The sequence below is a fragment of the Myripristis murdjan genome, chromosome 15 (genome assembly GCF_902150065.1).
Source record: "Myripristis murdjan chromosome 15, fMyrMur1.1, whole genome shotgun sequence".
NCBI classification, from domain to species: domain Eukaryota; kingdom Metazoa; phylum Chordata; class Actinopteri; order Holocentriformes; family Holocentridae; genus Myripristis; species Myripristis murdjan.
Window position 1 is genome coordinate 14,612,714 of NC_043994.1, and position 60,948 is coordinate 14,673,661.

Consider the following 60,948-nt stretch of genomic DNA (forward strand, 5'->3'; position numbering starts at 1 on the left):
AAGGACAGGGCCAGGTTCAGTCTTTCACACACGGACAGGTACCGAGTTGCACGGAACTTGTTTTCCAGGGCCACGAGTTGCTCGTAGGTGAACGCTGTCCTGGCTCGTCGCGGTTTGGCGCAGGCCTGGTCTGACCGGCGCCGCTTGTGGGGTGATGCGTCCCGGGTGACCGCTGACTCTCCGTCCCCCTCGTCCTGGTCCCTGGTGAGGCAGGGCTCCGCTTCAGCCGGCGAGGACAGCAGAAATGGGTCTGTAACTACTGCAGCAGCCTGCTCATCACCTGTGCCTTCCCCTGTGAACAGCGGCAGAGAGTTTCAGATGAGTATGGATGAGTATGGACTGGTAGCATATAAAATAGCTAAGACTGTAACTCAGTAATGCAGTCATGTTATTATCTCTATCTTAGTTGTTTATATTACAATTACCAGTCAAAAATTAAGTCATCACAATGAAGTCAAATCATATTACGATGCCTAGGAGTGACTTTAACAAACAGAGACTAACATTCAAGGCTGCTTGGTTTCCCTATTTTTAGTAAGTTTACTGTAATGGAAAAGAAACAATGTAAATGAAGGTAGATAGTAGTAACGAATTAATTAATTATTTTCCCTCATGCCGTGCATAATATTAGGACTTGATGTGAATAATGACTGACTGGCTACTTTTTGTTTGTTTTGTTGTGTTTTAAAAATGACACCAACATTGATAAAATAACCTAAGGTCGTGTAAACTGCTTAAGGTAGTGCTGAAAGGACAGCGCCAGGCACAACATGGAAGTTGGATTTCAAAACCCAAACTTAAAAACATAGCTAAGTAAATAAATATAAAAATATGACAGGAAATTTATCTTCAGTGCGCAATGATGTTCCTCTTTGTTCTAAGACTGTGGTTTAAATACGACACAGAATAAGGCCTAAGTCGACAGCTGTAAAGTGTTTGATTGCGATCCTGAGGTTGTGTGAGTGGAACGAAGCATAGATTCAGAGGGGGGACTTGGTCACTAATCCTTAAATAATTTATAAACCACACATCGCCTCAAATGTCATGTTGCGGAAAGAAATCCCGTCTAAATCCAGCTCCGCCGCCTCAGCCATGACGTGCTAATGGAGTTTCATATTTGTGGGTGGATCAATAAATGTCATCTATTTAAAGGGAAGTTTTAATCGAACGATATTTAGGATCAGACATGGATGGGGTGTGAAGTTTGTACCTGCAAGGTGCTGGAGGGAGATATGCAGGATGCAGTAATGGGATATCGATCAAAGCGCGCAGAGGCATCCTCAATGGGACGATTTAAACAATTATCTAGCCTGCCTGTCCCAATGCCAATCACACGCTGGGGCTCTGGGAGCAAGCCTTTGTGGCTTCCTTGAAAGGAAACGCAGCCTTGGAAATTAAGGGAAGGTCATACAGAGATGACAATAAATCTGATATAAAATAGCGTCTCACTCAAGCTTTCCTTAGGGTTAGTTTTGGTCTAGTTTCTTTGAGGGTTTTTCAGTCTAAAAGAAAAACTCATTTTTTAATTTTAATTTTTTTTTTTTTTTTTTTTAAATCATTTACAAGGATGCTATTTTACTTCTATAAAGATCACACTGTCTTGATCAAATACTGGATAAAACTGTAAACATTCTGAATAGCTGGTACACACTGAAAAGAAGAGATTTAACACATATTTTCTGACTAAAGACGTTATAAGCTGATTAATATTGTAGTAGGCTGACTACTCTCAGGGTTTCCTACCGGCTCCTTTCGTGCGCTCAACTCCGAGCTCTCCTCCCGTGTTGGTGTCCGAGTCCAAACTTGCTCCTTCTGCATTTGGCGCAGGAAACTTCTCCTTGGCGACGGAAAGTTCATTCACCCTCTTGCTGTTGAATTTGTTTGGATCCAATATGTCGATTATGGAAAAGGAAATCTTATGACTAGACGTCATTGTCACTCCAGAGTCCTTGGGGTCCAGCATCCTTGAACACAGAACCTCCAAACCTGGCGCTTTCGCAGATGGAGAGCCAACTCACATGTGCAGCCACACGTGTGGAGAGCAACTTCTCATTGTTTAGGGCGACTTGGCGTCTTTGCTGTTCCTCAAACCGGGTTAGTGATGATCCCACAGAGTTTTTGACGCTCCTCTGCCTGTCTGTCAGTCTTGCAGCGTGAATGAAATGACCAGAGAGCGGTCTTTAAAGCGTCTGCACTCCCCCACTCTCAGCTAGACACGTGACAGAAACACTATTAGTGTTTCACACGACCTCTTAATAGGCTCAAAGCATTCGTCGATAATCACCCATATCATTAAATTCAATAATACACGACCTGAAAGTAAATTGGGGACAGATGGCACTTGATCCATATCAGAGATTGCCCCGTCTCCCTAAATTGGCTCAGTCTTTACACACATTATAGTCATAACGACTATTGGGAAAATGTTGTGCCCCTTGAGCAACAAACTTTCGCTTAATGGAAACCCACGACGAGGAGTTTTTGCATGACACCCAGTATTTGACGTGACACCCAGTATTTGTGGAAATGTTGCAGGATCACAGTTCACGTGACACCCAGTATTTGTGGAAATGTTGCAGGATCACAGTTCACATCGGCACAACTCATTACTTCTCAAATGAGAATTAATTATTAACAGCATAATCTCAATTAATTCAAACGTGTCAGCACTAGAGGTGTTAGTAATCAGTACAGGTGTTAACATACACAAATGAAAACATCATGTTATTGACATCATGATGTATAAACCAATGATTTTAGGTAATATTTAGGGTTTGATGCGATAATATTTAGAAGACAATGCATGTGAATGATGATTATTGTAAGGTATTGTCACTATTAGTTGCTCATAAGATTTTTAATGATGTTTTTCTCCCCAGTAGTAACACAGTGGAAATTGTGGCACCTTAACAATGATAAATCACTAAACTTAAAAAATTTAACAAATAAATAAATAACAACAGATCATAAGTAAACACATGGTTATGGTTCACCAGTCTTTCAGAAGGCTGGCTTTTTTTTTCTAATGAACTAAGGCTCCTCTGAGTGCCTCTAGTGCTTTTTAATGCTTTTTCAAACAATGAAAGCTGACTTTGGTGCATTTTGCAGTCCTGTCGGTGCAAATCAAAAAGCCTGAAAATCATTTCTTTTCTCCAGCATCCCTCGCACTGGCAGTACTTTTCATTCAGCTTTCATAAATGTTAAACAACATAGATTACTACTTGGAACAACTTAAATTATTTGTTTTATTTAACAAAATTGTTTAAGATCTATCGACTTGCACTAGGCTGACAAATTGCCAAAATGTGATTACAGCCTTTGTTTGAACGCATGTTATACTTCAGTAAGCAAAATAATGGTGCATGTCCTTTTTGAAAAGACTAAAAAGGCTCATAATAATGAAACTGGTTTCTTTAAAACATTTGCTGTACCCAAAGCGCACAATGAATATGGCTGATTGTTTTCTCACTCATGCTAATAGATTCATGTTCACAATCAGATGATGGGTCCTCCAGTCTTTGGTATTAGGATTCAATATGAAGTGACACAGGGTTGTTTTAAACCTTGATAGCTGGCGATGGCACAAAATGGTGAAACCAGCACTGGATCAATATTCTCAGCGGGTGTCCAATACTGATAAAACTTGATGGCTACAGACAGTCATTTTTGGATACTGGAAGGCCAAACCAGTAACTGCAACAGCTCTGGAGGGATCGTTCAACATGCTTTTCTCACCCCTGAAGCCATGCATGATCTACATTATTTGTATTTTCGATGTGTATTTATGTTATTTTATCACCAGATAAATGTGCAATGAAAAAGTACAATATTTCACTCTGAAATGTCGCACAGGGAAAGTGTAAAGTGGCACAAAATGGAAATACTCAAGTAAAGTGCCATTACATCAAAACCAGACTGATGTACAGTGTTTGAGTAAATGTACTGCGTTACTTTCCACCTCTGTGTATGTAACGTCACTCATGCTACATTTATACTGTGCTTGTCGATGGTGTGTGTCATGGTGTGAGCATACGAGCAGGGCCAAATGTCATGTCTCTATCTGTGTTTAAGATTGCTTAGCTATTTTGTGTGTGTGTGTGTGTGTGTGTGTGCGCGTGTGTGTAGCATTATTAATAATTAGAAAACATTATTAAATATAATTCCATTGTTTGTTATTAGTACAATAACTCATAACTGAAGTTTAATTTTAATTTTACTGTTTATTAATGGTGGTTGTTATAAAGTGCTATCCGTTTTTCAAAATAAATTGTAATTCCCCACCACCACCCTGCCACACATTGGTTAGATTTTATAATTTGGCAATAAAAATGTACCATAACTGTGTTTAGGCAGTAACAGGCTGTGTGTCGCATGCATTAACATATTTTATCATGTAGGCCTGTGAGGTCTACATTGTCAGTGAAAGAGAGACAGAAGGGCCATTAGCCTGTCTATAGTTCTGTCTGGTATATTCCTTTAGCTGCTAGTTCCTGTTCATGTTAGTGACAAGGGTGGTTTGATCAAGTTTACACAGTGTTTAATGTCCTCCCCATGCGCAGTTTCCTGTGTTACTTATATGGCTGAAGGTGATTGCTCAGCTACATGGTGGTTTCATTGCAACCCCGTCATAGTCTGGTGGACTGGCATGGTCTGCGGTTGTTACATAGTCAAACATTTGTTAAAGCCGCCCCTACAGGGTGTCTGTGTGTTGACATTAGCATGTGTATGGCACTTGCACGGCCATTACTGTAGGCCCTCCATATGAATGGAGCCCACTGCACACTGGAGGTTTACAACTTCCTACGAGAGAGCCCAGTGGCCAGACATCTGTTTGTGTGGGTCCGGGGCACAATGGGACGAGCCCTGAGGACAAAGATGTCCTCAGGTAGACTTCAGAGGACGGGGACAGCAGCTGGCCCAGCTCTGAGTCTGCAGCGGCCAGAGCAAGACTTCAGAGAGGAGTGGTTCTTGTTGGACACCGCAGGGAGCCAGCGAGACACACTTCCATCCAAGACCCCCTTCCAGGGTCAATAAAGTCATCACATCACCGGGGAGGCTGCCCCCAGTCTGCTAAACGTCAGATAATTTGTCTAATGGCAGGAGTGGCATTATGAGCTGGGGTTCTCCTCACAGACTGTGGTGTCTGCTGTGTCTCAGAGGCCGTCCACTGTCTCCCCAACTCTCCTGTAAAGCGAGGCTCAAACAAAGGACCTGTAAATGTCTGGTAAACCATTAAGGGAGGTTGTTAGATCTTCTGTGCCACATTCCTAAACCCTGTAGTTGTTATTGTTTTTAGTTAAACTTCCATAAGATAGCATTACAGAGGAAGGTTGAAGTAGAGTATTCCAGATGTAACTTGAAAATTTGCTTCCTAATTTTACTGTTCAGTGTTTCTTGAAGAGTTTTAAGTTCTGCAATTAGCTGGTACATTGCCATAGTAACTGCACTCAGAGGCTCTGATTCAGTTGGCATCAATGTGTACAGTGTAGATCAATACAGTGCAATCTTCCTTCACGGGCAAAAAGCTTCACTCTTTTTGCCAAGCCTCTTGTCTCCACCGCATGCCTACAGGTACCGCTGCCAGTCCTGCTTTCAGTGAGACCTCTGTGTTTGTTTGACTCTCTCTGACAACAAGGTCAGTGGCATTGCCCAGTAATTGTCCTAACGGCCTGTATACCTGTTGGGTGGAGGCGAGTAATGAGAGTTTTTCATTACGGGCGGGATGGGTGAGTGCGTCTGGCAGATGCTGACAGGCAGCAGATGTGTAAAGTTGGGGGTGATTTGTAAAGGGGTCAACTGCATCACAGAGGAGATGGAGGGCGGTGTGGGGTGGGGGTAAATTATGCTGAGGGACACTGTCAGTCATAGCGCGCCCCTGTCACAACAAGGTAAAGGTCAGTTCAAATGCTGACAACATCCTTACACAGTGCGGTCATGTGGGCAAAATGTGCAAACTTTCCGATGCGTGATTTTAACTCTCTGCTGGAGGATGTGTAGTGTTTAGTGGCTATTTCCGCAGGTCTGGTTTCAAACAGTCTGCATATTTTTCTATGACTACACAGATACAAGAAATTATATTTGTAACTTTTGTTTTTACATTCTTTGATGTCCTTAAAGCTGTCTAAACAGGTAGAGGTCACCTGTAATCTGATGCCTCCTCAGACAGCCTTGAGAAAGTTAGAGCTGCCCCTTAAAAACATCATTTCTTTGTGCTGTGTTAACACACACAAAGTTAAGAGAGGACAGACGAAGGACAAAGATTCTGTCATTTTCCTTTTCCATGTCACATTTTCCAAAGGACAACGGTACATTGTATTGAGTTCTGTCTCATTTAAGACACACAGAAAATGCATGGCTTTCCTCAGGCCTTCTAGTAGCTGTGCAGGTACATAACATGGCATCAGAAATCAATGACGATTGTGATACTCAGTTAGCCATGGGTGGGAATTCCTCAGGCTCACTTTTAATCATATCAACAGGAAATGGTGGTGTTATGATATAAATAATTAAAAGAAGATTTAAGAATAACCTAGTGAAAGTAAAGATTTGTGTTTTCTGAAATACTATCAGACAGTGAAGTGGCGCTGCACTGTTTTGGTTTCCGGGGAGATCCTACAAGCCTGGTCAAACTGCTTAAGATGTTTGTACAACACTAAGCTGCCTTGGCCTAATGCCCTGGCCACAACTTTAGCCAATTCAGTCTGTAAATTAGGTTGTACAGGTATTTTGGCATGTCCGTCCACTCCACACACAAATCGCAATTGCAGTTATAGTGAGGTGAGTGCTGTGGAGGTGAGTGCAAAGAGAGAGAGACAAACAGAGAGCTGAAGCTTCCCATTTTCCATGGGGCTGAGGCCCGGTAGTAATAGCTGTGTTCCCCGGCATCTGCGCAGGGCGCACTGTCACTCAACATGAGCATTGATTAGCCATTGTTCTGAGAAGGTCACATCATAATTCATTAACAATAATTAGTCCCGCGGTGCCACCTGCACTCCTTCACTCGATTGCCCTGTTAAATTACGAGCAACCATCACGCTTTGCGCGTGGAACAATGAAGATGTATCCACGACGTAAAGGCAAGAGCTATTAGTTACATTATTTAAATGGACCCGTTTAAACCTGGGGAGCTGTCTTTATGAAGGGCAATTAGGCACTAACCGTAATTGATAATTCGTGCTAATTACAATTAGGAAATATAAATAGTGGATCTAGGATTAATCATCATTGCGGATGAGCGGGGAGCAGCCGTGGTGCAGGCTGGGTAGGCGTGATGGAAGGTAGTGGATTATGCACCATTTATCTCCATCTAGTGGAGAAACAGATTGTGTTTGTCCCTTTATATTTCTCCATTGACTGTTAGCTCTTTTTTGTTTCTGTGTCCTTGCCAAATAAGCCACCAGGTTGTGAGATTTTAGGGCTGTAGTTAGTGAGCTGCAGTAAGAGAGAACAATGCCTAAACAGTATGCAGCTGGAGCACCAAGACGCATCGTCAAATATTTAACATGTAGAATGGAGCAGCATAACAAAAGTTTTCATCTCATCACCTCACTGAAGTCCACTGACTTGTCACTTTTTGTTGTAACCATAAAAGTTCATAACAGATATTTTGTATATGTTTGAAACAAGTATTGTAGAATTGTTTTTTGTAAAGTCTTCAGTACCTCCTGATATATATTTTACCTGGATCACTTGCTTCTATTCTGCAGAAATGAAACACACTAGCAGAACATTTAAGCCTGACATAATCCCAAACAGGTCTCTCCAAAATGCCTGTAAGGCCGGGGCATTGTTGGATGCCTCTGAGAGCAAGAGGTGGTCATGAAGACCAGACAGTTTACAGGACATTACTACTGCGCAGTCAAGACCTGAAATTCATTCATATATATATATATTTTTTTACCCTGAACGTAAATAAAAATGCAAAAATTATAAAACACATTTTCTGTCTTAGTTTTAGTCTGTCTTGGTTTTATAATAACCTTGCTTCTGCTTCGGGATGTGGTCCACTCAGGCAACTTAGTAAAGATGCACTTTGTTAACACCGTCATCTGTCATGTGGAACCAGGTTAATTTTAAATTAATTAAATCTAAGCCCCTCACCTATGATTAGAGCTAGGTACCCCCAGGATCACCTCATCTGACCTCTGAACTTGGAGTAGCTAGTGGCCATGGGCGACTAGGAGACTAGTTCAAATACAGCGCATAGAGAAGCATTTCAGGGCATGGTGGCAATAGCAGGTGACACAATGAGATGTAACCTGTTCCCTCTCATCAACCTTGTCCTGTTGGTATGCACGAGTTACATGTGCCTGCATGCAACTTATCACACTCACCTTAACATGCTAGCATGCTAATAGTAGATGGCACTTCAAACAGGCTACGCATGTTAGTGTCTACTAAGTACACACATGCATTGGTAACTCAATGTACACATCAATTGCCTCATGGTGCCTTTGTTCTCCGAAAAGACAGCAGTCTGATTTAAATATAAATACCATGCCATCTTAACTGAGCAAACAAACTAATTGAAATGATCAGACTTGTCTCTCTGGTAGGTATGTAGGCATGTTGACTCAGATGCACCACCATTAAGCTTTATTGCTTTATTCTGGGGGGATTTGAATTAATCATTGGTGTGTGTGTGTGTGTGTGCGTGAGAAAGAGTGATTGCTTTATTCCCCTTGTCATACTTAGAGCTCAGCCCACTTTCCTGTATATGTGTTTAACATAAACAATGCCAGAGGTTGGTGACTGTGCTAAAACAAAGTGACAGGGAAAGTGAACAATCCATGACAATGAAGGGCAGACCCTGCATAGCAAACATACCCCATCCTCCACCTCCATCTCAACCAGACACCCCCCCGACCCACCAGGCCAGAAATCATCTCAGGGCCCTACAACCAAACCCTCCATGCTCTTGGATTCAGTCATTTACATTTTCATTGCGTAGTCTCTAATATTGCTGTCCCCATTTTCACTTTACTTGGCAACACATAGTTTATTTGTATAAAATAGTCTTTGCTTACTACCAGAGTTTTCAGTCTGATAACTGTGTAATCATAATTTACTAAAGGTAGAGTACAGCACATTTCTAGTGTGTTTAATGTTTCTTCCTGGCACTCGGAGCCACAAGATGAGACACAAATTGGTTTCCCTTTTTTTTTTTTTTTTTTTTTTTTTTTTTTTTTTTTTTTAAGTATTAAGAGTTTTTATATAGGCTATGAAGTAAAAAATATTCATACACGCCAGTAATGTACCTTACTTTTCTACTAATGTCCACAGAGTTAGGATGCAAACATCATCAGAATCATCTTCACTGGCCAAGTGTGCTTCTTACTATAAATTATTATTTTGTCTGCTGTTTTCCAAATTCTGCCTGAACTACTGAGAGGTGTTCTCAAAGAGAGACCTCAGTATAGGAGGTGACCCTTTGAACTGGATTTTTCTCCAGTTGAAAGAGGCAGTGAAGAAGTTGTTAATAGTGTTAGGTTTAGATAGGGAACATGACTGCATTGCATGAAATGCAGACAGAATCCCTCTTTGGTATATGAAACCAAACATCTGTGACTTCCTGTGAAGCTGTCCAGGCTTGTCTGAAGTTTATGTCTCTCTGTCTGGTGTTTTCAGATATTTTCCTCTGGCAATCTTTCTTATGGCCTTTAGCTGAGAAGTGAAATTGTTGGAAATTAGATATATATCATCAGTGGCCACATATGGGATGTGGGTAGTTGATGTAAATTGTTATAACACATGCTCAACAAGGCTAACCCTCTTTTAATTTTTTAATTATATACAGTCTATGTATAGTGGTTGGAGAAATACATGAAATGTATAAATAATTAACAGGAAAATATTTACCTGTGGCCTTGAGCGTGTCCAAAGATTTTTTCAGCCCCATTCTCTGTCAACCATCGGTAATCAGCTGAAAAGAAAAAAAAATTCAATGTGTTTTTATGCAGTAAACTGAATGTGTAAGTGTATAGGAGTCAATGAAAGGAAGGTGTTGAGCAGCTCCATTGACCTGGAGTGCCTCTTTCTCTGGCAATCCTCCTCACGTTGCAGAGCTGAAAAGTCAGACTGATGTGTGAAATAGCAGTGAACATGACCAGTATTGCCCTATGTGGATAAGACTGTATGGATATGTGTGACATTGTGCATCAATGGAGTCAATATGCACTGAAAGGAGAACTTAAGAGAAACGTTTATCGCACAAAATGTAGGAAATTTACCTGTGACCAGTATCACATTTTGCAGAAGTAGACCACCTAGATTCCTGGGAAATGTCGTCAATTCTCACAAACCCCCATATGCAAAAAACTGCAAAAGAGAAATGGATTTCGGGAAATATGGTCAATCAATGTTTCAGATATGAAAAATTGTAAGAATAGAGAAAACTATGCAAAGTCACCAAAAATAATGTAGCCTAGATGAATTCTGAAGACATTATGAATCGTTTGATAGCTGTATGAGGCAGATCAGAGGAATGGTGTGCCTTGTTAATCCACTTGGATACACAAACAGACTGCTCTTTATTTATAGTAATAGCAAGGTGAAAAATTTGTTTTGATTTATTACACTTAGCCACAACCCTCTGTTTCAGTTTAATATAAAATTTGGCACAGGCTAATATGTTGGTAGTCCAGTCAAATATAATCCAAAACATTCTTTCAGCCCCTGTCTCTCACTCTGTGGGGCCCTGCACCATGAGGCCCCCATTGACGGCAGACAGCCAGTGGTAATTGCTACAGTGAGAGCTGGATCAGTGGAGCTGCTCTAATCAATAAAGTCTTCATCAGCCATTTCCCCAGATGATTCTCCCTCATTTCTCCCCTAATTGTTCTTTTTCATCAAACAAGGTCTGTGCTATGAGCATGCGAGTGTGTATGTGTGTTTGTGTCTTTGTATGTTTGTGTGTTCCCACGAGCTTGTGTTCCAGTCCTCTCTCTCAATGGACTGTGGGTAACAGATTGCTAATGGAAGTTGGGCAGAAAACAGCTAAGGGAACCTACGCCTCCTAACTACAGTGTGACCTCCATGGGAGGTGGATTACTGTTGATCCAGGCTCTCGCCGCCCCAGAGCAGCTTCACCTCTGACACGGTACACAGCCTCTGATCCAAATAAAGGCAAATACACCTTCTGCAGACAGCTCTTTCATGAGTTGTAATCAAGCCATGTGGGAAACCAGAATATGGTTTGAGCCATGGACAGAGGATGCAAATTGTTGCAGTCTAGCCTGCCTTTTACATGCATAATCACTGCAATAATGTGAATTTCAGTAAATGCAGTGAGACCAGCAGAGATGTGACAAAGCATCAGTGAAAGTGGAGAGAGGCGGCCACATGAGACAACAAACAACATCTGATTTAACCTCTCAATTTGTCTTACCTGCTCTTTTAGCAAATAGTTGACGGGCTGGGTGAGGGGCCAGGGAGACGTCACACAGCTACCAAGATCCAAACTGGAAAGCTGTGCTACAGAAGCCTGCAGATAATAATGTTCAATGAACTGTGCTCCTTAAAGGGAAGGTTGATAATAAACTGTGTTTTTATTGAATTCCTCCCTATTGTCTGTGTTTGGGCCTGTGTCTACACACTCTACATGTGAACAACTTGAAGTATGCACTCATTAATTTTTTAAAGCACCCAAAGGAAATTCAAACTGCCCAGACTAAGAAATACTGTGGAAACTCCCTAATCAGTAAAGAATCAACTTAAAGGCTTTGCAGCCTCACAGTTTAACCACCCTACAGTTTGCATCGCAAATTTCTAAGTGGAGATAACTGCTGACAAAGCACCCGAAAGCACTGAAATATGTCAAGTCATTGTAAAAATGTCTTTCGCCATCGGTGCTTAGTATTTGTGCTGGTGAAATCCAATTTTAAAACATAAAACTATCAGTTTACCCCTACCCCTGTGTCCTCCACCCCTCTATAACCTTCAATAACCTTCATCTTCAGACCCTTTTGGCCCATGACCGTCAAAGAATCGGAAATGATTGGGGCATAATTGTTCTTCTTTAGCCTTTATTGCCCTTCATTGCCAGTAAATCGGTGTGGGTCCTCTCCTTTCCCCAGGAGGAGGGGTCACTGGCTTTCATATGCCTCCCCTGGCTCTAGCTGGATGGCTGGCTCTGCAGGCATCACTGCCCATGTGGAGTACCAGCCACGAAGGGCTGACTGATACACAAAACATGGGGGTGGGGGGGTTCTGAGTCCAAACAGCAGTAGTGCAACTCTCAGGTGAATGCATGATGATAGTTAGTCACAATCAAATGACACATTTTTAACATAATAATAGTGCAATCCAGCTTCAGTCATGCCATTTGCGATTTTTGTCATCCCCTCTAGGCATACGTATATACATACGTCCGTATTTTAGTGCCATATTTGCATTATGTTTAATGACTGAATGAGTTTATTTAGAGCTCACCGTAATTCAAACAGTTCTCCTGAGAATATAAATCCACAAGACTGGAAGAATAGCGGGTATCAAGCTGTCAGGAGAGAAAGTCAATACACATTAAGAATTATTGACTAAATACTCAAAATGACTCTGTTGAATCACCAATAACCCTGAAATAGAGATCATCTGCCAGAGAGAGAACGAGAAAGAGAGGCTTTTAATCAGATATGACTGGACATACCCTGAAATTAAGGCAGACTGAAATCTCTTTAACCTCATCGATTTCACACCTGCAGTACAGAATAGGAAGTAGAACAACAAAACTATACTGCTGCCCAAATAATTTTTAAGCTGACTGTACATGTTTTTTTGTGCTTATTAATGCACATGCCATAAAGCATTAACCATTGTGAAATCAAACATATCTGACAGACTGGGATGAAGAGCTTGATGAGTAGAAGAATTTTTAAAATATACTACATGTAACATTACTAATGAATAATAAAAAGAACTGGACAAGCCATCGTTTTCTGACGTAAATTTAAGTGCTTTAAAGGAATAAACTAATAAAAACAGGCATGAATTCACAACAGTTGCAACCATGTATGTGCATGAGTTATAAGAGGGGATGCGGCAAAATGTTGTATGTGTCTGTGTTTATGTGTCTCTGTCTGTATTATGTGGCTCTATTTAGATGTTATGTGCCCTTTTGTTATAGGCCACTCCCACTGCCACACCCCCTTTTGCATGAAGTGTAACTAACCAGCTGTCCCTTGCCTCATGACCAACCGCTCCACAAAATCTTGTGCAAATCTGTGAATCCATTTGGAAGTTAGGTGTCCTTTTGCAATAACCCACTCCCATTGCCATGCCCCCTTTTAACCAGTTGGCATGAACACAAACACACAACTTCACCTACATGACACAGCAAGACACTATTTTGTTCAAACACACTTGAACTAAAACAAACATGTGTGAACAAATACTAGAAAAATAGTTATCATTTTTTGTGTGAACTGATTCTTCCTTTGCTCAGAATTTATCCTTAACGCTTCTGTCAATTCATTGCGGTATTGAAATTAAAGGGATACTTTGCCCACATTACAACTGAGCTCTCTTTTTTTCAATATGTGGAGTGTTCAATTATTGTTAGTCAGTAATAATAATTATTAATGTCTCAGAGACATTATCTTTACAGCTGTGTAGCTGCCAGCATGTTTTCACTTTGATTTCAAAAGAGAAACCATATTCTTTTACTTTTTTTTTTTTTTTTTTTTTTTTTTTTTAAAGATAGAAAAACAAATTACTTTGAAACACTGCATTTTTCCTAGTGTCTGTGCATGTCACTTGGACATGTAGTTATTTTATTATCATTGTTTCATTGAGTTATAATTAACATAAGTATTCATTGTCCTGTGGTGAGAGTTAGCTTTATTTTAAGTGTTTACAGTTAAAATACACGTGTGTATGAGTTTATGTACAAGTTGGCTTTTTTCATGGAAGCAATATAGCTAATTTTGCCATTATTGTACACAGTAATAGGATCACTATTATTAATGCTGCTGTGGCACTTTGCCATAACAATAAATACCCTCTTGATGAATCTGTCCCTCCTATTGCGGGCCTTTATATTATATATTATGATTTACAGAACCTTTAGGGCTGTTGACTTAGAGGCCTTTATTGAGAAAATTAGATTTGAGTTGTCTAACAGCCAAGCCACTCATCTCCTCAGTAAACTGCCATAGATCGTGCCGCCGCGGGTTTTATCGACATATCCCATTACTGAAGTCTTCACGTTTTATGACCATGTCCATAAATACTGTCTGGGACAATGGTCGCTCTCTGTGGGGCAATGGAGAGATCATCTCGGGGCTGTCGTTTGACGCTCCAGCACTCACCCACATTTATACGCACGCCCACACGCACATACACACCATGAACTCGCTGTCAGTGGCTCTTTCTCTAGCTGTCTTTCTCCCTCTCCCTCTCTGTCTCATGATCAGAGATGCCCCCTGGTGAATGATGGAAATGCTTCGTTTTCAGCTCCCAGGTGTCAAGGGAGAGGACTGCGGAGTGTTGAATGAGTTTACAGATGATGAGAGTCTTTGTTCAGGTCAATCTGTATTTACAGCTCAATCACTTAACAGAGCGGATCTCTCTATTAGAGCTCTATCTATCCAGGCAGGCGACAGTCAGCAGCAAGTAGGACAGTATAAGGGACAAGGAGTGCCCTAGCTTGGACCTCTGAAGCCCCGAGGAGATGCAGAGGCGCAGGTTAGACACCCCGGGGCATAGCTCAGGATTATGGATCCTATGCACATTAGCAAACTCAGGGCCTCACTTCACTGTCTCCGTATCACCATTATTCTAACTGTGACAAAACATCTGTTTCTACCCATCTTCAACACCTCCACACTTTCATTTTCTGATCAATTACCACATATCTCTAATTGATTACTTTCAGGCACTGCCTTGATAGCACTAATCAATGGCTTCAACTACCATTCAACAGAAAAATAGTAATTTAGTGTTATTCCTGTTTGTTCCAGTTTGTCTCAGATAACATGGTATAAAAGAGGCTGCATCACATTTGTTTTCCTTTTCCTTTTTTTTTTTTTTTTTAAACAGTTTTGTTAGTTTTTTACAGTTTTACAGATTTGAGAACCACAACATGACACTTGCAGGCTTCCTGGCTTGTGGCTCTGGGTAGTGAGTAAATCCCCCACACACACAGCACACCCCCATCTGCTGTGCTGCCACACATCATGCTAATGTCAGCAACTGGTCGCTCTTTCTCTGATAATCAGTACTTTGGAACCTGTGGTGCCTTTGAAAGTTTCTCTGAAGAAGGGATACTGATGAAGGAATTCAGCGGTCATTATGAAGGAGAATTTTATCTAATATTTTTTCAGGTTTCACATCGTTATTGCTGCTAATCATGGCCATCAGTGTCAATGAATCAGTGCTGTAGCTGGTGGAGAATAATGTTGGAAACATACTGCATTGTAGATTTATTATTCACATGCAAAATCTGATAAATCTGTCAACTGGGCAGACATGAAGATTATATATTTGAAAGTATGACACCTTATTGGATGTGATGAACTCTGAGATTAGGAAAACACAATTGTAAATTTAAGAAAAGGGAGTTTAAACATCAGAATTATGTTGTGCAAAGGGAAGGATCTCAAAACTCAAAACTGTGCGACACCTCAGTTTTCTGAGGCATTCCAAAATATGGGCCTCGTTTTCAAATGTATCCACTATATTTTGATGTGCTTTCTCAAACACCTCACTTTGAAATCAAATCTATTTGCAGTTTTATTTCTAATTTATGAGGATTTTCAAGCATTGTCCTAATATTTTATGGATAAGTAAGTACCATCTACAACGCTGTACAGTTGGCTCACCCCAGTGGAGTGAGCTGTAGGACGTTTTTAATGTGTCAGAAGAGGGTGCTGTGACATCAGATATCTCAAACCTGAAAGTTTCCCTCAAAGGACAGTCTTTGAGAGCTCTGCCTTATAAATAAATTAACAGATAAATAAGTGATTAAAACTGATACATAATATAATGTTAAATAAATTATATTTTGAGATCTGTAACATACATCAGTGAACAAATAATTGAAGAATAACTGACTTTGACTTTGAAGCTAATGCTGCCGCTGACTCCAAGTCAGTGCGCTGAGAGAAAGCCCAAAAGTGAATCTGTAAGATCACTCTCCCCATGTAACACAACCAAATCCAAGCTGTGCATTCAAACTCCTGGGCTGACTGTTGGACTATAGGGTCTTATGAAAATTAAGAAGTGAAATAGCGCCATCTGGTGACCAAGTTCTGCCATGAGTCCTTGAGGAGTGTGTCGACCCGTTTTCCACTGAGCACCACAAACAACATCATATTCATGGTCAGCTGTGGGTTACTTTTGTCACTTGATTTAACATTTAATATGTTCCATGTTAGTCACAAACATCAAATTCTTCAAGCTTGCGCCAGAATTGCAGAGGCATGTTGAGGCTTGTAAACATGAGTTCAGGAGTTTGTGTGTGTGTGTGTGTGTGTGTGTGTTATTGTATGTGTGTATTGGGAGGTTGCTGGATGCCTTTATTAAGTATATGAGCGTCATTGGCAGCACAGTTTGTTCTTTGGAGCCAGTGAAAGGTGTTGTGCAACACTGGGAAATGATTACTGGCCCTGACAAGGACTATTAGAAGATGAGCTTGTGATAGAAAGGTCAGGACGGAGTTATTAAAAGATATAAACATACACATACACACACACACACACAGAAAGAGAGAGAGAGAGAGTTTCCCTTTCAGTTGTGTAAAACATTAGCGGTGTTACATCGGGTGATTTCAGGTGGTCGTTGAGTGAAGGTTAACTGCTGTATCACTGTGACAAATGTGCAAGTGTACACACACATACACACACACAGCTGCCATGCTGAGGTCAGATCAGCCTGGCTCTCCACCCAGCTCTAATCTACTCCCACTGACGCTCTGCTCAGGTTCAAAGACATGGAGAATGTTTGACTGTGTAACCCAGACAGCTGCCTCTCGGCGAGGGTGTTGAATACTCATCCCCGGGCTTATTGGTTTGGTTCTGGCTTCTTAAATGTCCTAACGCTGTGTGGGATAGGCTTGTAGTGGGGTTTTGCTTAAGCATTGTGTTGCAGCGCAGAGTGTTTGTGAGGGAGATTACATGAGCTGTAAATATAGTGTGTTTCGGTATACATTAACACTGCACATGAAGGCAATTTGTTATGTGTTGTTTATTTGTTCGAGGCCAGATGCAAACTTGAGGCTTCATTGCATAAATAGCTATGCCCTGCCTTGCCCCTCACTGTTTAGGCTGTGTTTTATTTTCCAACACTGGGTCTGCCCCCTCAATCACCTTCAGTGTGTGTTCAATCTGAGGGGACAGAGAGGCTGACCAGCACAGATTCTTTTTTGTTCTTGCACACTGAACCCATAACCAGATGAGGAATTCAAAAGCAACCTGCTTATCTTGTCTTATTTTCCCTTCATTTAGAAACTATTGCACACTACAGATAGCCATTACACAGGCTTTGAAGTAAATGGTGCAGGCATTTAGCGTAGCGAGAGTAAATTTTAAGGAGCTATTATGGAGGTTTCTAATGAGGAGAAATCTGTTTTCCTGAGGCGTATGGGAGCTTTTTGAATGGTCATACCCAGCCTCAGATACAAAGCCATCACGTCACGGTGAATTTTGGGGGAAGGGTCTGACTGGGGGTCTGTCTAATTGCTCCATTATTGCATGTGTTATGTGAACAGGCACTGAAACCCTGAAGGATTATGTGGGGTGGATGAACAAACTGATAACAAGAGGAATGGACAGATGGAAGGAATGGATGGATGTAATGTTTAGAGCTTGTGGATCTTGCTTTACAAAGAGCTGCGAATGGGTGAACTTCCACTGAAACTGAAGGACAAAGTGTAATCCACATGTATCCACACACAATATTTCACAGTGATTTTGTGCATCTGTCGATTGGATCACTATTTTTGCCATTAATGTCACTTGATGCACAATTATTGTCAAGAAAAGCATTTTAAAAAGTCACCATCTGTCAGGAGATGCTTCCCACACTCATCTACAAGGAATTGCACAAGCAAAGAAACTGCACAGGTTTTCTTATCTCAGCGGAGCTCTCCCGGAGTGCAGATTTATCATGAGGGGTGTTGAACAAGATGAGCACCTCGACAGTATCAGTCATTTCAGCGTTCAAGGTAAAACTGTGGATCAGCATTCCTCCTGAAACATCGAGCAGGCCTGGTTTAGTCTTACTTAGCCACACAGAGGGTGCGACCTTACAAAACCTAGCCTGTAGCATATGAAGGAGAATTACGCTCTGAACTAGAGAAAACCATATGGAGGGATTGCTACACTTATATCATTATAGCTGTGTGATGATTTATGGACCAGTAAATTGTTAAACACCACCACTCCTAGTTTAATCATCTTTCATCATCACCAGGAGCTTTTCCTGTTGAACCACTGTGCATAACTGTTTGACTGTTTTTAATCGTAACGGTTGTGTGAAAAGTAGACATTCCCTGGGACTTTTCAGCATAAAACTGCCACTGAGAATATAAACATTTCAGACTGACTAATAGTAATATCCACACAGAGAGAACAACCAAGCAGGAATGATTTCTTTTTGGCTTTAACTGTGAAACAGAGAGAGAAAAAAAATGCATTTTTATAAAGAGAGAGGCTAAAAAGACAAACTCAGAATGTGTCATGTGATCAGATGGTCTTTGAAAGCTGTTGATATACACAAGCCATAATGATTCCTGTCAGCATACAGCCTACAGACATGCATGATGTGTGTGTGTGAGTGCATGGCTGCGTAGGATTTCACAGACATGATAGCTCATTTTCTCTGTGGTCCACATGTTTTCTTTGCTTTTCGGCCCCTGAAAGAGTTAAACGTGAACTTGTACACCAGTGCCAGTGGCTGCCTCTTATTTTGTCTTCATCCCTCAGTGGCCATCTCATCCCATTCAATTCAACAGCACTCGGCATGATATGCATCAGCAAAGCCCCTGCTTGTTATCGCCAGGCAAACCCACAACACACAATCAGTAATGAGAGACAGCACATTCAGTAAACCAGCGGTCAGTGTAAACTCTAAACATCCTCCAGCCTGCTGTCCAGGACTGCCGTTCCCACATGCTGTCTTCACAAAGATTGTCTTCATTCTCCTGACTTGTAATTGAACAAAGATGACCTTAGTTGCAATGCCTTTATGGGAAGCCCGACATAGTTCTTCATGCCTTTGGTCTTGTAGTCCTCCTCCTCATCCCTCTAGATAAGTGCTGGCTTCCTGTGCTGTTGTGCCAGTCTTCCAGGCAAGCAGCCACTGGGTCCAAGGCTGCTCTGCCAATTAGACATCACACACGCAACCACATACTGAGTCCAAGAAGGGAGGGAGGGATGTTAAAAAGAGACAGAAGCTGAAAATATGGATGTTTGTTTTTGTTTCCCACCAGCATCCTCCTCCTCTTTCTCCCTTTTTTCTCCTTATCCTTGTTGTCCTCCTCCGTCATCACAACAGATTTGCCTTCATTTACATTCACAGAGCCGCAGTTCAATACATCAAATCATCACTCAACAACTTGAATAAAAAGTCATTTCAAAGTGGGGACACAAAGGATGCTAAAAAAGGGGAGGCCACGTCTGACTAGCTTGGGTAAACAGCTTATTCAGTGCTTACCGAGCAGCTTGTTTTCTGTGTTGTCCTATAATCTATATTCTGCCTGAATAGTGTGTTTCCATTTGCCTTGGCCCTGGTCTTCACACAGTAATCAGAGCAGAATGTCTGTGTCAATAAGAAAACGTTTCCTGCCTGCGCACCTGATAAACATAATGTATAGTCATTTGTCGTCTGTTTTGACAATGGTTTCAGTCCTGGAAAACAAACGTCCCGAGGCTGTGGTGAGCACACAGACAGGCAGGCGGAGAGACAGACAGACAGGCAGGCAGACACACAGATGGGGGCAGTAATAGATTCTGTGGCAGCTTCTGTCTTATGCTTGCTATTGAAGCCTCACACAAAAAGTTGAAAGACAGGCTTACCCAAAAGGCAAAACATAAACTTAAAAATGATAGGAAGGGGAGCTACTGTAATGTTCAGAAATTTTATTGCAGCTTTATAATTTGCAAAATTGGTGCCTGATCAATTGAAATGTGTTTCAGTGTGAGTGGTCTGCATACATGTTTACGCCATCTTAGCATGATTGTTGTGTGTGTTGTGTGCACAAACATATAAATGCCGTTCAAAAAAAAAAAAGCATTCTAATTCAGTTCTACAGTGTCTGTTCCTCTTATAGTTTGCTATTGAAGCCTGTCACAAGTAAAGCATGTACACACAGCATACACGCTGTTTTTCAAATGTGCTTAGAGGACTTAATGTGTGTATGAACCCATGCAGAAAAACTGCTTCTACCTGCGGCTATTTATGTGTCTACGAGCACAGAAATGAACACGGCCAGCATTCATTTATGCATAAACAAATGCATAGTGATATGCAGACAAGCTATCTCACTCAGACAGACAAATGTAAACATAAGCCTCTCCCTCTCTGTCTCTCTCATACACAAACACCCACACACACACACGTAGATGTTGCGAACATTGTGTTACCACAGGGATTTACATTTCGTGTATTGCCTCTGGCAGTATTTGTGTTGTGTTACTGAGGGCAAGGCTGTCCCTCTGATATGCCAGGACTTGAGTGTAGTGTCAAGTGAGTTTAGGAAGCCTGTGTGCTGTTCTCCCTAACCGGTTATTGTCTGGGCCAAAGCATGAAAAAGAAATATTAGACTACAAAAAAAAAAAAAAATCCCTCTTCTCTTTACACCATCAGAGTTTTCTCAACTTTGCACTGGTCATACTGAGGTGATGTCCTTTGTGTCGTCGTGTTCTCATAACTCATCCCTTTGACCCTTCTGGCTCTGGCCTATAAACCCCATTCTTGCCACTCTGCCCCTCCTCCCACTGCAGACCTTGACTTCTGCACCCCAGGGGTCACCCAATGTGAAAAGGCAGACACCCCACCCCAACATCCAGCAGCCCGTGACCCCCCTAAGACCACAACAGGAACTGCATTCTTTCCTTTGTGGCCAGTCTTTCATCCACCTCCAGTGCCGGGGCACCAGAAATAACCTGCGAGGAGCATTGTGAGGCAAAAACGGGCCTTTTGTCCGGGCCATGCCATGACATGCTGATAAACTAAACACACCACACCACACACTGTCACTCTCTGTGTCTCTTTCCAGTTGCATCTCTCTGTTTGTGTTCCTGTGTCTATGCATGTGACAGGTGAAACTGATCTATTGTGGGTTTTCACCAAGGAGGAGCCCTTCAAAAAATGATGGATGACATAACATGTTTGTTGGTAATGAGTGTGGTTGAGGAGTGTCAAATGGGGCATCTTTCTCCTGTGAGCACAAGCAGTGGCGACCTTTGTGTACATCGAACACGCCTAGTTATTCTTTCACAGCCATCATTTTCCTAGCCATTTGCCCAAGAATACAACTTCCTCTTTTAGACTGGCTGTGGAAGACGTAACAGATTTAATCTGCCAGGACCACGAAAGCTAAGCCTTTGTGTTGCACTATATGAACTTGGCTTCATGCAGCTGCCAATACCATTGACCCAGAGGCAGCAGCCAGGCAGAGTGAGACAGGATCTGACAGGACAAGACAGTACAAGGTGTGGTGTGTTTATCTTCTAGTTAGGCTTCCTCCATTATGCAGGCACTTCCTGCATGACAGATAACCGCTTGGATTTGTGGTAAATGGCGCCCTAGTTTTGTATGTGTGCGTGTCTGGATATACTGTATGTGTGTGCGTGTACATGAATGTGGCCATACAGTGTGTGCACATTCATGCATCGTTAAGTGTGAGCACGTGTCACAGTAAGAGAGGAGCAAAGGTGAACTTCCCTAATTGAAAAAGCAGCGCACTAGCTGCTGGACGTTCCTCATCCTCAGTTTGCAAGAGACTCTGAGCAAGAAACCACAGCTGCTCCGTTACTAGGAGACCTAAAAAACACCAGTGTCATTCAGTCACTATATTTACATGCGCAGAGTAACTCAGTTATTGCCGATAATACACTTAAAGTCTTATGTGCGTTACAGCTCCAACAATTAGCTGATTAACTGACTAGGTGGTCATTTTAGTCATTCATCCAGTAAAAATACCAAACCTGCTGAAGATGCACTTTATTTTCTCCGTTTCTTTCTATAAATCTAATTCTTTCAGACTTTTACGGCTGCTGATCAGGCTAGGGGAGTCATTTTAATAACTTTTTTGGGCTCTGGTTTCTTCTTATGAGCATTTCTCATTATTTTCAATATTTGATAAATGAAAAAATAACTGATTGATTAATCAGCAGTGAAAATAAAAGTTAGAGGCAGCCCTTATTTGTGTTATGTTGTTTACCTATTGTATAACATGAATACACTGACATTGAGAGCACCTGTAGCCCACAGATAGAAAGGCAAGAAGAAAAAAAAAGCATGCAGACCCACCTTCTTTGTCTGAGCAGAAAGATTCTTCTAATTTGGGTAAGAAATGAAAATATCAAAATAATATTGATAGAAAGATCTCATTACCACCACATGCTTTTGTTGTAAACCCTTGGAGGAGGGCAGACATCTTAACTGGATTATTCCAAGAAAATTATGACCTTTACATGTGCCGACCCAAACCATTTTATTGAACACTACCACCAGTGGAAAAAGGTGGGGGCAGGGAGGATATTCAGCCTGACAGATGGAAAGCAGATATATTACAGCAGACTCAGTGTGCGAGGGACGGGACCGCCTAAAATGCTTTAAGCAGAGGGACTGGTTGGATCGATATTACTCTAACCTGTTCACTTTAACCCCTTTGTCTCCTGTCCTGTATCTTTTCACTACACAAATTTAGGATTGCATTCCTATGATGGTTGAATGACTAATGACAGTTCCACAGTTAGCGCTAGGTAGGGAAACTTCCCATCCAGGATCTCACAAAAGAAGGAAGGAGCGATGTTTGTTTTGCATCTCAGATCACTCCCCCTCTCGTAAACCCGCAGTTTCCATGTCAGCACTGAACGCTTTTCCTCCTCTGACACTTTCAGTTGGACAAACACGCTTCGTAATCCAGGGCCTCTGTGCCAGAAAGTCGATGGTGTTCAGGTAATTCCAAGCAAAACATACAGCGTGCAGGGCAGCCCTGCAAGGAAAATAACAGCACTCAACAGGCGGGTCAAAAATAAGCTGTGTCGCAAGCCTGGAGAGCATCCAATCAAGGAGAAAGACAGAGACTAACAGACAAAGAAAAACACCGAAATTAAACCAGAGCCAAGCTTTTTTTATTTATTTATTATTATTTTTTTTTTATATTGAGATTCAGTATTTTGTCGGCTTTTTTATTTCAGTGATTCAGTTGTCATTACATATTTGCTTCAATCACTTTTTATTTGGACTGGTAATGGTCACTAAAATTAACAACCAATTTGCATTCATTAATTAAACTAAATAGAGAAAAAGTAAAAGACTTCTCTAGCAGCCTGTATCTGTATGTCAACTTATCCTAGGCTGACAAGCAGCTCACAGCCTTTCAGGATCACCTGCCACAACAATGATTTCAGTGTTTCAATGACTGGCCACCCTCCAAAATGTGATACATGGGAGGGATTTTTGCCTCACGTCCTGAACATGAAATCCTGTGTCATCTGAATAGAAGGAAGTCAGCCGTAAATATTTAGATACGCCTAAATTTCAGATATGTAAAGATCACAGAGCAGATCAACCATGTTTAGACCCCATCTATCTAAACAAAATATGCATGCTGTTGCCGAACATCCAGTACATTCTGCCCTTATGTCAATATGTTGTTGTTGTTTTTTTTTTAAAGTGGTGAAGCCATGGGGCGAGCGGAGCAGAGACAGGCCATATGACATCGACTTGAAAGCATTTTGTGGCTGGTTTTGGCAGCTGGAAACACCACTATAGTTCCCATGGTATGCACCAGGGGAAGATAAAATGGAGCAAAGAAAATGAAAGAAAAGAAGGAAATTTACTTTGAGTGAAACCTCCTTTTTTCCAAGGGAGGGCTTTTTTTTTTTTTTTTTTTTTAGCCTTTACATCCACCCAGTGTTTTAGCTGGTTTCGTAGGCTTAGATTGGCAGCTGTATGTTTGTCATGCTTCCCCGGGGCAGGGTATTACAGAACAAGAGAGAAAAATCTGATAATCTCACTCTGCAGAGGTCAAGCAGGACATCTGGGCTGCTGGAGAAAAGAGGGAAAACTCAATTATGGGACATTTTGCATGAAAAGTGAACCTATTTTGGAAATAAACAGAGACCCACTTTGATGAAGTATTTAGGTATCATTGCTGCACAACCACTTTGCACATCAGCCTTTATTTCAGCATGGCTACACCTCACAAAACGCCAACATGTTTCGACCAAACGGAGGTACTCTTCATGCCCTGATGTGTTTTATGATGTAGCCATGCTGAAATAAAGGCGTTTTATCTATCGTCCTTCCTGTGCTTTTTGAGTGCCTGGATCATGTTAACTTTTTCTGGATGACTTTACACATCAGGTTTCATTCAATCACTCCTAAGCACTGAGAATTCCCATGTATTTATGAACAGATCTGGAGGAAGCAAGTTGTCCAGCCACCCACGCAAACCTTTTCACATGGTCCCAGTCTGTTCTGCGCTGATTACAGTCACAGGTCTTTGTAAAGCTGAGTCTGGATGTCATAAACTAGATAATAGGTCATAATTAACATTGTGTACATTTACTTAAGTCACTTGTATTGAGGTATTTATCAATTAGTCATCCTACAGCTAGGGATGCACGATATTGGATTTTTTGCTAATATCTGACATGTTCATATTTTCCAACCCTTTTGGCTGATTGCCGATTCTGATGCCAATACTGATATATGCTCATATTTTTTCCACCTAATTGCAGAGAATGTCAAGTTTCTCTGTAATGAAATTAGCATATGTTATTATTAATGTTACCCTACCCTTATTGTGATGGCCCACTGGCAGATTCTTCTCTGTAAGCTGTGAGATTCATCCTACTTAGCCACAACCAGGGCAAATTTCACCTGTTTTCATTTTGGGCCGACACTGATATTTTGTTTTAAAGCTGATATCGGCCCATACTGGTGATTTGCTGATATTATCATGCATCCCTAACTACAGCTGTAGTTTAAATATTATTCCAATCCTGTAGATTTATTTAGCCTTCTTCTTTATATAGGCTACTGCATATGCACATATATGAGGTATGCTGTAAATTACAAGGCACAAACTGTAGGATTTTCTAAATAGGTCACTGCTGAAGTGATGCATTGCATCAAGCATAAAGAAAAAGTGGGACTTTTCCAGTGGCCACATATTTAGATATCCATTTAGATTAAAGAGGATTACCAGCTATAGTTGCATGGTTTGTAACTTTTTAAAAGTTCAAATCAGAAATTGTTCAATCCTGCAGCTGTTGTACTGAACCAAACTTAAACGCTATGTATGCAAACTATGTTAAGACCTTGTCATCGGCCTCATAGAAAGTCCTCTCTTCGTGCCAGTGGGTCTCAGAAGTCAGCTTTTGTTGCCTGCATGTGTTTTTTGTCTCGGTGTCTGGCAGTGGTACCAGTCACTGGGTCGGTGATTTGTGTCTCACACCCCATGCCAAGATATGTTTTGCCTGCTGCCCGCCTCTTTTCTTCTCTTCCTCTTATTTTTGTTCTCCATTCTGCTCATGTTTTCCCCCTTCAAGCCTTTGTTTGTTTACGTTTACAGTGGATGGAAAACACACACCCAGGGAGATGCAGCCAGGAACAGTGCTGCTCATTCCTTTTCTTTTATCCTTTCCTCCACTTTCTGCACTGAAACGCAGGCAGTTGGGCAGGCTTGGGGTTTCCAAACTCGCCTCGTCTGTGTTGGGGGGTCCCTGAAGAGCAACCCCCCCATAATAGCCGGGTGGAGTGGGCCGGAGAGCAAGGAGAAGGGAAAATGAATAGCATGTTATGGGGCTTTCCAAACCCTAATGCCTTACAAGGCCTTTGTACACTTCATTGTGCTGAAATTACCCATATTTGCCCCGGCTGAAAAAAACCCATCCAGTTTCCAGCACGTGATGAAGGACAAAAGTTGAAAAATGTCTCAGTGGACCGAGTGGCTTTCTCACACTGATATCAGGTGAAAACACTGTGGCCTTCCTCCCAGCACTCTGAGTAACAGAATAGGAGTGGCTTGAGTCTTGACAGTGTGTATTTTTGGTTGAGTTCCTCTGGTTTTATTTTATTCAACACTCCCCGACATTTCACAACCCGTCTTCTCCTCTTCTAATTCCTCTTTCCTGTGTGCTGTGGTGGATTGGGCACGCGTAAAGGCGCACATGACTGGGGCTGTGTGTGTGGTATCTGTGTGTGTGTCCAAGTACGCGTGCATGTATGCGCGTGTGTGAGACTCAGTCACCACTGCACCCTGTGGATTCCTGTGCAGAGGAGTAGACTCCGATAGACCGTAAATCTTAAAAGGAAGCTGATAAATCGGAGGACCGGTGACAGTTCGACTTCCTCCCCTCTGAATGGACTTTGCTCCCCTAACCTTGAGAAAGAACTGCCACGTGCTCCAGAGAAGAAGGGATTGAACATGTCAGTGATGGAGAGCGGCGAGAGGAGACGCCCCGCCCTACCTCCCCCACCCCGTCAACCCACCTCCCATCCCTTCATCTTACACGCACTGATTGTGAGTGTGTGTCAAAGGAAATGGGCAGTGAGTGATAAAGAGACAGAAGAGGAGTGAACGTCCCAATCAGAGGCGTGAAGTACATCCAGTGGCTCACAAACAGCAGCTGACTCCTCCATGGTGACCACACTGTTTGATCGTCGAAACGCCAAGTCATACACAGACTGTACACAAACAGTACAGACATAGTGCACACAGCTGAAGCACGCACTCACTGCAAACACGCGATGACGCCTTTCTTTTTTGTGCGCTTTCTCTCACACTCAGATGCAAACCTACAGGGACGCCAGACAACAGACGCCAGCTTTGTCTCTGCCGAGATGTCCATCAGCCTTTCTCATCGGCTCATGTCTCTGCGATGACATACAGTAGATCTGTCACCCTACAGGATTCTCACACAATGTCGAGGCTCGCTTCATTTGTTTGTATCGGTGTATGTCGCTGGGACCGAGAATGTGAGCGGATGTGAAAACATGAGAAGACAGACACAACAGTGGAGCCTTTACAAAGAGAGCTGAAGCCTTCTACAAAAAAACGGCTGCAGACAGACAAATGTAAACACAGGCCTCTCTCTCTCTCCCACTCGCTTTGTAAGCCTGACTCGTAACCCAACCCTCTTCCCTCTATCAAGCCCTGGTCGGCAGGACACGACAAAACGAGTCAAAGTAAAACCTTATGCAATTTAACCTTGATGGGGAGACTGTTCCTATAAAGCAAAAATGACCTTTAATTCCCAGTTTGACACACAACACCCTGCCTCATCAGAGATAATGGCGTGGTACTTTAGAGAGGATTTTCTGAGCGCTTTCATAGTCTCTCCTCCTAGCGAGATCAAATAGGCCTATCTGTGCCTATCCTTGACATCCTCGATATCTTCACGCCAAAGCAACAACAGAAGCTCAGATAGATGAGTAATCTGTCAGTGGTGGGAACTTTGACCACTGAAACCAACCAACATCAAGAAAGTCTTCTCCCAGAGGATTTGACGGCATGCCAAGATCCTGTTTGTTCCTCCGTCCCTCAGAGATTGTGTAAAAAAATGAAAACATTTATCAAACTGAATTCACTTGATACACAACCACAGCAGCTAAAAAGGGCATTTCACAGAACATGCCTCGCTGTATTGCCTCTACTTACCTCTTTGTGTATGCTTTGGCTATGTTTTTTCTCTTTCCCATTGTGTCCTTTAGTCATGTTTTCTCGTCAGCCAGTCTCTTACCAACTTACCCTGGAACTCAATGTTAGTGCAATTAGCATTTTCCTTTTCATTTGTTATCTGCCCAGCGGCTAATGTTTGTGGTGATAACATCGCGGCCGCTGCCTCCTCGTCCGCCCCTGTTTACAGATGTATGAGTGTGTGGCAAGCAGTCACCTTTTCCTGTGTGCCTACAGGACCCAGCTGGAGGCTGGCACGGTGGATGGATGGATGTGTGGGACTCATCAATGAGCACCCTCCTCGTCCTCTGCACCATCTTCCTTTGTTATTTTGCCTGGTTATATTGTTCTCATAGAATATAATACCTGTTTAGATCTGTAGCACATAGTTTGCTTAATAGGTGATTTCAAATGATACACACATGCCCGTGGGTGTTTTGGATATTTAGGAGCATATGCACTCACTTTAGTGGACTGTCAGCTTGAATAGTGCTACTAGTGCTGATGTGCCAGTGTGTTTTGATTTCCTTGTTTTATCTAAAAGAAGGCTAACATACATGCAAATTTTGTGAATGCATATCATGTAATCGGAATGTGAGTGTGTTTCCCTGAAGGGAAGGGATCGTTTTATTTTTGTGCATTGTGTAAAAGAGGAACACTGCCAAATTATGATTTGGTTGACTTGCTATATCGTATTAATTTTATAAAGTTTGTACCAGATGGATGGATGGATGGAATGATGGATGACAAGGCAAGCCGACTCACAGTGGTAGTGGCACAGCCTAAACGCAGTTGCTGTACATGCATGCCAGTTCAGCTATGTTGAGTTCTTAATGGATCATCTTCATCTTCATCGTCCTCGTGTAAAAGCAGAACCTGCATGACAGGATCATGGACGATGTCAGATTCCAGCACAAAAGGGTGTATGTGAAAGCTGCAAGTGTACTGTGCATAACACTGATGAGCTGGGAAATCCATTTGGACATGGACTTACATCACTCTCTCCACAAAGGGATTTGGTGAGAGGCCACAGCGATATGAAATGTCCGTGATGGTCGCTGAAATCTTTTACTGAATCTTCCCCCTTGTTTTCTCGATTCCCTGGTTGGCCATAAAGATAGTTGCATTAATGTTATCTCCACATGCGTTTATGCTGTGACATGTGTTGCACTGTAGATTCTCAGTGAAAAATGGCTATGCAATGGAGGTCATCCGCTCCTTTTGAAGTCTCACTAAGGAAGATGGATTGGGAAATGTTATCTGAGAATTAGAGCGGCATCTTCATGTAGACATTCATACCGGATTTCAGAAACACGTGGCAGCGCAGACTGGAGGAGTAAAGCCTCGGGAATCCTCATGTACACACAGAAAGCATCTGAGAATGTTGGACAATGAACTGTCAGTCACACTTCAAACCATTAAAACTACAATGCTGACGATCTTCCAAGACCTCAACATGGATGTGCCTCCTTATTTTACTCTATTGACAACTTGCCCTGCGCAATTATCTGGGACTATGTTGTGTTTGTTGTTGCCGTACTGTTGACCATGTAGTTCCCCCAGGAGCAGGTGCTGAACAGGATCAGGGTCAAAGGTGACATGTTGTGTTTGCTGAATGTCTTTGCTTGGGACTCAAATTTTAAAACATAATAACAGGCAGGTGTGTGTCCTTCCAGCCTGTTAACTTTTGCTCAGGGTGGAATGATTCAGAGTGTAGTTTAAAACTTGCTGTGGGATATTTCTGATTATTTGCAGTCCTTCAGTGACTGGAATGGAATAGAAAAAAGGACTTCAGGTTATTATAATCATAATATAATTATAATGTTACGAATGCATGTAAGCAATTTGTGCTGCATTTAAAAATGAATGATTTTGTGGGGTCATGTTTGTGATGCCTCCCCCAAAGTCAAAGGCAAGCAGGGAAGATGGCAGCTGTGCTAGCTGAATGTTTTTTGTCTCACTTCTGAAGTTGTTCCTGATAAGCTCCAGTCTAATCACTTCAGCTTGATTACAGTACAGGCGTCTCCATTCAGCTCTCCCTGCTTTGGTCCCTCACATCACACACAGTGGCTGGAAGACAAAAATCAGGGCCTTAACTGACAGGGCAGCTCCGGCGCCTGAGGACATGATGTACGATTATAGAGTCACATCAAAGTGGCTCTGCTCTGGTCAGGCAGTCCTAACAGCCACTGAACAAATGTAGTGCTGATCGGCCGTGTGGCTAAAGTGCTTAAAAATGGATGTAAACTGAACAGGCACACAGCAGCTCATGTCTTAATGTCAGGTTCATGAAGATGTGGAAAAGAATTACCAGGCACTCAGCCCCATATGAATACTACAATTGTCATTTGTTTGACATAAATACCTTTAGACAGAGTTTAGTGCAGGTGTGAGTCATTGCATAATTAGGGATGAGCCTGCGTCTTTCTTTTTATGCATGTCAAACAATTCACAGCTCCATATATAATCCTGCCCACAACACGGCAATCATAGTCCCACAATAGAGAATGCATCCATTTCAGCTGCAGTCATGAAAATATGTAATGTGACACAAGCTGGTAATGGGGCATGGAAGAAATGATTCCCTTTTGATGAAAATCTGACACGTAGAACTGGCACGTCTTGATAACTGCATTCCATCGGTGGAGGTATTTGTTCAGCTGACTGCATTCTAGTAGGGGCGTCACGGTTCAGTAAGCCCACAGTTCGATTTGTGTTGCGGTTTCTGGGTCACGATTTCGGTTTCGGTTCACACGCACATTTGCTTTGTACATCAGGGAGAAAAACGTACTGCCATTTCTAATGTTGTCTGTCTATTTTGCAGAAATAACTTTTGTTTATTCAGAGTGTTGGGATAACAATATGACATCGACAAATATATCGAATCCAAAGTACGTGGCCGTGACAGAAGAAGGATCGGGACCACATGGAAGGGTTCCAGGCAGCACTAGTCGACCCAGATTTGACTAGTGTGATGGATGGATGTGGACCAGCCACCATAAGAACACGTCTATTTCAGTCCTCCATTGTTTGGCACTCAGTCATCGCTGTGTATGTAGCAAGTAAACAGCCAGTCTCCGATGTGTACTCCCCTTTTGCTCACAAAAGAAAGAGGATTCATGGGAAAAACACAGGGCATGTGTTTCCTCTCTCTCAGCACGTGTCCTTCCACTGACTAAGACTGCCCTACTCCCTCTTTCCTCACACACACACACCCACACATACACACATTTGCAAGCTGGGAGATGTATACACACACAGGGACACGTACACACACCCTGAATGGGGAATGGTTGATGTTTGGGTGGCATGACAACACAGTGCCAGAATGGAATAAATTCCTGGCAGAATATCTGTCGTCAAATAGTCCGAGGGCCGATGGCGTTCCTTTTTTTTTTTCTTCTTGTAATATGAGGACACATGGCAGAGCTGGCGGCAACGGCGCTTTGAGAAACACTTGATTTCAATGAGCTGCTGCGAACACGGCGGAGCCCATCAATGCCAGATAATGTTGCCATCTGCTCCTCATAAACCAACCGTGATTTATGAGCAATGATAGAAGATGAAGTCTGGGTTTTCGGGGGTTTTATCTCGGCTGAGTCAACAGACTGTTCAGCCACCGCTTATCACCCGCTCATCACTGCCTCACTCCTCCTTCCCTCTCTACCTCTCTCTGTCTTTCTCTCTCTCTCTTTCTCTCCCCCTCTCTTCCTGTTCGACAGCTACAAACACAGGACAACTGCTTCTCAAATGGACCTTCCACAACATAAGTACACTAATTAACAATGTTGACTGACAATGTCATCTGAGCGTCGCCCTCAAGCAAATGTTTGAACGTTGTCACACTCCATAATGAGCTGAACTATATTAGCCAGGAGGACATGGAGGACGACTGTCTGTTAGTCCACATTATTGTTCAGAGGACAATGACGGACAAAATGAGCAATACATATTATCATGTCCCAAAACACAAGAAACTGGTGTAAAATTGCATTTTAATTCAGATGACCATAGCAAATACTGATTTTAAAAAAGGTGTTGAGTATGCTGCACTCATGCTCCAATATTTTGGTTCATGAACATGCTGTAAGCACTGAGTTGCATGCAGAATATTGTTTAGACCCAGTTATTTCATGCGATTCACATGAGGTAACTAGATTGCTTGTTGATTATTTGGAGCCCATGAAGCCCATGAATTCAAAAACCTTTATATGACAAATATGTTCAACACCACTGTGATCTCAACTGTACACTGCCATCAGTCTAAAAAAATGAGTTTTTGTCATTCTCCAAGCCTGCAAGAATGATTTTTTGGAGATATAACCTTTTCCACTGTCACTCATACACACTTGCAAGGAGTAGTGGCTTTGACACATGAGGCTCGCTTGTATAATATCAGCATTACCAGAAGAAAACCCACAGCCAAGACAATTCAATTCGATTCAACACTAAGGCAGGACCTTTTCTAACCACTGCTACATGTCAGAGTGATTTGCATCTTTTTAATAGGCTGACATGAATGGTGGAATGAATAGCTGGAGTCTCTTGAGCTCTGTTTAATATAGGATTATGTGTTTATATGTCATTGTGCTATATGTCTGTCTGCTGTCCGACAAGATTTGTGGAAACTATGGCGGCAGAGTGCTGGGCTGTGCTGGTGGATCCCATTGACCTTTGAGTGGAGAGCTAGTCAATCAGTGACATGCGACACTGCCGGCCACCTGTCCAACTTCGATAGGTGTCTGCTAACACACACACACACACACACACACACACACACACACACACACACACACACACACACACACACACACACATACACACACATACACATTCACACACTCAAACCTGGCTCCCCTGGATTTGAAAACTAAGTTGATCAAACCAAAATGCAAAATGTATAGGGTGCATGTTTATAAGTTCAGTATCTGGCATGTTTTCGCTTTTCTCATCAACTCTGAACCAAACCTGTTGGAACATAAAAAGTCAACATGGTTCCAGTTCACCTAGAAATAAATTTATTTAGATATTTAAGGGCTGACAGATGTATGAATGACATCATTATATGCCCAGCTCCCCTGAAGTTCTCAAATGGGAACTCGAGTGTTTTTGCTGACTGTGTGAAAACACGTCTTCCTTTGAAAACGGAGCCTGAGTTTTCTCACATGTAATCGAGGCTGTGCGGCCCAGGAGGCTGTAAATTTGTGCAAAGTGCCCCCCCCTCCCCTTCCTCTCTCTCTCTCCAATGTCTACATTTGCCAGCCGTGACTACAATACTCCCTATTTATAGCGCTTCTACCTCAGATATTAATTCTCTGCCACCTAGCCTGCCACTTCCTGCCAGAAAGGAAATGTGTGTGTGTGTGTGTGTGTGTGTATGAGTGTGTTTGTGTGTGTGTTGTGTGTATTTCTGTGGCTCGCTGACCTTAGAGTGCAGTGAGCAGCCAGACCACTGTTTGTGGCAACGTGATTTTGTGTTTCCAGCCTTTTGCGTCAACTTAGAAAAGAGAGGTGTGAACAGATGTCTGAGGCTTTCAGCAGCTTTTAAAGCTCTCGGACCAACTTTCTTTTTTTTTTCCTGCTGTTTGTCTTTTTCATCCCCTGAAAAATGAACCATCTGTCCTTTTCTTAATCAAACCAGCCCTCTTATTCTGACATGTAGAAAAAGACAGACTCACTGGAAAGGGAGCAGAAGGGAGCGAGGCAGCTAAAAATACTGTTTTTTCCAGGCCAGGTGACAGGTTTTCTGTGTACACCAACCACCACAGCCGGTATCTATTTCAGGGCCTTTGATTGAGAGTGAATGTGTGTGCACGTGTAGGTGTGTTTGTGTGTGTGTAAGCTAATACCTCGGGACTGAGATGTCGGAGTTCTCCTTCCTTAAAAACCACAGTCTAAGGAAAGGCTGCAACATCCTGTTTTGGGGGTAAACAGTTTGGCAGCCAGCTGTTTTTTTTCCCCCCACACTGGAATAAAAATCTGTCCAATCACTTCATGTCAGCCATCAGCCTCACCTGCAGACAATAATCATGCAGCCTGTGGAGTATAATGTAGTTTCAAAAGAACTTGCTATATTATTGCGATCAGGACAGCAGCAGGTGCTTTCAGTTTGTTGCAGTAACTTGAACAGACATAAGAGAGACACATGACAGGAAATCCCAGGGAGGAACCGACCTGACTGGCTGACGTGTCTGTCTGCCTTCCAGCTCCCGGGACAACTTCTGACATCACCTCCTTTCGGTCACTGCAATGTTACTGGCCAGGGATATTCCACATCTAGACTTCCTGCCATTTAATTTGGAGCTGGTGGGCAACTTAAAGGCCTCACACAGTGCTCGGATGTTTACCTAACCATCTGTATCCATCATGAGGTATAAATAGCTCATGAAGCAACTGTGAAAGTTAAATGCCTATTTTATGCGCTCTATAAACAATCAAGGGACATCAAAAGCACATCTATGGATATTCAACACAATGAAGTTTGGATGAGTCAGTGTCCACGAAATGATTTGGAAATGTGATGCTGGAAGTGAGTGTGGGAGGGAGGCCGCATAACAAATCAAGTGTTTCTGGAAACTTACTGCTTACTCTGATATCTGATCTTAACTTTTAATAGGAAACCCCTGCAAGATAACTGTCTTCACTGAATAATAAAAAAAAAAACAAGAGAAGAGAGTGCAGCTTGCAAATTTATTTCATGTCCATTCTGTTAAAAGAAAGGCCTTGTATTCTTGCTCCTTCACAAACAGGTCATAAAAAAACAAACACTTAGAAAAATATACATTGATATTAGAACTGAAAACTTGAGATTCAGTGTTTTATTCAAATATACATTTTGCATATTAAGAAACTACAAAAAGGTCAGAAAAGGTGGCTTCGGTCAAGGCTAGATTTCTGAGGTGAAACGGGAGAGAAAGTAGCCAACAGAACACACTGTCTGTTGTTTTCCGAACTCCTCTTAAAGCTTATTTACATTCAGCAAATTCTGATCTTCTTGTGCACACACAAGATGAAGAGAAAGGTCAAGGGTAAGTCTGTGAGAAGCTACTCTTTCCTGTCGTTTACCCCTCCCTGTTTCACCCCGTCCTTCATGCCCCCTCTTTCTTGTAAAAACACACTCGAGCTAAAAACAGGAGAGCCCAGCTACTGCTACAGTACTACAAACTTATGGTTAGCTGACTTTGGAAAGGTCTTCAGGCTGAAAAGACAGAGGGGGTTGGGGAGGTTTTCTTAAGACTATCCCTCTCTTTCCCAATCCTGAGTTAAGCCACATACCAGATGAAAGACAACTAAGGCCACTGCTCTTTGATTCAGTGAGAATGTTCAAGGCAAAGTGTGTCATTAAGAAGTTAACCAAGGAAGCCAGCTGTTAGGGTCACACATCCTAATTCAGTGTCCAACATACATACTCCTTTATCATCTATATCACTTTCCTCATATCTTTCCAACAACTTTCCCTTTCAAAGATCCCAAAATACTTCTCCATTCTGTGCTATCCTTTTCTTAATAGCCCATCTTAATAGCCCATAGTCATCTTCTCGGACATCATCAAAAGACGTTTCTCAACATCCAGTAACATTCTAGAGCGGTCCAGACTTAGGCTCTTAAACCTCCTACAAAATGTTCAATTTCTCTCAATCTGGTCAAGGTCCAGCTCTCCCCCCAGCTGGAAAATGTCTCGCTGCGTTCCACAGTCACCCTTCCAGAGGGTGCGTTTGCCGCCCATGACGCCTACGGGAGACCCGGGCCTGGAGTCCACGCTACATGCTGAGTCACTGTCCAGTTCCTCGTAGGAGGAATCCTCTTCCTCGTCGTCCCTGGTCACTTCCTGCCGAGACGCCAATCCTACATCAGACACAGCCGTGATGTCTAAATCTGGTTGGGTGGGAGTCCTGGAGGACAGAGGGGGCAAGCTTGATTGGCAGGTGTCAGCGATGGAGATACCAGGGCAGCTCAAGCTCTGAAAAGTCTGAAGCTTCTGTTTCAAAAAAAGACAAAGAGAGAAAAAAGAGAGTTATAGCAAAGCCAATAATGTATTGTACACCTCCATGTTCACATCCTAGGTTTACATGCAAATCTATCTAAAGCTAATCTAGCTATAAAAGTAGGAGCATTCACTGGCAGGGATTTGAGCTCAGGGTTTTCCAGCATGTAGGTTTGATATTGTGTTTCACTTCGGGAAGCCAAGCTGCTGCCTCCCTCCCATTGACGGAGAGCAAGCATGTAAACACACATGCACACAATTACACACACAAGCACATGGAAGCGTGTGAAGACACACTCTAAATCTTGTGGGCCAAGCGTGAAGAGAGACACAAATTATTGAGATGAGTTGCAAACCACAAAGGTGTTAAGTTTCTCCCTGCGGCCCCTTTATCACTGTGGGACTCACTGTGTAACACACATGGCATGACATGGAACCCAACCTTGTGGAGAAGGACAGAACTTTGTGTTCAAGCCATTGTTGTTGTTATGTTTTTGTAATTTCACACTCTAGGGAGAGTCAGGATACGTGTGTGTGTGTGTGTGTGTGTGTGTGTGTGTGTGTACATATATGTAGGTGTGCAAGGAGCCCTGAGGAGAGGAAAGACGACACTGGAATGGATCTAGTTTTACACAGGGAGGGATTGCAGTGTATCTGTGTGTGCCAGTATGTTTGTGTGTTTGCATATTAGGCCAAATAAAGGTGTCGTGCTTCTAACCTGTTCAAATGCTATATGGGTTAGTTTGAGAGGGTTGCCGTATTTGTTGAAGTCACTGAGTGCTTAAGTATATGTGTAGTTCCAGTGAATGTTGTAGAGAATATGAAAGAAGACAGACAGGGCCTGTGTGAGTGTATGTGTGTGTGTGAGTGTGTGTGTAACTAAAGCTCCACGTGCTTGCTTTTCGGTTGTTAACACTTGACCTTCACCTCTATTAACACCATCCCCACACTCACGCACACACACGCGGCTATTTTTCAACCTTTACCGTGAAAATCTAACACACAACTTCACAACTTACAGTTTTATTGAAAAGCTCCTTCCAATTGAATGTTTCCCTTATACTTTCATACTCCCTTTCCTCTCTGAATCTCTTTTCTGCAGCAGGGGAAGGCAATGGTGCTGCTGCAGTGAAGGGCTTGAAGGGGTTAATGATCCCTGGGTGCCCCAGCAGCAGATGTTGGAGGCATGGAGGTGAATAGAGATGAGGTCCTCTCTATAGGACCTCGGCTTATATGATGGACACGTCTAATGTTCCCTAGCATGTGTTAGGACATCGCCTTTCCTGTTACAATGTGCTTGGAGTCTCCCTTTGCAGAGTCTCTGTTCATTAAGCTCTCTCTCTTATTTTTTCTTTCTCTCAAGATTTAATGCGGTCTAAAAGAAAAAGACAATACAGGTTTTTTTTTTTTGCCATCTAAGCTAAAGGTTCGCTAACTTTGTCTGGATTAACTTTATATGTAAGCTGCTCAGCACAGGAGACTCAAGAAAGGCTTCGGGTGCAGCTACTTGAGGTGATCATGTGAGTGCCGGGGGCCGACGGCTTTGCTGTAGTTACCCCACTGGAGTGGAAAAGGGGATTGCCGAAACCTTGCCAACCCTGTTCAACCCTCTGTATTACCCTGCTACTAATTACCAGAACAGAGGAGGAGACAAGAGGAAGAGAGGGAGAAAAGGGGAGAGGCAGTTTCTCTGCAATATGCTTCCTATTAAATCTACTGAGGCTAAAAGACTCGGATTTGGGTGGGGTGTGTTGGGTTTGGGGTGGGTGATGGGGTAGTTTCCTGCAGCATAAAAGCTTCACCCTTGTTTTTAACATCAGTATACCCCCACCCAGGCACAACACATAAACAACAAACACAGGGCCACACACACACACACACACACACACACACACACACACACACACACACACACACACACACACACACACACACAAAGGCAGGCACACCAACAAACTTTAATGCTGTCATACTGCACAAAACCTACAACCTTCTACTACCTTCACCAGAACTTGGGAAAGTTAATTTTCTAAAGGTGAAACCATATACATTTACCATTTCAATCACTATCATGATATATTGGAGTCCTAATGTACCCTTTTTACTTTAGAAATATTTTGCACTGAAAATCAGTAAAATTAAAGAGAGCTACCATTTTATGGAATCAAATTACTGTTACCCTGTTACATAAGATCCACTGCTCCACAGCCTCAACCAACACTGCCACTACAAAAGCATTATGGGTGATACGGGACGCAGGGACAGCTGCTGTGGCACAGACAAACAGTGCTGAGGGTTGTTTATAGGTTCAGGAAAAATCCCCCTGATAATTGTGAGTGACAACCTGCACTGCACACAACACCCTGCTAGTACTCTAGCAAAGGTCCTGCTGTGAGGTTCTGAATCATTTATGAGACACACACACACACACACACACACACACACAGACAGACACACACAGGCATACAGAAACAAAGGCATAGATACATGCACAGGCTCTACACTCGCATATATGCAGTTAGTCAAATATAACCGCCTCATGTTGAAAAATGGCAGATTGTGTTTGATCAGAGCACTTCTTTTCACATGCTCCCCACTGAAATTTGGTCAAACAAACAACATCCAGAGACACTTTGCTACGAGGAAGATGGGGGGACCTCCTACAGCGAACACTGAAACAGTAGAAAGGAGCATGGGAGAAGGAGCAGGGGAGGAAAGTAGAATTTAACTCATTCCTGACAGCCAGATTGCAGACTTCTGCACTTCTCCACCAACTATCTACATGTCTGTTTGAAAACTTATGCTTTCTCAGGACTGTGTATCTGCCTATTGTTCACTGTACTGCAGTGGGAATGCATGGCAACTATATGCAAACGCATGTACGTTTATATAAAACAAAAAAACAATCAAACTGGGGCAAAAGGTATGCAGTCATATAGGCTGCATGGGTTACAGCAAGTTGCGGCATGTCATCAGACATGGTGCGCACTGCACCTCACGACATGCACCTAGGCGTTCCCACAAGCCCGTGGGGCTTGCCACTCAGCTATGATCACCATGTCTGCCATTCCAGGAATGGAGTGAGATGGAAAGATGATAGAGAGGAGGGAAAGAGGAGAGGAGCTTGAACTCCAGCCAGTGAGAAGATATTAATAGAGAGGATTGAGGAGTTTGTCTGCCAGCCTCCCTGTAGAAATAATACCCCCTTCTTCACACTGAATACACAGAGTCACTTACACATGTGTATGCAGGCTTGCGCTTCTTAACACACAACCCCATTACCACCACTGCTGCCACTAAGTGACACAGCAGAGCCTGTATTCAATTTAACTTTTTTTTTCTTTAACACTTACAAGTGAAGTTGGGGCCAGAAAGACAACACAGACAAAAAACAATCCAAAGGAAGCTGCTACGCAAGACACACACACAGGCTATTTCCTCAAAAGCAAAGTATGAGCTACATCAACAATCATTTAGCAAGTGACCTAGTATCAGACTGTAAAAGATAACATTCCCCAGATGACAGCTCCCTCCTCAGCTCAGCGCTCTGAGAATAACAATGAAGGGGCAAGGTGGAGGGGCGGCTGCAGATGACAGTTAAAATGAGGCAATGGAGAGAGGAGTGGACAGATATACGGGGCTGACAGGGAGGATATCTGAGGAATTCTGGGGGTGGCCGTACATGAATCCCCACGGTAGCCAAGTTCTAGCCGATTAGCATGACATGAATCTCCAGAATTCACACCCGGCTTCACTGGCCCGACTCAGGGATCTGGAGGCCAAATTACGCCATGTTCCACTGACAGCATGCATTTGGGACCTGTTACATGATTGACCCACCCAATTCTTAACCCCCTATCCACTAATGCACTGTGCAACAACCTGCTACATGTAGACAGTCGACAATTTTTAAAAAAATAATAACAAATCCATGCTTAGCAGGCTGGTGCCTCTCTGGGTAGCCAGTATGTCAGTGGGCAATTATAAATTGTGCTCTAAGGAATATACAGCAATTACTCTGTGCTACTTCACTAGCAATTCACATTATATTTGTTCTGATGACTCCTCTACATGCTTTTCAATTAGAGGCGAGAGTTTACAGATGTGTAGGCGTGAGAAGGGATCTGCACGAACTCTGCGTCACCCAGTTCTCATGAGATCTATTCATTCACTTAAAAACGCATTAATTGTTAACTACACCTGAAGGCAGGGCTGGACTTGTCATCCAGAGTGTTGCTGCAGACCAGCCCACTGCCCAGGACCAGCAGGAAGCATGAGTGTGTTTATTAGAGTTCATACAATCAGTGGTTTTCAATTACTTTTCCATACTTTCTCCAATAAGTTTAAGCTTAATTTCCATGACCAAAGGAAACTTGCCACTTAAAATGCCACTTAAAATGCATTTTAACCCTATTAAGTGGTGATTACATATGTGGTATATGTAGTCTATATGTTATTGCACTTAAGCCTCATAGAACAAAAAACTCAGAGATAGACACCTAGATAAAATATTTCATTTTTCAATCCCAGTCTAAGATGAAATATAATTTGAAATTTGAGATGTATAAACACAGCATTCAAAGTTGGCCCCTAGATGGCCCCTAGTTGCCGTTGGTTAGCTTAGCTGGGCGCTAAACTAACCAATGACAGCGAGTTTCAGCAAGGATGGTGAGGAAATGAAATGACCACCCAAATATTCCTTCGCCATCCAACAGACAATGGACCAAAACTGCGTCGCTCTTCATCCTCACCCTCTCCTCACCAGTGGGTGAAAGACAACCCCAGATTCACTCTCGCTGTGGAATGAGCTTTGTCTGCTTGGCATTTCAACTCACTATATTTCCATTTTTCTGCTGTCTGCTTCCACAGTTTTTATTAACTTCCTGTTGGATGTCATGCTATCGATCTGGCGCGGTGCGCTGTTATTGGCTGGGAGCTACACACCCGCTACCCAAAAGCTGACGCCCAGAAGAGTCTTGAGCTCAGCAAAACAAGAAAATCCAGGCAGAGGGCAGCGTCCCTGCAGATACAAACACCAACACACACTTCTAGTGGGTTCAACTGAGAGGGATTATTTTTGTATGAGTCTATACATTTTTTTTTTAGGAAAATACTGCTATTCCGCCTTTAAAATAAGCAATGTTCAACTTTGTTTACCAGACTGTGAAAAACTAATACATCAACACACACAACAGAAATCTTCAAGCCTTACCACAGTAGCTCCAAGCATATTTTTTCCTCTTACTGGTCAATCAGTCAGAGTTCCATAACTTATTCAAAATCTTTATAAAACTGCAATGTTACATAACATTTCCAGGGCCTGGAAACCACATTTTCATATTTACTGACCTTTCCAGTTTTTCCATCCAGTCAGTTCAAATTTACAAAAGTGCTCATTCTGACTCTTCCCACGGTCCCAGACACTCACTGTGTTCTCCCGTCACTCTTCATATGCTTTGAGGAGATACACATGTGCCCGCATTTAGCCATCACAGGCTTCATTTTTCTGGAACAATCAGGAAATCACTTTCTCTGGCAGTTAAGCATGTTAAATCAATCCCTGCACTCATCTACGCTAACAACAGCTGAAGTCAAACAGTCAAGTACCGGAACAGAGATGTGAGGCTGACATTTTTAACTGGAGGGTGGAAAAAAAAATCCTTTCCTAAACTGCGGAAAGTGAAGAATTCCCACATGAGGCCGTAAAATCTCCTCTGTTCCCAATCATGACTGTAATTCTTGTGTTCGCACAGACACAGGTTGTAACCAGCCCTGCGTTTCCACATTATCACTTCCTTTTCTAGACAGTGTGCCAGCTTCTAGCTTTCCTTCAGCTCTGACTGGGACAAACCACCTCTCTGTTCATCAGCCTTTACGACAGCAAACTGAATCTTCACTGATTGTTTCTATTGTGTTCAGGTAATTTCAGGGTATTTTCTTCAGTGGCACAGCCCTGCTTGTTGAGGCACTTACATGCACTGAGACGTTGCGGTTGAATTTTCTCTTGTCAGCCTCTGATCTGGCCCGATGATCGATAAGATATAAAGTTAAGGCTGGACGCACTGGAATGTGTGAGTGGCAGTGTGAGTGAATGAATAAGAGAGACCATGTGAGAGAGAAAGACAGAGTGTGCTACTGTGTTAACTTTTGTGATACCAGGCATGCAGGAGAGTGAGAAAGTAAACACAGGTTAGATCTGAAGTGACCCATCTAACCTGTACCACCCGACTCCCTCAAAGAACACTGGGTACCAGTGTAAAAAAAAAACAAAAAAACAAAAAACATGGAAGTAAAGACAACAGAAATACAAAACAGTGGCTCTGCATGTTAACCACTGAAATCGGATACCTATCTTAGCCAAAATAATCACCTATGAGCTATTGGAAAGGTGTGTTGTTGCATTCCTGAGACAGGAGGTGAGCTAAAGCAGAGTCAGTGAGTGTGTTTTTGTATATGCGTGTGTATCCATGGGTGTGTATCCATGTGTGTTTGTGTGATTGATTTTCCCCTCTTAGTGGCTGGCATGGACAGAGGAAACATGCTCGCTAGGCTCCATTACCAAAGCCTTGTTGATCCAACCCTGGCCAGGTCCTAAGGGTGACTGACTGGGAACACAGTTCTTTGGGGAAAAGGAGGGGAGGGGGAGACAGAAAGAGGGCGAGAAATTGATGGTACTTTCAAACAAGAGGAGAGGGAGGGGAAGTTGTTCCTCTCTGAGTACTTTTCCGTGACAGAAGGATGAGCAAAGCATTGAAGGTATCACATGAAAGACATAACGCTGTTGGGATTGTGACCCCAGGCTGGTTGTGTTCACTCTCAGTCCAGAATCTTAATCAGTTCAGGTCTAATCCACTACACTGGCTCTGGGAACAAGTTCCTAGTAGTATCAGTCATTAGTTTTGGTGGTATAACTGGAAGTGTAGTTAGGTGGTATAGCTTCCGGGCAGGGTTACACAAGCATCTAAATGTATTAACAGAGCAGTGTTTGACATGAGAATCAAATGAAATGACCTCTCTGGGCTAAGTAAAACCATCGCTGCTCCACCAGATATCAAAACATTGTATGTCATTAAAACTCCTACTGGTCTATTTTTGGTTTCTCTGGGGCTCATTTATAATCTCATGGCTGCTTCCACGGCTTCCTCTGACCTCAAATAAGAACAAACATGCTCTTCTCCTGGATGAAAACAATCAGGCTAAAAAAATATAAGTCTGTCCATTCAAATATCCCTACGATTTATCATGTCTGGTTCCACTAAATGTCAGATAGAAAGAGGGAAGGAGGGAGGAAGGGATAGAGCAAATGAGGAAATGATAGAGGGGAGAGTAAGAAGAAATCTGTGAGGAATACAAGGAGGGAGAGGCATAGAGGAGGGAAATGAACAGTAAGGGGTTCAACCTTTGGATGGGCTGTTTACCCAACAGAGTAAATGAAATGATAGCCAGAGCTGAGCTTGCTAGAAAGTGGAGCTAGGCACCGTGACTGAACACAAGGAATGCTCCTTTGGTAAGCACCACTTCCCAAACTGGAGGCAGGGAGGCCTGAGGTCACTTAGCCCTGAAATCTCGGACCGATGACCCAGAAAACTTAATTCAGCTTGATTTAATCCTGTCCCTGATCAGACTCAGAGGGAGCAAGGCCAACTTATGTTTGAAGAGCTGTTGAGCTTCCCCAATGTCTACGAACAGAGAGGCATTTGTCTCAGTAATTGTGCTTGGCCCAGGCTTTAACCTAATGTATTAAAGGACACTCCAAGGCATTAAAGGGGCATTAGGACTAAGCTGATGGCTGATTTACGTTTAATCAACACAAGAAAATGATATCAAACTCTGAAATGGGTTGAGTCATAATAACACACATCAAAATCTCCTCCAATTTGGCCTCATTTCTAATAAGTGCATTCTGTGTGGGATTGTGTGCTAAACATGTGTTTTACATTTCCATACTAACCTGAGTCATCTTGGCCAGGTCCAAGGAGGGTCGTTGCTCCTGGGTGTCCTCTGGTCTCCGACGCTTCATGCCAATCTTCTTGTCATTCAGCACACAGGGCTGGGATCTGCTCCGAGACAGACCCCCCTTACCTCCGGCTCTCTGCCCAGCTCGCCTCCCCAGTTCTGGTGTAGAGTCTGGAGAGCTGGCCTCCGATGCCTCCTCCCTCTGGAGCTCAGGCAGGCTGATCTGCTCATGGGAGAGGGAGAGGGGCCTGAGGAAGTGGTGATGCTGTGAGGAGGGAGAGGTAGGGGAGACGGGGGAAGCCGTGAACAGAGGGTGGAGAGGCAGTCGTTGGGTGAAGCACGGCAGGTCAAGTGCTCCATCTGCAGGGATGCTGGAGCGTGAGGGCAAGCTGAAGCTGGAGCTACGTTGCATGGCGGGAAAATGGCCACCTGAAAACCCCACACCACCTGCTCGGACACTCCCTCCACTGTGGCACCTCCTTTTCTCTACCGTCGTCCACACACGGGAACCCTGGGGCCTCCACGATGAGCGGCACACGCCAAACTCGTCAGAGAACGACAAGGACCGACACTGACGTTTGCTAGGGGGCGCTGTGGGAGCGTGGTTGGTGGTTGTAGTGGTGGATGCGGTGCGGGAGTGGGGGCTGCCCACTTTGCTTTCCCCAAGGCTGAGGTCTCGAATTAGGCTGGTGATAGCAGTGGCGCTGCCTGTCTCCTGGCTCCAATGCCGGCACCTTGGCTGACAAGCACCTTGGATGACAGGCATCACGTCCCACAGGCTCTCCAGACTGGCTCCAGACTGGCAAGGAGGTCCCTGCTGGGTGGCACAGCCTCGCCCAAGGTCCAGCCACCTGTCTGCCTCTGCAACATAACACACACACAAATAATCACTCAAGGAATGCGACTGCTTACTGTCACAAATTAATCACTTAATGCTCTGATTCTCTGTAATGAATACAGCATTTCTTTCTGTATATCTGTGTGCATAACAGCGAGGCAATACCTGCATTGTTTTAGTCATGTCATCATTAAATTCTGCCTTAAAGGGAAGAATGTTCAACATGCTGTGCACACACACAGAGAACAAATACACACACATGAGGAGACATGGGCCTAAGGCAAGAGGGAAAGATTACAGTCAGGTTTATGTGAGTTGTTTATGTGAATCTACTGGCTACAGAAGGGAGCTATTTAGCTCCGAAGAAAGTGAACATACACTTCAGGTCATTTAGAACGGTTAGCCTTGTGGCAAAGCTGCAATCTGAAACAAACAACACAGTCTCACATGATGAACCAAGCAAAAAAGAAATGAAAGTCCATGTCATCAAGTACATTGCATTTCTATGAAAATATTTTGTCACAGAACATTTGGTTAAATGTGGCATGATTAAGCCTAAGGGTGGAGGGGAATAAAACTGCAGCCGATCCCCATCAGTTTAAATCTATGCTCCTGCTATGCTATTGATGGATTAACACTGAAGCTGAACTGGAAAGACACAGATACAAAAGAGTGTCTTTAAAAGTCAGGCAGTCACTTTCTACAGTTTAGTGGCATTTAAACACCGGTAGTATGATGATATGCTGTCTGTGGCTGGCAATATGTCTGTCACTACACACTACAGCTGATGATTCTTCTTCACAACAACCAGAAGGCACTCAGAGAATGCAAATCTCTGCCAACTCTGCCCGTGTTTCTCCAACTCACTGTTACACCCAAAGACATCATTCCTATCACTGAAATTTAGGGATGCAGTAATACATTTTCAGACTGATATCAATATCTGATATCTTCCCATAATGGCTAATACTATTACTGCTAGATTTTTTTTTTTAAACATTAATAGAAATGCAGGTGAAAAACAAGTTAAGCTGTTCAAACAGGCCTGTCTTAAGATAGTTGGGTATTTTTAAACAACAGACCATTTTACCTTTACTCTGTTGCATAAGTGCCAATTTCACAAAAAGCCAAATATCGACAGTAATAGTAATACTTAGCCTAACTGATACTGCTATTGCTTTACCACTGATACTGGCTAAAAGGATAATTTGCTGATAAACTGGTCTCTTCCACAAAAGTTTTAAGTTGAACTGATTTTGTGACCCTGCAAACATAACTACAGGATTCAAAATGAAGACTCTTATCTTGATTGGAAGTTTGGGATAAATATTCGACTAGTGGCAGAAATCCCAGATCTTGATTCCCGACAAAATCTAATTGTACCTTGGCTCAAGGCCTATCTGTTCACCTAATGTTATGAAAATCCATAATTATTAAGTTTTGATCCTGCTGACAAACTATCTGGACTGAAAACATAACATCCTTGATGGAGATAAATACCACACAGTTAAAAGTGTGTAGTTGGACTGAACATTACCTGTCCATACCATTTTGTGCACCTTGCTAAACTGTCTACCCTGTTTCCAAAAAAATATGAGCCATCACTAAGATAAGCATCAGCCAGTGAGAGGTATAAACCTATTTCTCTTAGTTTGATAGCTGACACTCCCATTAGTCAGCAAGTCAAGTATGTGACTTGACTTGCCTTTGACTTGAAGTTACCAGAAATTAGTTCACCAGCTGTCTCATCACAGGCACAAAAGACTGTCACATTTTACAAATTATTGCTGTGGGCAAAAACACACCTACGCTAAAGTGCCATAGTTGCTCTGGTTAATGAAGCCAAGAGGTTAACACGGGAATCTATTGAAGCAGTTGGCAAAAAGGCCTCTTTGCTGATCCAAATCCCATCCTTTGGGATGTTTGTCTCTAATTTTGGCCTGCACCCTCACAGACTGGTGGACAGAAATCATTGTTTCTGGCTGAGAAACAATGTACGGGGGCTACAGTGACGACCTGACAGGAATGTTAGGAAAACAACTTGACAAAGAGGATAAAGGGATGAACTTCAAAAGGTCATCCTTTGAAACAGAAGACAAACTGCTGGTTGAGCTAACAAGACATGTTACACAGTGTTAAAGTCAACAGTAACAGCAGAAATAGTAAGACCATGCTCCTCCCTGCGATGTTACCACCTCTCCGCCCAGTGTAAAAGATGAGTGTGTGTGATAGCAAGGGGTTGTATTTACAGTAGCATGTCTTTTAGCACACAGACTAATTACTGCGACACTGACTGAGCCAAAGGGAAATTGTTGACATAGGCAACAGCGTATTCAATTACAGTTCATTCCCATGAGAGTAGTGTGCAACGTTGTGTGGAGGCAGGTGCACCCTGCTCATGAGAGAGGGGTGAGTGACAGATGGAGAGAGGGAGAAGTGAGAAGGGGAGCGTGACAGAAGTGGATAAACAAAATGACGGTTATAGGCCTTAGTAGTTCTACTTATTTAGAAATGTCATTACAATAGATAGTGACAAATACTTGAGATGATCAGAGCTTGAGTAAAGGGAGACAAGAGAATGACAGAGAACTTCAGTGTGTGAAAGAGGAAGGAAAGATGGAAAGGCAGCCACAAGAGGAGGGAGTTAACCACTCACCCACAGTTCCACAGGAGAAGAGGGTGGTCCCTCTGCTCATGGTGTGGAGCTCTCTCTGTGAATAAGCAAATCGAGGCACCGCCAGTCAGTGAGGTGAAAATAAAACAAAAAATGAGGAACTTTATGTGTTCTGTTGCTCACCTAAGTCAAGACAATGACACACTAATAGACTCACTTGGCACACTCAAGATTATATTACCTTTAAAAGAGATAACTGGCAGATTTTCAAATAGCAGCTCCTACCTTTCAAAACACATTTACAACAGACATACTTAAAAAGAAAAAAAAAAAAACTTTTCACTATTGTGTTGTGAAACCTTTACTTTAAAAAAGTTTTTCAGGGTCAACTTCTGAGAAACATGTCAGCTTACAACCTCACAAGAACCCTTCAGGAAGAACTGTTCAGTATAAGACAGTTTTGTCTGCATACACCTATCCCTTTTGATCCAAGTTCAGTTCTTATTAACAGGGTGGTGGCTTGTGCAAAAAGCACAAAAGGAAAGTACCATGATGCATCACTCTGAGTCACCTACAGTTTATCACCACAACAAAGCAATGTTTTCTGAGATACTAAATACAGTTGAATCCAAAATGAAACGCTATCATGTAAAAGTGATTACATGAAACCACTATTGGCAGAAGATATTTGAGCAAACTCAAGCCGCATTCCTTTGTATGTCATTGAATGCTGAAGGAGAAGGAAATATTATTCTATTGAAATGAACTAACAGTAAAGCCATAAACATGTTCAGGCATTAATTGTTACAGCAACAGAGAGTTAGGTAGAGAGAAGCAGCTACAATATTTATTTAGTCTGCCTTTTGTATCCTAATTTTTTCACATCAAGGATTTCTAATATGTGCTAACCTATGTAACCCTTGTTTAAGGTTTTGTCAGGTGTCCCCCATGTGAGAGATTTCTGTTGAAAATTTAGATTTCATGGAATGTGCACAGTAGATGGGGAGATAACAGCAGAAAGCAAACGTTTTGATCAAATTACTCAAACTAACTGGGGTGATTTCTAACTCTTAGTGGAAGTGATAACAAAAGTAAACTGTCCCCAAGCAAATTGCAATTTGACTTACTGAAACAGGATGTTCAGATGGGACATTCTGAGACTGTTTGAAACATTTGAGCTGTCACAAATTTCAGGTTCTTCAAAATTAATAAATTCCAGCCCCTGTGGCCACAAACAAGGTGCCTCAGGAAAAAGAGTCAGAGGTTTCAAGAGTGAACACCCAAAAATGCAGCAACCTATTGTGCTGCTATTCATGTCATTTTGAAAGTTGTTAAGTTTCAGGCGTGATATGATGAAGGGCGTGGAAGGGTGTATTAATGGTATGAATAGTTGGAAATTTAACTACTCCCACTACTACTTATCTCTGAGAAGTACAATTGATTCAACCCTAATGTAAAAGTTCGAGGAAAAAAATAAAGTGTTTGATAGTTACTGTTAAATAGTTGTCTGTTATTGTATATAAAATTAGCTAATAATGTGAATTTTAAATATTTATCATTTCAGTGTGACAGCTGGGAGTCCTCAGCCCCCTCACTAGGAACCACAGCGAGCCTTTTTGACACAATGAATCTGTAACTACTGGTCACTAAATGGTGATGTGATGTGCTTACTTTCATTGTGCAATTGAGTGTCCGTGATCAGTCGTGGCCTCTGTGGCTTGTGGTTAAGCACAGATGTACTGTAATCGCTGACCTATTCACTTTGAAAACTGCTGCTTAACGTCTGAAACACTGTGTGGATCCTTGATGGCAACAAAAGCTATGAGCACTTCACTCTGGGAGCAAAAGCCACAAGTTAAAGAGATGTTCACTCACCAGCAGTCTCTCGTTGTTCTTGGACCTTACATCATTGACACCCTTCTTCTTTTCCAGTGTTTTCGAGAAAATAATCACCATGGTAGCACGCAGCTCTGCTCAAGTCTGATCCAGTGCAGGAGAAGGCCATGAACAGCCATCTTAGATATGGGTGCAGGGCAGATAGTGCATTTGGGCAAAATAGACGACCGGTGGACAACGTCCCATCTGCAGAGCAGCCCTGAAGTAGTGAGGCGGGGTTCTCACTCTTCAGCCAATCCCTGTGTTGGAAGATAGAGAGAAAGAAAAAGAAAGAGATAATTATGTGTTTAGATACAGACACACAACATATTATTCTAAAATCCATCACAATGGAAATGTAAAGCTGAGGGAAACATTCTTGGAGTTAGTATGCACATTCATGCCAACTCAGATTTAGGACATAGTGTTATCACATAATTATGGCACAGTACTAAATCAAAGACCTTTTCCAACATGGCACACTGTACCTACAGGTGCAAAGAGTGAAGGACAAAGGATTCCAACTTGTGGGTGTGTCTGTCTGGCAGGTAACTAGGGAACAGAGACGGGTGTAAACACAACCCAGCACACACTCGGGTTTGAGTCCATAACCTTGAGCAATGCTTCTCCAAGTGAAGTCCAGTAACCCAGGGGTCAATAATTTTCCCGGTAAAATACACCAAAATACTGTTACATCTCACAACATGGTCAATATTTTATTATAGCCAAAGGTGTGGTGGCTTATGTTTTACTCTGTCCTACTTTTAAACTTTAATAACAGAACCCCATCATACACTTACAATCTTATGCACGCTCTTTGCAGACAAAACATACTGCCATTTCATACACCATAAAAAAAAACAAAAAAAAAACTGTAAGGAGCCTAAACAGTGGAACAGAAAACAAAGAGTGACTAAATCTGGAAAAGACATCTCTTGCATCATATGGCTATAATGGGCTGAGAAACACAAATAGAGGGGAAAAGCATATAGAAAGCTGAGGTTGCATCACTGACTGCCACAGCAGCTGCGGCAAACATGAACCCTTAATAAACTTGGTGTTCCTCATACTTACGACAGATGATCCTTATACTTTAACTTCTACAGATGTCTGATGTATCAAATTTGTCTAAAAATACTGCAAGTTTACTCAATGCTCAGGAACGACAGAGATAAAAACAGACAAAATATTCATTTAGCTTGATCCTGAGAGCAGGCAGAGCAAAACAGGAATAGCAGCAGTGACCTTGGATTTGGGGCTCTCCCCTTCATTAGCCAACCACCAAACACACTCTACAGCAACCGATTAGAGTACCAGCACAGCTCAGATCCTCCAATCAACTGTTTGCTAATGACAGCTTTCTACTGTGTGGCAACACATGAGGCTAATGGTACTTCCAGACCAGCTAGATTATCCTGTAACTGTAACATGTGGTTTTAACTTAAGTAATGGTTGTTCAGCTTATATAACATGGTTGAGAGCAAAGAGTGAAGGCTATGGGGCAAGTGTGCACAAAATGTTGAACTGAGTTTTGTGTGACAATGTGGTAACTTTTGCATATGGGTCATGAAAGGAAGGGACACCAGAGACACATCATGAAATAATGACTGGGCTGCAGTCCACACAGGGATAAGAGTTTTATATCAGCCCCTGCATGTCCTGTTACTTTACCATATCAACCCCATCCCTTCCCTCGTGTCCTATCCTCTCTTCTCCAGCCCCATGACTACAAGGAGCCTCCAAATGTTTCATGTAGACCAGCCCCAAACCAACTACCAGCATATGACTCCCATTATCTCCTTTTATCCCAGAGAGTCAGTGGAGCACAACTGGGCCTCCACAGCCTAGAGGGGCTGGTACTGGTGGTGGGAGTCAGACGAGAAGGGAATGTTTTTCTTGATCAGTTTTGCAGATTACTTTAGTGATTAGGACTGACACTGAGTTATGGGCGAGGCAAAGGAGCAGCAGGGTAGTGTGTGTGTGTGTGTGTGTTAAAGTGAAGGAGCACGAAGGTCATGTGTAAAGGCCGTTACAGTGTAGTGTCGTGTTTGACTGATTAGGAAGTGTGACATGCTCCATCAGGGCCAGAACAGCACCTCTACAGTGTTAATGTTTGTGTGTCGACCTGCATTTGTGTGTGTATAGTGACTGGCAAGTGGGGTCATGGGAGAGGGCAAACTGAGTGTGAATTCAACCCTGAAGCCATGCTTACTTAATGAAGCAACTCCTTATGATGGAGAAACCAGAGCTTAATGGAGAGAACACTCAGGAACACTTTTGTAGACCAGACTGCTGATCAAATGTTCACTGCTCACAGTGTCCTGGTTGGCAACCTCTGACTCTCTGCAAAACATATTGTTTAACTTCCTGTCATGCTGAAGACAGTCCAGAAGAAAGTCCAAAATGCAGACCAGAGATAATAAAGCCAGGAAATTCAGCAGGTTGCAACTATGGTTCAATTTTAGTTATGGTCATTTATTCATGCAAGTGTTAAAAGTTGTCCCTGCAATTCTGTAGTTGTTATTTCATATTTGACTACTGAGAATGACAGCTTCCTTGTGCACTGGAGAAAATATTCAACACCAAAGAAGAAGAAAGTCCAAAAATAGTTTTAGGCCTATAAAATTCAGTAGGCCAAAGAATCAAAATGTGAGGTCTACAGTCAACTTACACCTATGGTAATCCTAACCAGATTTTCTTCATTTGTGTGGGCTGGGGTGCAGACAGCAGCCCTTGGCTCACAACAGCCAATGACTCAGGAGGGCACTAGAAAGGGCAGCTAAGATAATATGGCTCCATGCCCAGGCTGAGATTTGCACAGGCAGATGAATAGAAGCCTATTTGGGGCCCCCTGAAGTCCAGTGACGGGGTGTTTGGTGTCCATCACCAATTGGCTCTGCTTGCTGCATACTTGTGCGGAGCGCGTCTGGTGTCAAGCCTTTGATCGGTGGCTGCAACTGAGAGGAGCCACCTCATTTCATACTAAATAGATAATCAGCACCATGCACACAAATATGACTAACATGTGATAGAAAAAGATATGCATTCTTGGTACTAATTTAGGAATGATTAGTGATGACTTAAAACTATAAGGGCTAAAGTTTTCTGCCCTTAAAATTAACTTTGTAACTAGGCAGTGTGTTACATTTCACAGAGGCAAACACTGGATGTTAATATCTGTTTTACCGAGCATTACGGTCACAAGTATTTTTACTTCTCTTTTGCACACTCATCACGTGTTGATTTGCAACCTAGGTCGGTGAGAAAGTGAAAGGCATTCTCTTGTGAAAGTCTGTGGTGTTGACGGTTAATTCAGGGTGAACAGCCAGCCAACCTTCTCATATATTGAGGCCGAGGTCGTAAAATGGTCCTAGGGAGGTCAAGGCATACCATTGAATCCTCTGGCCATCACCCTAGCACCCGCTGATAGGGGTGCTCAGTCCAACAACAACATGCCATCATGCAACTAGATCTTCAGAAGTGCATAAACAATGAAGGGCTCATTCAGTCAAACTTTGTGCTTTGTCAGCGGTCAGACTCTGGCCTCCTTTTGCAGATTCCCAGAGATGTTTCTCTAACGACAGTGACCATGAACCTTTGCACAAACATAGCCAGCACTTTAACTTTCAACTTGATGACCAGTTTAAAAAGATCATTCACTTCATTTTGCCTTTGAAAGGCAGGCAGTCACCCATAACAACAGCTCAACATTGAAAAGATAAAACCAAGAGGGAGGAAATAAAACTAGAACACTTCAATCAAGAACCAACCTCACAGTCTAGTTAAGTAGTTAACAGTGATAGTGGTATTTTCTCTTCCTTGACAGCATGAAGAAGCAGTTGTATAACACACATATGCAGGCATACTTCCCCTTACTGTGTGTATGTACAGGGTTCTGCTTCTACTGCAGTCACATGTTGCTGCCGTATTTGGGTCTGAATTAGGGGCAATAACTTCATTAGCAAATTCATAATGACAGAAAACCCAAGAGGAAATCCACAGCCTTGTGTAAACTGTTTTAGTTCACATATATGATGCCACACTGATTCAAAAAAGGATGAAAACAATAAACTAATACAACAAACATCCCATCCCATCATGACTTCACATCCACATTTTAAATATGATGCAATATTGTCAAGTGTGTGCATAATGTTCTCTGAGGACAGCCTACTGTATTCTTCCTAACAGCTTTAAGATAAGGCTGACATAAAATATTTGATATAGATTAGCTACCAGAGACAAGATTCTAACAACAATATAGAAATGTAAAATCAAATATTCACACCACCTAGTTTTTCAAGTAAAACGTACTGTGGAAAAGGGTTTACAAGCCATTTCTAAGGGCCAGTTTCTCTCTGAATGACTTCATGAAACTTGAAGTTGTTAAATTGTGAAGAATTTGTATGAAGGCACCAGGTAGCCATGGCAACCAAATACATAACAGAGGATAATGCTGACAAGTGGTGAAGTGAAAAACGACAGAAAGACATATCAACTCGCCAATAAAGCCTGATGTCTGGACAGCTCATCAGTTCGTTATCAGTAGAGCGTGTTGGTGTTAAGACGCTGGAGACACTTGAAGAAGGCCTGTTTGCCGAACTGCTGTACAGTGACAGGCATCGTGCAAAAATAATACATTTCTGTGTGTGTTGAGTCTGTGCACTTTGAAACTTATTTAGGTTCAGCGCTCGCCCGGGTCAGACCAAAGCTTATTGAACTCCAGTCTGAAGAAACCTGACCACAGCAGGATCAGGTGTTTCAGTTTGACTAAAGGAAGGTAAGGGGCCTCTTGCCCCCTGGAGTGACCCTTGCATGCCAGGACTCTCCATACATTAGGTACCCCACTAATTACACCAACCCCCCCTCAACGCCCTCCCAGTCAATCCTTGCCCTTCCGCCAGTGGTTTCTTCCATTACCCATGAGTGCCTGTTCTGTTGTGTCCACACTAACCAGAGCCCTAATCCATCAGGGATACATTACATGGGAGACTCCAGACCTGGCCAGCAATCCCCATCGCAGCTCTCTGTGTGGGGGGACCACTCCTATACTGTGTAAATAGGTGACGTTATACAGATTGTCTCTACCAATCAACAACCAATGGATAGAGTGACACTGACCTCTGAAGCTGTTACATAACATCACACGTTTCATATTGGGGAGGTGTATTGGGGGTGAGAGGACATGCGGGTGGGAGAATGTCAGAAAGAAAACTATGAGCAGCATTCCATAGGCCCATTCATTCATTCATGAGAGGGCTAAGCCCACCATATGGACACTTTGACTGCTCAGTATGCTATGTAGTGATAAGGTCCATATGCTGGGCTACAGGAACACAGCATCAGCAAGAGCCTTTTACTTTTAGCAGGCAGGAAGTCTGACTAGAATTTGCAACTTTTCATACTCATTATATTGCATATCATCTGCCCTGATTAGGGGTGTGTATCTTTGGCTTAGCAAAGATTCAGTTCAATTCATGATTCAGTAGCTGGTGATTTGATTTAAGCATCATTTTTTTTTTTTTTTTTTTTTTTTTGTAATGATTCCATTTGTTTTCTATGTGTAAGCCATGACTCAATACCATTCGGAACTTTTGGCCAAAACTGTGCACACAAAACAAACCTTTGCAAAAATGCAATGTAATGTAATTTTCCCTAAAAGGTGAAAAACAAAAATCTGAGAAAGAATGACTTAAAAATTATTTATTGTAATAATAATAATAATAATAATAATAATAATAATAATACTTATGAATAGACGAAAGAAGCTGCAAATCACATTAGATCACCATGTTAGGTCTGTTTTTTTCAGATTCACAAATAATTTGGTCTAAAGCATTTCATATAAATTAAGGACACATGACATGACGCAAAAAACTACACTGCGGATATCGCAGTGTTGATGCAAATCGTGTGCAAATCGAAGATGGCTGTCAAAGCTTCCAACTCATCTATAGTAATGACAGTTTTTGCATTGATATCAATTATACATGTTTTTGGATGAGAGAATGGAAAGCAATGTACAAGCAAAAAGAAAAGAATGCGAAATCGGTTTCCAGTTTCGCATCAGTTGCATGATAGAAACATCATCAACACGCCCACTCGCTCGCTGTGAATTCTCCAGACAATGACCTGCTCTATTCACACATGGACTCAATCGGACATTATACGAACTTTGTACTGAGGAGCTGGCAGGCTAAAGTCCGTTTAATATTCAGTCCAACTGATTTGGACAATTGCATTCTCACATAGAGCTCTTCCAGGTATTGTCTAGGTAAGTCCACGGTTGCAGTGCATGTGTGAAAGGGACTCGAGATAGAGATCTTGAGGATTACTCAAGAATGGCTTCAACCACCTCAGTGCAATACTTTGATTAGATCTTGTATCATCCTATATATGTTGCCCCAATCTTCTGCCGAGAATCAGGTGATCTGCTGCCAGGAGGCTAATTGGTTGAAAATCTTCCTGCTGGCTGGTTTTTAATTTTGTGCAGTTGTTTACAATAACCTGCAGGTGTGTGTAAAACATGCTGACTGACTCAAAACCAACTACTTAAAACCAATTAAAATACAGAGGCCTAGGGCCAAGAGTTGTGACACATGTCACCATGATAATAAGTCTACTTCATGGAAGCAAGATTGCCAAGACACACTGGCCCTGTTCTCAAGCCTAGGCTTGCACAAAGACCCAGTTCTAGGGGATTAAACACATTAAATGTCAGGTCTGTGTGAGGCAAAGCTACTGTGGTTTAGTGGTGTAGAACTGGTGTAACTTGGAGAGGAAAGCAACTGCTTGAGTTTTGACAGTGTGGATAACAGGTTTTGCACATTGTCAAATTAGGCTGTCTGTGCCAAATAGTAGCAGAGACAGTAATTTCTCTTTTTTTCTGTGGATGCAATTGAGTGATTAGACTGGATCTACAGAGGAGCTAACTGAACCCTACATGATTCAGATAGGAGCTATGCAATGGCGTTATGAACAGGGCATTTTGAGGAGAAGCCAATCCGAGGCAGCTGAGGAAAATAAACAGAAGAATGCCAACCATTGTCCTTCATAACAGGAGTTTTATGATGACACAAGACAATACAAGACAAAACATGAGGTCATTGTGGACTATGGGGAACTCAGCGTGCTGGCAACAAAGAAAAGGAAAAGTAAAGAAATCTTGCAATATGCCATACACAAAGCAATACACATGCCACCTTTGCATGCAACACGTCAACACCCAGAGTCACACAATAGATATGCAAATTAACTATGACTAACAAATGTACTCAGGGCAAGTAGTTTCTTGTTTTTTGGGTGAGGATAAAATCAGGGTACAGAGTCATTCCTTTGAGGATGTAATAGTTAATACTACAGCTAAATTTATTTTTTGGGTTAGTTGAGATGCTTCCTGACTATCAACACATGCAAAAAAAAAAAAAAAAAAAAAAACTCACCTCTGTGGTAAAAGGAGTGGACCAACTCAATTTTTCAAACATCTCTTGTGAGAAGGTAGCTAAATCTCTAAATGTACAGGATTTAGTCTGGAATATCTTAATCTACATCTGAGAAACAGGCAGTCAGAATATTCCCTCCTATCATCTAACTAGCCTGCTCATCAGAGTTGTCAGAGGACAAGAGGCAAGGGAAGAAGACCACTTAATAACCAGTGGGACATATTGATGGGAGGACTCCCACTACATCCCAGAATGCTTTTCATCTCCAAGTAGTCTGGAGCCTATCTTGGGGGGTTGGGGAGTGTTTCTCTGGTGTATGTGAGAATTCCTCTTTTCTTTTCTTTTCTTTTCTTTTCTTTTCTTTTCTTTTCTTTTCTTTTCTTTTCTTTTCTTTTCAGCTTCAGGTCTTTGGCTCTGTGGGCGTCAAGACGCCAGACTTACAAATCTATCATGTTAATAAGGAACTAATATACACAGCAAGAGAATACAGCATCCCAACAAATACAGTGACAAAATGAAATTGCTCTGGTACTTGTTTTGAATTCCCTGTGTGAGTTTCAGTGTGTCTGAAGCAGCAGTAGTTATGACTGCAGGTCACAGAGAAGAAAGGGAAGCTGTTAAAATGAATAGGGAGCAGCACAGACAGGCATAGCTAACAATCCTTTTTCTGGTAGCTTTGCATAATGCCTTGGGCTGGTGAGAGAAAGGAGAAGGCACGGTATTGGAGAAAGGAAGAGACAAACTACATATAAACAGAGAGAAATAGGCAAAGAATCAGAGTGAAGTATACAGAAATGCAAAAAGAGAGAAAGAGAAAGTAACTGAGAGAGAAGGTGGTGGCGTGTGCATCAGAGTGTGGAGTGAGTGAGTTACACAGACAGAGAGCCTTGCACAGCACACAGGCACACAGCTGCCCACTGACAGAATGGAGCTCTAATAGGGCCTTTTGCCTGCAACACAAAGGCCTTGCAAATGTGTGCGTCTTAAGCACACACTGCAGCACAGAGTGATCCCCCTTAAAACCCAACTGGCCTTAATTGCTTCCATAAATTATGGCTATCCCATATCCAAAACAAGTCCCTCTTGTCTGTCTACAGACTGGCCCATCTATCTGTAACAACCCCATCTTACTAAACTGGCTGTCAAGTGGAACAATTGCAGTGCATCAAGTTCTACTTCAATAGAAAGATTAAAGGCAATTATCAGGAACAGAGTAGGATTGTGTTATTTTCTTCTTTCAGCGTATACTTGAGAACTCTATCATCAGATACAGTCAACAAATACATTGAGAAACATGTTTATCAAGTTAATTTAATTAAGTTTAGTAAAATTGCCACATATGTCTGTGGCAATTTAAAGATTAAAGCCTTTCATTCCAAATCTTTTTACCACCACCATGCACAGTAAAAATGCTCAGACCAGGTTTCTCAGGAACCTGAACAAGCCATGGTGTATGTGAGGCACCCTTATCAACATCCCTTTTGTAATTAGATACTCGAGCTGGCATGTGATTAAATCTTTGCCTGACTATCTGCTTTGCTTGCAACCTGAACACCTTGCATTTGTGAGAACTTTTTGTTGTATAGGATTAAAACAGATATTGCATTTCCTGTGTTATTAACCACATAAATCTACCCATCAGCTCTGAGTCAAGGACAATTTCTGTTATGATGGCTGCAAGACACGTTTCCAGGTATTTTCAGTTGGTGCCAAACCAGTTCCTCCTGGTATATCGTTTATTGTGTCCACAAATACCATCTCTCGTGTATTATTAGACAGGGCAAAACACAGCACAGACAGTAACTTCCTAACACCCAAAGGAAAGGAAACAACACCGACACTTCTGCAGTAAAGTGCATCACTGTCAAAATGCTCCCTATACGTTTACAATGGGTAAACTCATGAGTAAATGAGATGAGGTGGGTTTACCCTTTACACCAATGTCTCTGCCAAAGTGTCAAAGCAATGAATGAGCTATAACGCACTGAATAATTTGATCTGACACTCTCAACAGGCCTACCAGCTTCTGTTCAAGGATGCAGTTACCCCGTTACAAGCCAGTATCTTTGCTCTGAATACAAAAATAAAATGAGGAACAAAGAGATGCTTGGTTAGATCTTGTAAGGATTACACACATAAAAAAAGAAAACTTGCTCTGCTAAACCACAAACACGCGGCATGATGTTGATTACTGATACAAGCTCACTGGGATACAAAAGAGGCTGAAATGTGTTGTGGAGATTTGGTAAGTGATATGATATGAAACCACCAGCCCTTGTGACTCAAACTATTCAAGCCTCTCTCTCTGTGTCTCCTCACACAGGTTGTGGTGTGGAGTGAGTCAATATGAGCTGCAGGGTAACCACACTGCCACTCCACCTACAGGTTTCTGACAACGGCTTTATCTTGAGCTAGACTAAGAGGTGCATATGTATTAATATGCATTCCAAACTGGTAACTAAACAAAGATTTTCATACAGCAACAGTTTGGTGACCAGGCACAGCACACAAAACACAAACAAATGATCTCTCATTCAACTTTTCTGTTTAGGAGCCACTGGCACTCACTCGAAAGTTAAACAACAGCCACCTGGCTCAGCTTAATAACGATGTAATAACGAAGTCAATATGACATTCACTGCACTACTACACGCCACAGCTTTTGTGTGCCAACTGGAGCAGAGCATGAATGAATAAGGCGACGCAGTTGCTAATAAAACTGAATGGGGCGACTTTAAAACTTTAGTTTAATGCGTATTCAACATTCAATACAGAAAAATGTCTTTCCTTTAACGTGCCAAAGCCGCGTTACAAGGCTGTCATGTATTTTCTTGGTTACACGCAGAAGAAACTGTAGACACAGTTAACTTCTCCACAATGTTGTCAACTTTGAACGCGATAATAATGATGAATGCGTTAACATGTGTGTAATGATAACGTATTCGGACAAATGCCTTACTACCTGGCCAGCAGAGAGTCTTTTCGAAGTTAAGTCATCTTCACTTCTGCAACAAAGAAACAGAAAAACAAAAGTTTCTGGTGTCTTGCAGCCGCCGGGTGCAGCGTCCGTGCAGGACTGAGCAGAACTGCACGAGACTGAGGGCTCGCTCCTGCGCTTTAGCTTCAACATTGATTGTAACAATATCCGCGTGCAGCCGAACCACTCGGAAGGGGGGTGCTGGGGGGGGTGAAAGGAGAGCTCAGCTTGTGGCACATTTATTTTTTCGTGAACACTGACGGACAGGAGTGTTAAAGCGATCTAAAATGTAATTCAAACTTGGTGTTGTTGTAATTCAAAACTCCAAAAGCATCAAACTACACCATGACACCTAACCCGAGGCTTCATTTACAACCTACACACGCCCATTCCGACTTGGTATAGTCCACTGCTGTCCTCCCTCAAGCATTAATAGTAATCATCTTTTACTACGTTGTAATGCCATGCATTTCATTATCATTAAAGGGGCAAATCAGCCTATTGATATTACACTGGTTTAAGGCTAGCAGAATTAACACTTTTTTACTGTCTTCAATAAAGTTGACACAATCTTGTTCAAAAGCTCCAATCTATATATATATATATATATATATATATATATATATGTATATATATATATATATATATATTATATATATATATATAATAAAACTTCAAGTCTAGCTGAAAGCAAAAGGTTGACCCACAAATTAAGAAGAGAAAGAGAAAGTAGGCAATCAATAACTTATCATCTCATCGATGACTTTATGGATTTATGCATTATGTTGTCAGACAGCCAGTCATGGTAATGATTAAATACTGAAAAAACTGGACCTTGGAAAGGGCCTGAAATGCTACGAAGGAGGAATCTTTCCCACTTCCACATTGGCTCTGCTGCCATGGAAAACTGCACTGCTACATGGTGGAGTAATTCAATCAGTCCCCAAAAATCCTATTAAGAGACCAGCAAACGTGTTTCCAAGGAGATGGAGTGAAAAACATAAATATTTGCTGTATCACACTTGAGAGGCTAAAATGAAAGCATGGTATTCATGGTGGCACGGCAGCAACAGGGCTGAGGCATTAAGTCTGAAACCTTTGATTAGGCTGACATTATGAGGAAAAGTGTAGGTTCACACAAGAGCCAGCCCAAAGACTGTGAATGTGCTGATGATATGTCTACTCCCAACCTAAATACATTAGGGTAGGGTTTGTCAATCTTATGTTTTATTTTAGACAGGTTATAATAAAATGAATGGTAATATACAACTTTTAAAGACGAACAACAGAAATTGATCTATCTTTCTTCTTGACTAAAATATGATCTTTTAATAAGGTTTGGGCTCAGTTCTTGCTTAGACACATGCACTCCAGATATGTCTATATCTTCACAGTGTAGACTAACAGATGAA

The 60,948-nt window shown here is 42.3% G+C and overlaps 2 protein-coding genes across 3 annotated transcripts in view; both read right to left on the reverse strand.

Moving 5' to 3' along the window:
• Window positions 1-1,963, reverse strand: part of nkx1.2la (NK1 transcription factor related 2-like,a) — a 2,267-nt gene extending 304 nt beyond the window's left edge. The window contains exons 1-2 of the mRNA XM_030070912.1: window positions 1,744-1,963; window positions 1-286 (exon numbers count right to left, since the gene is read on the reverse strand). The exon at window positions 1-286 is cut by the window's left edge and continues 304 nt beyond it. Of these exons, the coding sequence (XP_029926772.1) occupies window positions 1-286; window positions 1,744-1,963 (506 nt within the window). The remainder of the gene's footprint in view (window positions 287-1,743) is intronic.
• A 32,563-nt stretch (window positions 1,964-34,526) lies between these two features.
• LOC115373087 (protein FAM53B-like) lies at window positions 34,527-59,658 on the reverse strand. 2 transcript variants are annotated; one of them, XM_030071331.1, is made up of 5 exons: window positions 59,522-59,658; window positions 49,118-49,377; window positions 47,285-47,339; window positions 43,786-44,651; window positions 34,527-35,828 (listed from the first exon to the last, which is right to left on the reverse strand). In XM_030071331.1, the coding sequence occupies exons 2-5, from the start codon at window positions 49,196-49,198 to the stop codon at window positions 35,475-35,477; spliced, it is 1,356 nt and encodes a 451-aa protein (XP_029927191.1). In that variant the 5' UTR covers window positions 49,199-49,377; window positions 59,522-59,658; the 3' UTR covers window positions 34,527-35,474. The 2 variants fall into 2 exon arrangements, with proteins under 2 accessions (XP_029927191.1, XP_029927192.1); XM_030071332.1 differs by having other exon boundaries at window positions 59,519-59,637.
• Between the last annotated feature and the right edge of the window lie 1,290 nt (window positions 59,659-60,948).

Bases quoted from the DNA above. Each gene is read 5' to 3' on its own strand.
- LOC115373087 (XM_030071331.1), bottom strand. From the start codon at position 49,198: ATGGTGATTATTTTCTCGAAAACACTGGAAAAGAAGAAGGGTGTCAAT. The intron at 44,652-47,284 runs GTGAGTGGTTAA...GTTATGTTGCAG, and splicing joins CTTCTCCTGTGGAACTGTGG to AGGCAGACAGGTGGCTGGAC. The intron at 35,829-43,785 runs GTTAGTATGGAA...TTTTTGAAACAG, and splicing joins ACCTGGCCAAGATGACTCAG to AAGCTTCAGACTTTTCAGAG.